General features: G+C 38.5%; 2 protein-coding genes and 1 long non-coding RNA gene across 3 annotated transcripts; 2 read left to right on the forward strand and 1 right to left on the reverse strand.

Moving 5' to 3' along the window:
* The first annotated feature begins 3587 nt into the window (after positions 1-3587).
* On the forward strand, positions 3588-15661 carry TMED7 (transmembrane p24 trafficking protein 7). The gene is made up of 3 exons (XM_010356921.2): positions 3588-4164; positions 8548-8793; positions 12406-15661. The coding sequence occupies exons 1-3, from the start codon at positions 3973-3975 to the stop codon at positions 12640-12642; spliced, it is 675 nt and encodes a 224-aa protein (XP_010355223.1). The 5' UTR covers positions 3588-3972; the 3' UTR covers positions 12643-15661.
* Positions 8807-24094, reverse strand: LOC115896440. Its single transcript, XR_004056318.1, has 3 exons — positions 23975-24094; positions 17969-18046; positions 8807-9157 (listed from the first exon to the last, which is right to left on the reverse strand). It is a non-coding gene; the product is annotated as an uncharacterized LOC115896440 (long non-coding RNA).
* A 550-nt stretch (positions 24095-24644) lies between these two features.
* TICAM2 (toll like receptor adaptor molecule 2) lies at positions 24645-48737 on the forward strand. Its single transcript, XM_030927075.1, has 2 exons — positions 24645-25019; positions 46078-48737. The coding sequence occupies exon 2, from the start codon at positions 46137-46139 to the stop codon at positions 46839-46841; it is 705 nt and encodes a 234-aa protein (XP_030782935.1). The 5' UTR covers positions 24645-25019; positions 46078-46136; the 3' UTR covers positions 46842-48737.
* Positions 48738-72089: the final 23352 nt, after the last annotated feature.

Genomic DNA, 72089 nt, shown 5'->3' on the forward strand with positions numbered 1-72089 from the left:
GGCTTTCAGTAGTCTCGTATACGTATTCTGGTATACCTGTGCATGAGTTTCTTGAAAGTAGTGATTCTCATACTTTTTAGTCTCAGAATTTTTTTTTTTTTAAGACAGGATCTGGTTTTGTCACTGAGGCTGAAGTGCAGTGGTGTGATCATAGCTCACTACAGCCTCAAACTCCTAGGTTCAGGCGATCCTCCTGCCTTAGCCTTCCAAGTAGCTGGGACTATAGGCATGTGCCACCATGCACAGCTAATTTTGAAAAAACTTATTATGGAGAAGAGGTATCACTATGTTTCCCTGGCTGGTCTTGAATGCCTGGGCTCAAGCAATCTTCCCACCTCAGGCTTCTAAAGTGCTAGGATTACAGGTGTGAGCCATCATGTTCTCAGCTGGGCCTCAGAATCGTAAAAATTAAAGATTAAATAAAAATTTTAAAATTAAAAAATGTCCAATAAAGGTTATTGAGATCTGAGACATTTAAAATATTTGATAATTCATTTAAAATAAACAATAAACTCATTACATGTTGCATTAGTTTCCTAAGGATCCCGTTACAAATTACTACAAATGTGATGGCTTGAAACAACAGAATTTTTTTCTCTCAGAACTGTAGAGTCCAGAAGTCTGCAAGTAAAGTATTGCCAAGGTTGATTCCTTCTGGAAACTCTGAAGGAGAAGCCGTTCCAAGCCATTCTCCTAGTTTCCCATAGCTACGGGCAATCCTTGATGTTCCTTGACTTGTGACTGTATCATTCCAATCTGTATCTTTGTCTTCAATATGCCATTCCCTTCCCCCCACTCTGCCCCCTGTATCTTTGTGTCTGTGCATCTGAAATCTTCCCTTCTCTTATAAGGGGTATTAGTCCATGTTCATACTGCTATGAAGAAATACCCAAGGCAGGGTAATTTATAAAGAAAAATAAGTTAAATGAATTGACAGTTCCACATGGCTGGGGAGGCCTCAAAATCATGGTGGAAGGCGAAGGCGGAGCAAAAGCACATCTTACATGGCAAAAGCACATCTTACATGGCAGTAGGCAAGACAGTGTGTTCAGGGGAACTGCCCTTTATAAAACCACCAGATTTCATGTAGCAAACTACCTGTTATAAACATGAACAATGTTTATAAACATGAATAATGCATTATACGTGCATTATATGTTTATAAACACGAATAGTGCATTATAAACACGAATACTGTTTTATGGGAAACATAAACAAATGGGAAAAATCTGCCCCCATGATTCAATTACCTCCCACCAGGTCTCTCCCATGACACATGGGGATTATGGGAACTACAATAAAACCATCAGATCTCATGAGACTTATTCACTATCACGAGAACAGCATGGGAAAAACCTGCCCCCATGATTCAATTACCTCCCACCGGGTCCCTTCCATGACATGTGGGGATTACGGGAACTACAATTCCAGATGAGATTTGGGTGGAGACACAGCCAAACCATACCATAAGAATAACAGTTTTTAGATTTAGGGCCCACCCTAAATCCCAGGATGACCTCATCTTGAGGTCCTTAACTTAATTACATCTGCGAAAGCCCTATTTCCAAATAAAATCATATTCACAGGGTGGAGGGTTTGAAACTTTGAACATGTGTTTTTTAGGGGGACACAATTCAACTCACTGCACAGATTTACATAAATAACACATCTTTTAATAAAAATATTTTCCAAATAAAAATTTAGCAAGAAGAGTGACCTTATTTTTATAAATCTTTCATAATCTAGATTTATAGAAGAAGCTGGGTGCTCATTTCCTTTGATATTCACTCTGTTGTGCTGTTTTGGTTGAAATATATAATGAAAATCCAGCTTCACACAGATCATTACATACCCTCTGAAAGGGTTTCAAGAGGCCTCTGGGGGTCTTCAGAGCAACACTTGAGAACCACTGCTCTAAAGCATATACTCTATAAATATATGTAAAGTGAAATTTCCAGGCGGTGCCTATATATTCCAGGCTATATATATATATATATGCACACACACACTGAATATAGGTGTGTGTGTTGTGTATGTGTATACATATATTCTACTTTATTAGATAATAGCACATTGTTTTCCAACTTAATTAACCAATCTGCTTTTTCACTAGCAGTGTATAAGAGGTTTTGTGGCTCTGAAAGTTGACCAATATCTGTTATTGTTACACTTAAAATTTTTGCCTATCTAGCGGTATGTAATGTATTGCATTGTGATTTTAATCTTATTCATCCTTTTGTGTCTGTTTGTTTGTATCGCCATTTGATGTATGAAGAAACAGGTTTATTTAAAAGATCAATGTTACTTGTTCCCAGTCACATAATTAGTAAATAGAACCCATGTTTTCTCTTTTCGAATTCAGATTTCTTCCCACTCACCAAGACAAATAATGCTTCAGTTTCTGGCCCATTTCTCAGGAAGGCTCAACCTTCCCCAGATCACCACCCAATAACTAAGAACCTTGACTTCAAATCTTCTTCCCTCATTTCCCCACTGTGGAGACTTTGGGCACTTCAGGCGGCTGGAGGACTGCACAGCAGCCCTGCATCTTCCTCCCTTCATACCCCACTACCCACCCACCCCTACTCTCACCCTCTCACTTCCCTATCTGACTGCTTTCTATCTGCCTCTATTTCCTTTTCATAAAACCCTCTACTCATCTTCTGCTGACTAGACCCTCATCTAATCATTTAAAAAGGAATAATATCGAATTCGTGTGTATAATGTATGAGAAAATGTATAATGCACTGTAAGAATCATCACCTGTTAGCTGTTATTATTAATATTACTTATTAATACTATTATTTTTAAGCACTTCAACACAAATCAGTGGTGTGATCATAGGCACTCAATGTTTTTGATCCTCAATTTTCTCATCAGTGAAAAGGCGTAATAATACCTATCGTATGAGGTTGTTTGGAGGATGGAATGACATAATATATGTAATGTGCTCAGCACAGTGCTTGATGATAAGGCGTGCTCGAAGACGTTTAATTTATGTAACAAAAATTCATCTAGTGCTTGCTATGTACCAACCACTTCTAAGTACTTTTTCCAAATATTGAAACTTTGTAATAATTCTCTATGGTAGGTGTTATTATCTCCATTCTACAGACACAGACTGAGACAGAGAGTTTAAGCAAGTGGCTGGACGTCACAGCCAGTACGTGGCAAAACAGGGATTAAGCCAGTACGTGGCAAAACAGGAATTCTAAGGGATTAAGCTCTTAGAATTCGCACTCCATGTCCAGCTCCTGTCCAAATATTTATTATTACTTATGAGAAAACTCTGCAAATTGCAAAGCTCTCTACCACCAAAGATTAGCACCCTAGGGCAAAATGAGCCCTTTACCACTCCCTCAATGCTCCCCAGCGCTAAGTTCCCAGCGGAGGTTGCAGTGAACCCAGATCGCGCCACTGCACTCCAGCCTGGGTGACAGGGCGAGACTCTTGTCTCAAAAAAAAAAAAAAAAAAAAAAAGCGAGTGAGTGGAGCGTAATTACCCTCGCCAATAGCCCGTAACCACCGCGGCCGCCACTCCCCTTTTCCTGGCCTCGCCCCTCTCCACCCACGACTCTGGCTCCGCCCCTCGTCCCAGGCTGCGACGGAAGACGAGCCAACGCCTCGCGGGCTTCCACGTACGCACTCCAACCCTTGTCCCCGGAGGAGAACACATCCGGGTCACGGGAGCCGGTGTCTCAGGCTCCGCCCCTTCCCCACCAAGGGCTAATCCCCACTTCCGACCCTCATAGTCCTTTTCCGCTTCTCTTTCACCTCTCCAGGTGCGCCCCTCGGCGCCCCTCGTAGGAACCCGGAGGGTAGCTCTGATCCCGAGTCGCCCACAGGCGCGAACCTGCTCTGCCGTGTATCTTTGCGGGGCGGCCTGCGCTGAGGCCTGCCGCGCGCGGTGAGTCCGCGCAGACCTGACCCTGCGTCTTGCAGCTTGGTTGAGGCCGCCGCCGACTTCTCGGGATGCCGCGGCTGGGGTACGCGCAGCGCTGGGCGGCCGCCGCGGGCCGTTGGGGCTGCAGGCTGTTCGCACTGCTGCTGCTGGTGCCTGGACCCGGAGGCGCCTCTGAGATCACCTTCGAGCTTCCTGACAACGCCAAGCAGTGCTTCTACGAGGACATCGCTCAGGGCACCAAGTGCACCCTGGAGTTCCAGGTATCAGGGGCCCAGCAGTCCCTGGGCCCCAACTCGCGGCTCCAGGGTTGGGGGTTTAAGTTGAGGGATGGCACTTTCCTGTCCGTGTTTCCCTGTTCTTAGGCTAATTCAAAAATCGCTTCCAGGTAGCTGATGCCCAGCATTTGACTTTCCTCTAATAAACCTGGAGTGAGAGATGTTAAGACCGGATGTTAAAATGTATGAATTCCAGAAATGCTCCCTCTAGCATTTCTTTCCATTCTCATATTTAAGGCCTATTGAACTTTCTTCCTTAAAAATATTCCCTTAAAGAAAATCATTTATATTCTATAGTACCCAGTGTCAACTCTCTAATCCACACTTCCAATTTAGTTGAATTTGAAGTATTTTATTATACTACCTTCCAGAGATTGACTTTGACTTCAGAGAGCTTGTATAGACATATATAGTCATAAAATGTTAAATGCAACAATAAAGGTACACACTAGGTATAATGCTGGCAGAAGACAGAAGGATCATCGGGAAATTTAGCTAAGGAGCTGATATTAGAGCTGAGTCTGCAAGATAAGTAGCCGTTGCTCTACAAGGGAGCAGAGGAGAGAAGAAGGGGCCCTAGGCAGATATGTTCACGACAGTTCCAGCAGGCCTGAAATTAGCCTGAGCTATATTGCTAATATTTGTGCATGACATTGAAATACACTGAATAATAATAGTTTTGTGACTATAGTTACATATATTAATAGTCACAAAACTATATATTATTAGCTTTAATATAAAGCTATTATAATAGCTTTGTGACTGTGAGTCCAAGAGCTTTGGGGGCAGTTTGTACTAGTTTGTCAACATTATTTATTGGTAACAGTGAGATGGATGATTTGCTCTTGGTCTTGGTGAGACCACACCCCCAACGCAGAGCTCTGTTGAGACTAGCTCCATAGCAGGAATATGCCTTTGTGACCAGCGAAATATTTAAAAATGTGGTCAAGACTCCATTTTGTGTTCCTTGGTTCCAGGGTGTTTTGTTTGTACACTTGGGTGGTTCCAGATCTGAGAGAGTATGTGTCTGGCCACAGACCTAACAGAGGGAAGACAAAGGAGCCCACACCTGACCTTTTCAGACCTCTTGCTGTGAGACAGCCTTTGGCTGTGATGTTTTATATTCTTTTTCTTTTGGGACTCTTTTCGGTCCTAAGTTAAATTCTTAACCACTTTATTATACGACCTCCCAGAGACTGATTCTGACCTCAGAGAGCTTACATAGACATATATAGTCATATAATATTAAAAACTGTAGATTTGTGACATTATAACATACCGTAATAAACTGTAGATTTGTGACATGATAACATACCGTAATAAAACTATAGATTTGGGACATGATAACATACCGTAATAAACTGTAGATTTGGGACATTATAACATACCGTAATAAACTGTAGATTTGTGACATGATAACATACCGTAATAAAACTATAGATTTGGGACATGATAACATACCGTAATAAACTGTAGATTTGGGACATTATAACATACCGTAATAAACTGTAGATTTGGGACATGATAACGTACCGTAATAAACTGTAGATTTGGGACATGATAACATACCGTAATAAAACTATAGATTTGGGACATGATAACATACCGTAATAAACTGTAGATTTGGGACATTATAACATACCGTAATAAACTGTAGATTTGGGACATGATAACATACCGTAATAAACTGTAGATTTGAGACATGATAACGTACCGTAATAAACTGTAGATTTGCAAACACTGTCATTTTGAGCCCTGTGACTCTTCTTTAGCAAACCCCGTTGAACTGCACCGTCAGTGCAGATGTAAAGCAAAGACTTGTTCAGAGAATTTCTGGTAGTCTGGTATTTTGGGAACATAGAACGAGTAAGGCTGTGAATAAAAGAGGTTCTGAAGCTACCTGGGAGGAAGAACAGTGAATAGTACACCATTGTTAACAGATTCGGATTTTTCTGCAGGCCACAGGTAATTATCAAGAAGCTTTTAAGTGATTGCTCAATGGGGAATGAGGAAAGATGGGGAGATTGGCACCCCTCCTTCCCAGGAGACATTTGGCATCATGTTAGAAGGGCAGCTACCTGCATCTAGTAGGTAGAGGCCAGGTATGCTGCTTAACGTGCTGTAGTGCACAGTACAGTCCAGGGTCCTACAACACAGAATTATTCAGCTCAAAATGAAAATAATGCCAAGGTTGAGAAACCCTGAGTTAGAGGGAGAAGATATTGGGTAGTGGGAAGACCTTTTAGGAAGCTGTGGCAATAGTCCTGTCTGGATTGTGGTTTAGGAATGCGGTGAATTTGAGAGGGGCAAAAAGATTGAGAGATTTGTGTGATCGTATGGATAGATAGGGACACTTAGTTTGGGATGATCTTCAGTTTCAATAGTAGGTGATTGGACAGGTTTCAAGGGATACTTAACAAGATTACTTGTTTTAAGTTTGATGGAAGAGAAGTGGGGTGATGATAAGCTCTGGTCCTATTCAGTTTGTATGTATGTGTTTGATTATTCAAAATACAATGGTCAGGTATGAATAATTCAGTATAGCAAAATGAAATTATTATTATCGGCCGGGCGCGGTGGCTCAAGCCTGTAATCCCAGCACTTTGGGAGGCCGAGACGGGCAGATCACGAGGTCAGGAGATCGAGACCATCCTGGCTAACACGGTGAAACCCCGTCTCTACTAAAAAAATACAAAAAACTAGCCAGGCGAGGTGGCGGGCGCCTGTAGTCCCAGCTACTCGGGAGGCTGAGGCAGGAGAATGGCGTAAACCCGGGAGGCGGAGCTTGCAGTGAGCTGAGATCCGGCCACTGTACTCCAGCCTGGGCGACAAAGCGAGACTCCGTCTCAAAAAAAAAAAAAAAAAAAAAAAGAAAGGAATTATTATTATCACCTGGAGAAAAAGTTACTTTTTGGTGAGGATGGGAATTGGTAAATCCCCAATTGATAAAACACTTTTATATCAAAACATTTTATCTGTATATTAACATTTATATATTTTTACAGTTTCCTAAGTGCATAATTATTTTCATTTGATTATCAAAATGATCTGTAACATAGTTCAGTTAGTATCTTCTCTCTTAAGTGAGAAAAGGTCACACAGGTCACAGATCCTTCTTTTAAATCCACAGTTTGAACTCTGTTCTACTGACCTAGAATGTCAGTATGCTAACCAAGAGGGTTCAAGGTTGAAAATAACAGTCTTGTGCTACCATTCACATGGTGGTTTGGGAACCCTTCATTCAACCCAATGTCTCTTCCTAATCATCTCTTTCACAAGTGTATACGTTTCCTGTTTCTTCACCTCTCTCCACTCCCTCTTTCTTCTTACTCAGTTCTTTCTCATGTAAGGAAGCCTTTCTCTTTAATCCTTTCCCCCTTTTGTCTCTTAAAATACTTATCCAGTTACCGCAGGAAAAATCTCTCCCTCCTCTCTTCGTACAGCCCAAATGGCTGGAAGTGTAACTGATTAAGCATAAGCCCTTGAAAGTAGTTCTGCAGTTCTGTTCAGAACTACCTCCAGCCTTCCATTCAGTATGTTTGCCCTTAAGTACTGGCTTTCTAAATAAACGGACTTGTCGTCCTTTATGTTACTCATTTTTGCTTTAATCACAAGTGTTTCAACAATATTTTGTTTAATCAGTTATGTGTCTCCTGAAAACAAGGTTGTAAATGATTATATACTTTTAGAATAGCCCACTCCATTACTCAACTTGTGTAGTTCAAAACAAAATATATATCAAATTCCATGTAACTGACTGTAAAAAAACTTAATAAACACAATCCACTTGTAATTTGGCAGTAAAATGAACTTAAGTCTATGATAGAAGTATGAATGGGGTGTAATCCTAAGGACTGGCCTTTCACTGTGTGTGTGCTTGGATGATGCTAATAGGAAAGTGGGTGAGAAAATTTTCAGAAGGGAAATATTGCAGACAGTAAGCTTAGAGGTTAAGAATATGACTTTGGAGTTCAAGTTCTGCCTTTCCCACTTAACTGGATGAATACTCTTAAATGGGTCGCATATATAACATCAGTTTTTCAGTCTGTCAAATGGAAGGAAGAAAGTCTTTTGTAGGGTTGCTGGGAGAATTAAGTGATCTAATAGATCTACATTAATTAGCAGATTTGTCTGGTTAGTTCAAAGTGAATAAAAGTTGGAGGAAACTTGTTCAGTTTCTGTAAAGTTTAGTTGAAGTAAAATCTCCTCCCAACTTCCATCCACTGGTGAAAATTTAAAAATGTAAAATTGTCTGTGATAGTAAAAGTCCTTTGCCCATTTCCTTATTGTCATTTTATTAGGAAATCTGATTAAATCTGATTAATTTTTCAAACTTTTCAAAGTAATTTTTTTTTTAATCTCTTACAGGTGATTACTGGTGGTCACTATGATGTAGACTGTCGATTAGAAGATCCTGATGGTAAAGTGTTATACAAAGAGATGAAGAAACAGTATGATAGTTTTACCTTCACAGCCTCCAAAAATGGGACATACAAATTTTGCTTCAGCAATGAATTTTCTACTTTCACACATAAAACTGTATATTTTGATTTTCAAGTTGGAGAAGACCCACCTTTGTTTCCTAGTGAGAACCGAGTCAGTGCTCTTACCCAGGTAAATAAAAAAATCAGCAATATAATGTTGGTATATTTAAAAGGAGGAAAAAAGCATAATTTAATATCATGCACTAACTGATGAGCATGCAGTTTCGAGACTAACAATCTTTAAAATCTATCTTAATTCTTACATAGTAGGCATTTCACAGAGAACTTCAAACTTTTATAGTGAAAAATAATGTTGAAAGATTTTGTGAACTTTTAAGTGTAAAGAAAAAGAGGCACTAAAATAGGAGGAAGATCACGAAGGTAGAAACATCAGTGGTGAAAGAAGTTTGGGAAGGCTGAGCAGTGTTCCAGTCTTCTGAAGCGTTTTCTTTAATCCCTGAGGGAATGTTGCTGTCGTACTCAGGCTGGTATAACTGGAAGCAAAATGATGCCTACATTAGTAGAGAAATAATACCACACGATAGCCTTTATACCATTACTTAGTGTTACTCAAGCTACTGTAACAGTAACTTGTGCTGTAACTTTAGGTGAAATATTGAAGATTAATGGTAAGTCATCTCACAAAAATAGTTACAAAAGCTAAATTCGGATTTATTTTGGAGAAATAGAGAAAGCGTAAAAAATTCAAACCCAGTGAACAGCTATTGCTTAGGTGATGAGGACTGCTTTATTTCTAGTTCAAATACAGCAAAATCCAAAATGCTTCAAAATTCAAAGCTTTTTTAGCTCCAACCTGATGCCACAAGTGGAGCTGATCTCATGACACATCATTGAACATATCATATACAATTGCCTTAAGGCTACATGTATAAGGTGTATAGGAAACATAAATGAATTTCATGTCTAGACCTGGGTTCCATCACAAAGATATCTCATTATGTATACATAGATATTCCAAAATCTGAAATTCCAAACAATTCTGGTCCCAAACATTTTGGATAAGGGATACTCAACCTGTATGGTCTTAGATCATATCTAAAAGTTACTCAATTAGGCATGAAAAAGAATTATTTACCACTTATTTGTTAAAAATCTTAAACCGGTATTTTAGCGTTCCCAATTTCTATTTAGTCTCTTGGCCAAAGTCATGGTGAAAGAGACAGCTTTAAGAATGTGTAAAAGCCTTAATTCATAAACCTGTTGTAAGAATTAGCAAGATACTCTTAATTTTAGAAATGTTCTCTTTATTTTAAGGTCCTGTGTGAAAGACATTTTGCTTTGTAAAATGATATTTCTTTGGGGCCGTTACCTTAACCTGTGTCCATTGCTTCATAAATTTTAACTTGTATAAGGTGAGACTTGTTTTAAAAACCTAAGTGGTTAAATACAAGAAATGAATGGTAATAAAGCAGTTAGTATCATACCCTTCTTTATCCATGCTACATTTTTTATTTTTCTTAGTCTTATTTTTCTACTTTCAAAAAGATAATGTCTCCTATAATAGGGATAGTTACAAAGCAACTTTTCATACTTTAAAATGGAAAATTACCAGCTAGTAAGTTCAGAATAAAATTACCGGCTAGTAATGCAGAATAAGTGATAAGAGTTTTACTCTCACCATTTTTTACCCATTGATAAAATGATAGATTTAGAGTAGGCAATGATCACCAGTCACTACTAAAACCATTAAGTAAAAGGCTGGTGGGGAACTTAATACTGAGTAGATCAGAGTGAATGATCTTTCACAAATGGAGAGACAACTAGACATTATGTGCCTTATGAATAATTTGCACTACACAACACTGACTACTAGGCGTTCCCACCCAGAACATTGCACCTGAATCCCATCAAGTCTCTAGCTCTAAATGCCCGTTTATAAGAAATACAGAGGATAAAGGAATGGCATGGGAATGCAATCAGCAAAATCCAATAAGTGGGAAATGCCACAGGATAGGGGTAGATGGCAAGGAAAAAAGAAAAAAACAAGGACAAAAGCCGAAAGATTAACGAAGACTTATATCAGCCAAATGATTGTGTTAACCTTACTTGGATTCTCATTGGAAAACCAATTTTGAAACAATAGGGGAAATTTGAACACTATTTCCTGACTTTAAGGAACTGTTTTAAATTATTTCATGTGTTATAATACTATTGGGGTTATGTTTTTAAAAAGTGTTACCTTTTAGAAATAAAATATAAAAGTATTTGTAGCTGAAGTGATAAAATATCTGAGATTTGCTTTAAAAATAATCGGGGAAAATACATGGGGAATATAGATGAAGCAAGATTAGCCATATGTTAATCTTTATTGACATCATGGAGGTTCATTATACTTTTCTCAATACTTTTGAATACGTATGGAAGTTTTCACTGTAAAAGTTTTTTAAAAATCACATCTCAGGCCGGGCGTGGTGGCTCACGCCTGTAATCCCAGCACTTTGGGAGGCCGAGGCGGGCGGATCATGAAGTCAGTAGTTCGAGACCAGCCTGACCAACATGGTGAAACCCCATTTGTAATAAAAATACAAAAATTAGTTGGGTGTGGTGGAGTGTGCCTCCAGTCCCAGCTACTCAGGAGGCTGAGGCAGGAGAATTGCTTGAACCTGGGAGGTGGAAGTTGCAGTGAGCCGAGCAAATGTTTCATTCCTAGGGGCCCAAACAAAGCAAGGACAACAAAACGTCTGACTCTTCTAATAGGTTAATGCAGTTTGTTGGCTTCATGATTTCTTACATTTTTTAAAAGCACTTTAATAGAATATTTTAATAATTATTCCTTTCATACTTATTTTGGCAGAACTTTATTAAACGTTATTTTCTAATGCCTATATTCCTTAACTAAAATTAAAACAAACTTAGATTTGTTTTTAAATACAGGTTTGTTGCATAAAATAATACTAAAACATATATTTTACCACTAGGATTAAGTTTGCAGCAGTAGAAAAATACTAAACCATGGTATACAAAAAACCTAGTCGCTTCACCTTTCTCAAAACAGACAGTATAATAAATGTATAAAAAGGCAAGCTGTTATCAGCTAAAGGCTCACAAAGTGATTACACAGTGAAACTGAAACTTGCATCCTGTTGGGAACATACATTGGTTTAGTTGACTGGCATGAGGGAAAAGGCTGATTTAACAAATAGATAAATGTAAAAAAAAAAAAAAAAAGTCATTCCTATTCTTATATATCCCTTTCAGATTTAAAAGTTACCTAACGATTTTGATGTTGTAGCTGTTTTAAACATAGTTCAAATAACTGACTAATTCGGCCTTTTTTTTTTGTACTGTGCTTTATTTTTATAGATATTTGGGCTTTGATTTATATTCTCATTATTGATGAGCTCACTGCCATTGTCTTCCTCCTAATTTTTGTTTAAAGAACTTGGGCTGGAAATTCTGTAGTCACCAACCTTAGCTGATAAGTATTTCTGCTATTGTTAGCTTAGTGTTCCATCTGCCCCCTTACTGATGCCATGGCTGTGACATTTCAGTTGGGGAAAACAGCTGCTTCATGAGATCTCTAGCCTTAACAGTTGTCCTAGTGAAAATGAGCAGGGGGGTTTCATTGCAAGGACAACTGGCATAAATGTATGAATGAATGCCAGGTTAGTAGCACGTTAGTCAAAAGAGGAATTGAGATCAAATTGAAAGAAAAGCTGAATATGATAGATGAAGTCTACAGAAAGTATCACACATACTGACTGAAAATATTTCTCTGCAGATGGAATCTGCCTGTGTTTCAATTCACGAAGCTCTGAAGTCTGTCATCGATTATCAGACTCATTTCCGATTAAGAGAAGCTCAAGGCCGAAGCCGAGCAGAGGATCTAAATACAAGAGTGGCCTATTGGTCAGTAGGAGAAGCCCTCATTCTTCTGGTGGTTAGCATAGGGCAGGTATTTCTTTTGAAAAGTTTTTTCTCAGATAAAAGAACCACCACAACTCGTGTTGGATCATAACTACGTTTTGAGAATTGATGCACCATTGCCACTGTAATATTGCTGTCCTCTAATCAATTTTAGGTACTGAAGAACTTAATATTGGCAACATTTTTAAAACCTTACTCATACACTTGTTGGGAGGGATGTACAATGCATATCCCCAAACTGGAAAGGACACCATTTTTTATTTGTAAAGGTGGAAAAACTTTGGAACTCATTTTGGGCTATTCATGTTAAATATTCAACACCAATGATCTACTCTGTTCTGGGTTGTTTATATCTACTCTTCGCACACTAAACCTTGGTGTTTTGATTCCTTTTAACCATTTAAAACTACTTTCTTATAGGTAGTTGATATTTTAAAAACCTTAGATTTAATGTCTACATGTGTTAAAGAGGAAGAAAATTGCCTTTTAATTGTTAATAAGAAAACCAAATGTGATGAACTGTAGCCCAAGCCCTATTCTGCACTGTTGAATTTTATGGAGGAAAAAAAAGTCTACCATAGGAATGTTAGTTAATATTGATACATCATAGTAAAATTTATTTCTCACTAGCTTAGAAAATGTCAGACTTTTGTTTTTGGAGTTTATGATTTATAACCAGCTATGCTATTTTTTCATAAAGGCATTTGTAGCACACACAAAACAGTATGTTTCAGTAGCATAAAAGAGTTTATACAGGCCTTAAATATCAGACTGTTTGTAACAGGTAGAAATATTACAGAATAATTTAAGACACTACAATGGGGGTAAATGAAATAGGAAAATTTTTAGTGAGTTACCCGTACTCATTACATTTTCAGTGCTTTTACAAAGAAAAAAGGTGATATGTTTAATTTTAACAGTTTAATTGGCTGGCTCTTGCCCTTACATGACTTTAATGTCTGTGAGTCATTCCCAGCTGAAATTAACAATTGTTAGTATTAGTATCACATAAGTGCCGTACATTTTGTCCTCATGGGTGTGATGCACTGAAAAGTTAGTTGCTTTCCTTTTTTCTTTTTTTCTTTTTTTTTTTTTTGTCTTGCATATTTTATTTCTGTAGTTTCTGGTTAGCTACCCTAAAGTGATTAAAAAATTTAGAATGCTATGTGTTTCCTATTTGGTAATCTTCATTGACTGTTCCTTATTTAATGACTATTAAATAGTGCATATTGTATAGACTATAGGGTTTACATTGTGTTTGCACCTTATAACTTGTATAGATTGAGCTGATTGAAATAAGATTTTGTTCCAAGTATTATCTGATAGAATACAAGATGATTCAAAATTATATAGATATTTAAAGCTTTTCTGCTGTTTTTTTTTTTTTTTTTTTTTTAATTGCAACTGCTTTTCTGCCATGCCTCTCTTCCCTACCCAAAAGTGATGAGTTCTGAACAAGACAAGACTGTCATATTGTAGAGACTTTGACATGTGATACCATGGAATACTGATTGGATAGCCAACCTAGTCACTTACCAATATTGACTAGAAGTTAACTCTTAATTCTAAGCTATCTTAAAATGCATATATATACTTCTTGCATGGAAGAGCAAAACAAATTCAAGTTGTCATACTTGGTAATTTCAGATGCTGCAGTATAGCAAAGAGTGAACATGTTTTCAACCCTTTAATTTTTTAAGATGTTTGAAGACCAACTAACTACTCCTTAATATTTATCAATGGATTAAGAAGTTTAAGATTTTGCAGATTTATCAATTTGGGTTTTTGTACTGAGGTTGTCTTGCGGCTTTATAAGTGTCCCTTTATATTTAAATTTGAAAGTTTTAAGCACTGATGTTAATGTGATCGATCAGCATGGGCAAATGTCCTTTTCTGGTTGCCTCTCTATGCTATTGTGTTCAGATACTTATACCATAATTAAACAGTAAGGTATAGATCTTGCTGAGTTTGGCATAGATAGTGCACTCATTTAATCTGTGCCTCTAAAAACTTCAGAATATTAGAATATTACCACAAATAATTTTTGGTGAAACTATTGAGATATTAAAATTTTTGAAATCACTGCTGTTACCTGTTATAGAAAATAGTGTGGGCTTAGTCTAGTCTCTGTGTAACTGGTTACATTTTGATGGTTGTCTATACTCAACTGGATATGTATATGTAAATTAGAAAATACATACCTATCCAGACATAAATGTTAAGTAACATTTTTTTCTTCCTCCAACTACATAATTTGTAGCTCATCATCTTTCCTTAATCCTTTCCTAACTTGTTGCAGCAGTTTGAATTTCCCAAATATTTATGTTTGGACATAATGGCTCAGAATACATATTTGAACATCATAGTTGTATATATTTTTAAAGTAGAATAAATAATGGAAAGCAACTTGATATACAAGTTTATACTAAAATTTCAACTGTGTGAAGATACATTTTAAGGTATTACTTTGCTAATAATCTACACATTCTTTTTTCTATTAAAGAAACAAATGGTTTGTGGTTCACAGCTTTCATCCAAGCTTGGTGATAATCAACTTTGAAAATACAGTGGACTGAAGAGCAAATTTATTCTTTCGAAAATTTCATTTAAATCTCTGTACTATGCATTTTTGTTTCAGTTTGTAAATGTGTAACATTTGTAGTTAAATAGGACAAAGCAGGCCCTATGACTCTTGTTTTCAAAAAATTAAATTAATATATAAATAATTCAGAGGGGTTTTTCATTTACTTTTGAAAAGAAACTTCTTTAACAGGATTGCACCTATCAGTTTCTTGTAGAATAAAAAAAAAATATTTCAACAAACTGACTTCACTTGTTTCTGTCAGGATTTAAATCTTTCTATAGCTCCTTATAAACTTAAAGCCTGGAGTACAGTTCTGTAATGAGAGTGATTATTTATTTGGTATTTTATTAAAATATCTGAGGGACTGTCCAAGAAAGAAGGTGAAAGAGAAATACCACATCTGTACTGCCTAATTGGTAACCTCTTTGCATTCCTTACGGAAAGTTTGTGTAGGTGAAAAGCAGTTAAATCATCATTTGCTCTAAAGAGGTCTTAATTTTTAAGTAAATTAACTTTAGGTTGTATAATACCCAGTTGTATCAATGTTTTTCTTAATGTAGTCAGAGGGGACAGTCTGGTTCCTGGGCACAATTCTCCAAAAACAACAGGGAAATAACTGTAAATATAGGTTAACATTTATTGAATGTTTACCTTGTGCTAGGTGCTGTGCTGAGTATTTGTATTGACACATTTAATCTTTGCAATGTTTCCATGAAATGTATTATTTCCATTTTACAGATGAGGAAACTGAGGCATAGAGGGGTTAAGAAATCTCATATCACACAGTAATTGGCACAGTTTGAATATGAACCATAGCAGTCTGGCCCCAGAGCCCTCTTTCGCAAGCACTATGCAATACTGCCTTACAAAAAACCAATTAAGGATAGTTCTCTGAAGGCTTAGCTATCTTGAATTCACTACAGCTCAGTAGCGGTTCAGTGCTTTGGCTTTGAAGTCACAGCCAAGTTCAAGTCATGGTTGTGTGACTTTGGATTTTATTAACTATATATTTCTGTTTTCCATCTGCTGCTAAGGTGATGCCATCTGGTATAATGAGAATGAAATGAGATGTTTATTAAACACCGAGGATCAGTGCCTATCATATACAAGCATTTAGTAATTATATTTTTTATCATTAGTCTAATTCTGGTCTCTTGATCTTTCTTTAGTTCCTAAGGTCCTTACTATGGCTTCTATTCATGTGGCTCTTACATGAACAATACATGACACAAATACAGTGTTTGAATGTCTGTCATGCACATGATGGTCTGCTAGAAGTTTCAAAAATGATTAAGACCGGCTGGACGCAATGGCTCATGCCTGTAATCCCAGCACTGTTGGAGGTCCAGGTGGGCGGATCACCTGAGGTCAGGCGTTCAAGACCAGCCTGGCCAACATGGTGAAACCCTGTCTCTACTGAAAATACAAAAAGTAGTGGGGCATGGTGGCGCATGCCTGTAATTCCAGCTACTCGGGAGGCTGAGGCAGGAGAATCACTTGAACCTGGGAGGCAGAGGTTGCAGTGAGCCAAGATTGCACCACTGTAGTCCAGCCTGGGCAACAGAGCAGGACTTGGTCTCAAAAAAAAAAAAAAAAAAAAAAAAAAATTAATAAGACAGTCTGACCTCCAGGAACATAACCTAGATGGTGTAGATAGGATAACTGTATGAGCAACTAATGTTACACAGGTAATGAAGCAGAGTGGACTCTAAGGGTCTAAGGTATTTACAGGGTGCTAGAGGAAGAAGAGAATATATAGATCAAAAGACTTATTTCTTAGGGAGTTTTACATCATCTCCCCACAGTGGAAGCCCTGGTTATGTGATTATGCCAGTAATTGAGTGGTTTAATCTCCAGTTTAGGGATATGGGTATTAACCAGTCCCTCTTGCTACAGATTGAAAGACATATTCTTTAATTTTCTTAACAATAAAGGTGATGTTTGATCTCCTGAGTAACTTCTCCATCTCAGGAGTTTCCAAATTCTGGAGGAAAATACAAGGATGTTGTCCTATTTTTATCATTAGGAATCAGCTTCCTTCCTGAAATGTAGATACAAAAGTGACACTGGTCTGGCATATGCTTATTAGTGCTGGATGATTCCTAATGATCACTACTATCTTGAAAAGGCAACAGCATAAGAATTTGATTAATAATGGTTCAAAGAACAAAGTCTACGCAGAATTTCATCATTCTTTTTGGTGTATTTCAGTTATTTTTATAGATACTTGTGTATTGTTTAAAGAAATTGGTATTGTACTTTCTATAACAAATTTTTAACACTTTTACATTTGTGAAATCTATCATATAGAAGAGAGCATTTAGCGTGTACAATTTAATGAGAAATAAAATTATAAAACAGATACTCATATATCCAATGCTCAGGTTAAGAAATGTAACATTGCCAATACCTTAGAAAGCTCCTATGTATCCTTTCCTGGTCAGTTTCCTGAATCACCCCAAGAGAGAGAACCAATATTCTGCTTGTAATGCAAATAATCTTTTCTTTGTATTTTTACCAGTTAAGTATACTAGTTCTCACGCTTTTTAAAACATAATTTCTGCCGGGCGCGGTGGCTCACGCCTGTAATCCCAGCTCTCAGGGAGGCAGAGGCGGGAGGATAGCTTGAGCCCAGGAGTTCGAGACCTGCCTGGGTTATACAGCGAGACCCCGTTCTCCACAAAAAGGAAAAAAAAAAAAAACATAATTTCTAAACCATCATAAACTGATACTTTCATAAATACAAAATCATGTACTTGAATGTATTGGCACTGTCAGATTACTATCAGCATTTCTAAATGTTTATGAATGTTTACTCACTTTATGTGCTTACCTCTCCATCAGCCAATGACAGTTGATCAATATGGATCAATATGGGACCACACTTTGAGTAGTACTGATGTCTGCATTCCTTAAAAATAGTCAAAACAGGTAGAAGTAAACATTAATAAAATTTAATAAATAGAAATGTCACTTCTTTGTGACTTGCTGAACAGTTAGTACCATCCATGATGATGCACATGACTATAGTTTTGTTACTGTGTTTACTATTAATATTACCACTGTTACGTATTTCTTCCATGAAGGCATTTGGAGCATTCCACCTTTTTTGCTATTTTGAACAAAGCCACTATGAATATCCTTGTATATATGTCAGGTTGTACGTGTGTATGATCTCTGGAGAATACATCCAGCAATGGCATTGGTGGGTCACAGGCTATGTATATCTTCAGATTTACTAGGTAATACCTAACTTTTCCAAAGTAATTATGTCAATCAGTGCTTTCACCAGCAGCATTAAAAGGTTCCGCATTTGGTATTGTTAGACTTTAAAACTTTGGAAAATCTAGGCTTGTAATGGTACCTCATTGTTGCTTAATTTGCATTTCCACGAGGTTAATTATTTTTTTCTACAAATTTATCTAACATTTGGATTTCCCCTTTTTGCAAAGTTGCTGTTTAAATCATTTCCCCATTTTTAACAATTTTATTGACTTTTTTTGGTTAATAAAATTCCTTCTTATACTGAGACTACTTAATCATTTGGTTATAACTATTTCAAATATCTTCTCACAATTATTTATCTTTCTGCTCCTAGTGAAATGTATCCATCTTCTCTATTTTTGGTGTTTTTGTGTCTTATTTAAAACATAATTCCCTCTCCTTAGGTCATGAATATCTTCTGTAATGTGTTCTAAAATATGTGTAGTTTTGTCTTCCACTCAAACTGAATTTTGTTTTGTGGGTGAGGGTAAGTATCCAGGTTCTTTTTTTTCCCCTTGCTTCTTGAAAAGTCATCTTTCTCAATTGGTTGAACATGCCATTTCTGTCATCTATGAAATGTTCATATTTACATGAATCTATTTCTGGGCTCTCTTTTATTCCATTGATCAATTTGCCCATATATCAGTAACACACTGTCTTAATTACTAAAGCTCTTAAAAGTCTTGATATTTGGTAAAATAAGTCTTTTTATACCTTGTTCTTCAAGATTTTGGCTGTGATCATTTCTTTGCACTTTTATACAAATTTTAGAATTTCAACAAAACAAAATTGTTAGGATTTTGATTGGGATTGTATTTTACCTGTGAACAAATTCTTTACAATAGTACATTTTTTGGTGAGTTAATGTCTTTCCATTGTATCTTTGAATAAAGTCTTATAATTTTCTTCATAGAAATACTGTATACATATATTTTGTTAATCTTTCTTGTATCTTTATGTTTTTGATGCTGTCATAAATGAAATCTTTTAAGTTTTTAATTTTTTGTTGGTTTGTGGGAATACTTTTTAAATTGATTTTTCTATTCAGCAACCTTGCCTACTACTAACTCCATTCTATAAGTCTCAATATCTAGCATTTTAGTTATTCATTAACTGCAAAGTTTTTTTTTCATTATCACTACTACTCTTTGATCCATAAATATTATTTGGAACTATAATTTCCAAACATGAATATTTAAGTTTTCCTTTATTGTTGATTTTTAACATAATTGAATTTTGATCAGAGGATATATTCTCTATATGATTTAAATTCTTTGAAATGTGTTAATTGTTGCTTTATGGCGTAAGTGGCTGGTTTTTATAAATTTTAGGGTGCTTGAAAAGAAACTTCTACAGTTATTTATGTTCATCAATCATTTTAGTCATGTTCATTAATCATTTTTCAAGTCTTTGTATCCTTAGTGATGATTTTTTTGTTTTTGGTATATGTCTCTTGGTTACTAAGATAATTGTGTTAAAATCTAGCTAGCATGATTTTAGATGTGTCCATGTGATTCTTTCAGTTTCTCTCTTTTTCTATTTTGGGGACATATTGGGATACAAATGTATAATTGTTGTATTTTCCAGGTTTACTGAAAGAAGCTTTATCATTACAAAATTATCTTTATTTCCACTAATAAATTTTGCCTTAAAATTAATTTTATTTGATATTAATGTAGCTATACCAGCTTTCGTTTGACTAGCACTTGTGTAGTATATCATTTTCCACAGTTTTACTTTCAGCCTTTATGTATATTTATTTTTTAGAGGTGCCTCTTATTTATATCATATTGCTGTTACTGTGTGTCCTATCTGTTCTGTGTTTCTTTTTCTCTACTTTTTTTTTTTTGATAGTTTTTGTTGTTGTTGTTGTTGTTACTCCTTTTTTTCCTCTAGCTATTAGATCGGAAGTTGTGTATATTTCTGTTCATGGTTATTCTAGAAATTTCATTACGCATCTCTGACTTACCAAAGCCTAAACTTGCCCAGACTTCTGGGCAGTACAGTAGCCTTAGAACACTTTTAACTCCATTTACTGTCCTCCCAGCTTATATACTGTGGTTGTCACGTATGTTGTCATAAATGTAAGTCTTTAAATGTAAGTCATTACTATTGTTTTATATAGTTAATATTGACTTAGATTTACCCACAAATTTACCGCCTTTCTTACTCTCTATTCCTTGCTGTGTCTTTGAGCTTCCATCTGGAGTAATTTTTCTTTTGCCTGAGTATATGTTTAGAATTTACTTTAGTGCAGTTCACCTGGTGGCACATTTACTTTGTTCTTGTTTTTTGAAATGTCGTTATTTTGTCTTCTTTTTGAGAGACTTCCCCCTGCCCCCTGCTTGACAGAATTCTAAATGGATGGTCATCTGGAAAGGTAAAGATAACTTTCTGTTGTATTCTGACTTCCATTGTTACTGGGAAGAAGTCACCTGTCAGTCTATTGCTCCATTGAGACTAATCCATTTTTTTCCTCTGGTTGCTTTCAGGATTTTCTCTTTGTAATTATTATTATTATTATCATTATTATTATTATTTGGAGTTTCATTATGTTGTATATAAGTGAGGATTTTATTGTATTTTCCCACTTGGGCTTTGTTTGGCATCTTGGACCTGTGGGTTGATACGTCAGTTCTGGAAAATTCTCAACCATCATTGATTTGTTCAAATTTTGTTTAGAATCTTACATCTGTATTCATGAGAGATGTTGGTCTGTGGTTTTCTGTTTTTGTAATGTCTTTTGTCTGATTAGTATGATACTAATGCTGGCTTAATAGAATGATTTCACAAGTATTCCCTCCTCTTGAATTTTTTTGAAGAGTATGTGTAGGATTGGTATTATTTCTTCCTTAAATGTTTTGGTAGAGCTCACTTTACCATTGAAGTCACCTGGACATGAAGTTTTCTTTGTGGGAACATTTTTCACTATACCTTTAATTTCTTTGATAGATTTAGGGCTTTTAAAATAAAATGTTTCATCTTGACTGAGTTTGTCTTTTAAGGATTTTTTCCATTTCATCTAAATTGTTGAATTTGCTGGCATAAAGTTGTTCATAATCTTTCCTTAGTAACCTTTTAATAACTGGTATGTCATGTTACCTCTCTCATTTCTAATATTGGTAATTTGCATCTGGTCTCTTTTTTCTTAACTTACCTGGCTAGAAGCTTATTGATTTTGAAATCTTAGTAAACCATCTTTTGGTTTTATTTCTGGGGGAATAAAGTACCATAATCAAGCTTAGTAATCCTTTTTCTTACCTTCCTCCAGGATTTTGACTAGATGGGATTCTTTGTCTAATGAAGTGACCTAACCTTCATTTCTACAGAATGGAGCCATTGATCGGCCTGTCTTGTTGCAGTTTTCCACTGACTAGGACTGTTAGCACTAAGGGGCATTCCGGTGAATTTCCTGGTTTCCAGATACAGCCTTCTAGTTCCCATTGTGTAACAGAAACAGTTTTCCTCTGATAACTGGAATTAGCTATCCTGGCCAGTCCATTGAGCTGCTTTTCTGTTAGTTTAATGGCATGAGGAACCTCAAAAGGCCAGGGCCAGTCTCAGCTCCTAAATCATCAAAACGTGATTCTTTTTCCTGAAGGAAGTGTTCCACTCTTAGACTCTAGAATTTCTAAACCCACGAAGCCCAACATTTTGGGAATGGGAAGCAAAAATTATTCATGTAGATTCTTAGGTATGCTATTGAACAGAAACACTCCTTCTACCCTTTGGCTCTGAGACCTGTGCATCCTGGTAGTAGGGAGACAACTCCATATATTGACTGCATATTAAATTAATGTACCACATTCTATAGGATAGCACCCTACCTTTTCATGATGTTGCCTCCCAGATACCTCCGTAACCGAGCTCTCATTTTGCCACTCAACCATTCTATCAAGCTAGCTACTTCTAGGAGAGAAAGCATGTGTTAAAACCATTGAATTAACTTCCATTGCCATAAACTGTGTACCTGGTTGGAAGAAATGTTTTTGGGATTCTTATGTAATGGATAAAACCCTCAGAAGTGTGAAGAATATTAGTGCCAGTGGAAACACTGCAGGCAGAGAATGCAAATTCATACCTTGAATGTGAATTATCTTTGTGAAGACAAAGTGCTACCTATTTCTTATGGAAATTGCCCAATGTAACCATCACGTTACTGGGTTGCCAGCAAGTCTCATTGAGAATAATGCCATATTAGGAACCAGCCTTGGAAATATAGTCACACTTCACATTGTTGCCAGGTTGGACACTCAGCAATGATAGTAGCCAAATAGTGTAGGTGAGGAGAAGACCATACTATTGAACGTTCACTCCATCATTGCTTTGATGGCCGCTTGGTACGTGGGCCCATTAACCAAGCCCTGGGTTGGCTGGAGAAAGACTGACATCTACCAGACAATTCATCTTGTTCCCCTTATTACTGAAAATCTTCTCCACCTGATGTATCCTATTAGGCACTTATGTGGGACATGAATATCTTCACATGCCCTCACCACTCCAAGAGGGTTAGGCCTGTCTTGCTGCAGTAAGCCTCACTGACAGATCTTTTACAAATTTTCCATTTTGTTCTTTCCAAGAACCTAAAAGCTAGATGATCCATTAGACACTGCCTGTAAGTCAGTATATTTATCAGTTTGTCATGTCGTCCCCGCCTTTCTTGAATGTGAATAACCAGGTATGTAGCTAGCAGTTGCCCACTAGGAAGATTCCCTGTCCCCATTACCAATGCATGGATCTGAAATTGTCTCACTTCTTTACATACCTATAGTCCCAGATTAGACTATAAAATCTCCATGAGAACTAGGACTGTCTCCTGTTCACACAATATCCCTAATGCCTAGCACATAGAATGTACTCTAACCATGTGTGGCGTGAGTGATTGATGCATTTTCTTGAACATTTGGAGAGAAAATGTTAAGCAATAAACTTGTAACCAGTTTAAGATTTTTTTTTAGTACATGTGACTGTATTATGAAGAACAATGCAAAATTTGGAGCAATTTAAAAAGATGAAACAGTTCAAGTAAATTTGCCCATGACACTAGTGACTTCAGGCTCTTTTATGTATGCAACCTAAGTGATGAATAGGTAAGTATGTGTTTATGGAATCTGTCATTGGTGGTATTTCAGTGGAAAGATTTGAAAAACTCTGATTTTGAAGGGTTGCCAGAGAAAGAGGAACAGGCAGAGGAAACTGAAAGAAGAATTTTAACAAGCAGGATGAGCATAAAGGCAAAGTGGGGTTGTCAACATCAAGGAAACAGTGTTGGGAGACAATGGTCAACTGTCAATCGCCAAAGAGAGACTCCCAGGAAAAATGAGGGCAACAAAAGTATCAATGAATTTAGGAGGCCACTGCTTACCCAAAGAGTTTAGGTAGAATTGTTGGGAGGTGCAGTGGTTGGAGAATCAACTGCATGAATAATGAATTGTGTTGACACTGTACATAATACGGTATTTCTGACTACATTGTGGCATTTCACCAAGTAATTACTACCTGAAGTGCCTCCCTTCAGTAAGCCATCCTGTTGCTGGATGGGGAAAGAGAAGGAGGAAAGAATTCTTAGCTTTACCTGTACTGTGCTTCTGAGACCCAGGTATGAACCTTCACTTCCAATTTACTATCCATGGTCTGATCCGATGTTCAGTAACTGGGTTCTCCTTTGGCAGGGAGTAGGTATTGCCTGAGAATTAAAAGGGGAGGGGAGATTTCTGAACTGGAGCTCTTAGGTTATGACTAGGATTGGGTGCTTTGAGGCAGCAATGGAGCTTTATAAGGCTTCTTATGCTTCATTTACCTAATTGCTTTTTTTTTCTCTCCTGATACTCAGTGGAGTTCCAATCTGTTCCGTTGTGGAGAACGAACCTGAGAAAAGGGATCTTTCTCAGGGTAGTTTTTGGGGGCAGGGGCGGTTGTGCTGCACACCCTAGTCAGGGGTATGGTTGGCTGCAGTAGTCAAGTGAGACAGCCGCAAAAGGACAGGAGATGTCGAGACTATCTTAGGGAACCAGGAGAGTCCCTGTGCCTCTGAAGGGTCTAGGGTTTGGTCTGTAAGGAGCAAACACGGTGGAATTCCTTTCTAGATTTTTCTGGGCCTCGAAGTCTGGTTTTGGGGGTACATGCCAAAAAAAAAAAGGGCAGGGAGAGTCCACTAGCCTCGGTGACAGTTCCCCATTGCGGTTTCCCCTCCTCCACCCTTCTTTGCGAGCTCCTTCCTTCTGCCGAGAGGTATCACCCACATTCACCCTGACTCGCAGCTGGACCGCCCCGGCCCGGAGCGCCACGTCCCGGGTGGGGCCCGCTGCGGCAACGCGGCAGCCCGGCGGGGAGCGGCCCCTCGGGAGCGGCAGGGCGGGCGGCGACCTCCAAGGGCTGAGGCAGCGCGTCTCCAAAGGCGTGGGGCCGCTGCTGCCCGCGACTCGCGCGTCCCGACTCCGCACCGCGGCGGGGAGCAGGCTGCTGCGGGCGCGGGGACTGGGTTGCGGCCCGCGGTGGAGGAGGCGGCCCCAGCCTCTAGACGCCCGGGGCAAGACGTCCAGCGCCTGGGGCGCTCGCTGGGCCGGAAAGGAAGACAGAAGCGCCGCGGGCTGACCGTGGCGGCGCTCGCTCGCCTGCAGGCAAGTACCGGGCGCTCCGGCGGGGGCCGCCGCGGAGGGCGCGGGGTGGGCTGGGGCCAGGGCGCCTGCGCTGCTCTCCAGCCCACCCTACCGGGCGCGCGGGGGGCGCGCGGGGCGGCGCGGGGGGCGCGCGGGGCGGCGCGGGGGGCGCGCGGGGCGGCGCGGGGGGCGCGCGGGGCGGCGCGGGGGGCGCGCGGGGCGGCGCGGGGGGCGCGCGGGGCGGCGCGGGCGCCCTTTTCGGCTCTTGGGTTACTCCGAAGGGAAAATCCGCACAGCTGTCTGCCTTTCTGTTTCATTTTGACTAGAAAACCCATTTTCGAAAAGACGCCTCAGAACCATAAGCAAATAGCCCAGAGTCTTAAATGCTCTGAAGGCTCTGGAGGAGTCCCTGCCAGGCACAGTGAACCAGTGCTGGAGGTTTCAGCGTAGGTTTTTCCTACTTGGCTTTTTGGCCAAAGCTAATTTGGATAAAAATAGTTTGGCAGCTGTGAGCTATTTTTCAGTATATTAGGACCTCACCAGCTTTCCACAGTAGTGAACTTTTTTTTAAAAAAGAAAGTCTTTTAAAATATTCTCACATTTATTACTTTTTTAATTTATCCTTTTAATTTTGGAAAGCAAGGGTGAGAAAGGCTATATGATCTGGAGGTAAAAATACACCATTGTATAGAGTTGAAGTGTTATCCCCTGAACCCGCATTGCACGTCTACAAAGGAGAACTTGTCCTTCTCCAAGTGTTTAGTATTCGTTAGATTAGTGTTTTTCAAACAAGCCTGATGGGAAGACGCATTTGGGACTTTCGTTTAAAATGCAGCCCCCCTACCTCTGAAAGTTTAATTTGGTAAGCTTGATTTCCAGAATCTGTATTTCTTTTTTTTTATTATTTAATTTAATTTTTTGTTCTGGGATACTTGTGCAGGTTTGTTACATAGATAAACGTGTGCCATGATGGGTTGCTGCACCTATCAGCCCATCAATCCTTACATTTTAATATTTTGAAGTAGTAGGTTGCTTATCAATGGAGTTAAGCCACTCCATTTTATATTTCATTCAAGTCAGAAAATAGATAAGCAGATATAGGATATTGACACCTGCGTTTGAAGCAAAGTAAATGTGACATGTACGTCTTACTGTATGGAACTTGAAGTACAAACCATGTTTACACTGTTGAATCATGCACACCTATCTATCTGTTGAGTCATTTGTTCCTTACGATATTCTTAAAATGCATTCATTTAACAAATACCTGCTGTTAAATCTTTTGTCTTTAATCCCCCTAGACCACACATCCCATTCTAGGTCCCACTCCACTACTTTGCTTCTTTTTATAACAAACAAACAAAAATCCTCTTTGAAAGATTTACCTCTAAGTCTCCATTTTCATTTCCCCTGTTTCTTCCTAACCCCTCTCATCTGAGGCTTTTCGTCCCCATTACCCCCTACATGGACCTGACATTGCCAATGACTGTCTTGTGAAATCCTGTGTCTGTGCGTGGTTCTTATCTTTCCTGACCCCTCAGTAGCATTTGATCACTCCCTCCTCCTTAATATTCTCTTCTTCACTAATGTTCTGCACTAATACTCTTTCTTCTTCGCTTGGCTTCCAGGTCACCACATTCTCCTGCATTTCATTCTGCTTCTTTGTGTCTCCAGGCTTCCCCACCACTAAATCTTAGTATGCCACAAAATTCATTTCTTGGCCATATTTTTCTAGCCATGCTTTCTCCCAGGATAATTTCTATCCCAAGGCATATTCCTTGGCTATAAATAACATCTATCAGCTGATGACTGCCAAAATTTTATTTCTTGCTTTACTGCTCTTCTGAGCTCCAGATGTGTATGTCCAGCTGGTTACTCAGCATTTCCATTTGGAAGTCTGATAGGCATTTAAATTTAGTATGGACAGACAGAACTACTGATGCCACACTCACCAAGTTCTCCCTCTGTTTCCCCTCAGCTCCCTCCCTTATCTCAATAAAAAGCCTCAGTTACTGCCATTCAAGTAGGCTGGAATTCTAGGAAATTACTCTTGACTTCTCTTTTTAGGTCAGACCCCGCATCCAAGCATCCAACAAATTCTCTTCACTCTATCTTGAAACAAAAGATCCCAAATCTGCCCACCTCTCCCTCTCTCTGTAAGCTAAGCCATAGTCCTACCTACGTGATTGAGAAGTCTCCGCCCCTGCCCTTCCTCTTCTATAGTCTTTTACAAACAGCAGTGATTTTTGTCATACATACTCAGAACTTTCATTTCCCTTCAAAACCTTCTCATCAGAATCATAAAAAACAACAACAAAAAACAAACAAACAAAGAAACCACACACACACACACACACACACACACACACACACACACACACACAGACTTACAATGGCTTTAAAGCCCTGTATGATCTAGTCCCTGACTATTTCTCTGAACTCATCTTCTGATTTCCCTCTCACCCACTCCTCTGTAGTAACACTGATTGTGCTGCTGTTGCCTTTGCCTGCAGCGGGTCTCTGCTAGACCATTGCACACTGTGCTCCCTCACTTCTCTGTTAGCATGCTGCCTCAAAGGTTACTGTGCTATTGTAGCAAGATCTGTTTTGCTGCTGGACTTGTGCGGTAGGTTGCTATTAAATACTGAATGCCACTCTCTAGTATTCCATGAAGCTTATGGCACCTTTAAAACATTGTTGGTTGCTTGAGTTCTCTAATATTAAAAATGCACAACCATTTTTCTTTTTAGCCTAATTTTGATAAGATAGACAGTTTGCCTTTAAATTCTGTGTTTTTATAAAATCTCTTCCTGATTTGGAGATGTGTCCTTTAACATCAGTTTTCATTTTTAGATAAAGAAAATGGAAGCAAAATATCCAGTTCACTAAAAGGAATATTTGGTGGGGACCAGTTACCCCCTCACCCCCACTAATAGGGGCAATAGGAAATAGGAAGCAATAATCTAACATTTGGAGATTCTTTGAATGGTACCAGCAACAGGTAGTTTATGGGAAGAAGAAAAATAAAGACTCTTATTCAGAGAATAATATACAAGTTTCTAAGTTCTGCAGTGACTAAGCCAATATCAGAGTTGTCAAGATTTTATAAGATATTATATACATTCAACTATTTTTTTTTGAGACAAGGTCTTGCTGTGTTGCCCAGGCGGGCCTTAAACTCATGGGCTCAAGCAATCTTCCCACCTCAACCTCCCAAATAGCTGGGACTAGAGGCACATACCACTGCACCTGGCTCCAGTTCTCTCTTGAGGACTATGTAGAAATGAAAAACAATATTTTCATCTTTATGAAGAGGTGTAGCAACTAAAAGATTGTTTAATTTATAATCCTTATTTCTCATTTTAATCCCTAGGAGCTGGTTCTGTTATCAGTAGCACAGGTACTGTTGCTCCTTCTTTTAAAGGAAAAGAAGAAAATTCCTTCTCATTTTAGAATTAGGATTTAAGATACTTAAATAAATATTTCCAACATAAGATTAAATAAAATAAGTAGATTTGGAATATGGAACAAAGAGAAGAGTAGGAGGGTTAAGCGGAAGCTAGGAGTGAAGTTATTAATAGTATCAAAACCCCTGCCATAAGCTTCTGTCTGTTGGCCAGAGCAGTCATTAACCTGGAGCTTCCTAGCAACTGAGTGAAGAGATAGGGTCCACAAGAGGAAAAAGCAGTGCCCAGGTGAAGATCAGACAGAAGCGTTTTTTAAACATTGACTTGCTCAAGGACCTGTTTTAGGTGCTATGAAGATGAATGTTCTGTCTTCTGGTACTTAAGAAGAGTATTGGAGAAGCCCTATTTGGTTTAGAGTTAGTAAACCCAAGCTCTTGGAATATTTGCGTATAAATAAAAAACAGATGAAACAGAGCTACACCTGGAGATAGGCTGAACTCATTTGGAATGTATAGATAGAGCTTGTAAGGAAGACACTTACCAAAGGTGTTGGAAAAGATATATATATATATATATATATATATATATAAAAGGAAGATACTATTTAGATGGAAATCAAGTTGACATAATTGACATAATTGTTGACAACTACTGACATAATTGATATTTATAAAAATATAAAGCCTAGAAAATGAATTTTTATTTACTAAAAACCTATTTTTTCAGATTGTATGATCATTGTTTGAAAAAGTGAACATGTATGTGTCTATATATGTACATGTGAAGAACATATGTGAGTTCACATATACATGAAAGAATACATATATGCACACACATTTATATATTCTTGATACCGTTATATATTCTTGATAACATTGATACCGTTCACAGAGTATCAATGTTACTTTTTTGGTATTCACTTGGCCCATGAACAACACAGGTTTGTATTATGTGGGTCCCCTCATATGTAGATTTTCTTGAACAAAACATGGATCAAAAATGCAATATTCCAGGATTCAAAAGCCACACATATGGAGAGGTGACTTTTTGTATAGGCAGGCTCTGCAGGCTGACTGTGAGACTTGAGTATTCTTGGATTTTGGTATATTCAGGGGTCCTGGAACCCCTAGAAGCAGTCTTCTCTGACCTTAAGTATACCAAGAGATGACTGTACTGCGTTTTGTTTTAACAAAGCTGAAATCATATTCTGTATACTATCTTATAGTCAGTTCTTTTTGCTTTAATTACATTTCATTTTTGTATCATGAGAAGCAGTTTCTCATGTCATTAAAATTATAACGTTCTAAGCATTTTTAATGGTTTAATAGGATTCAATCATGTGAATAATGTGACATAGTTAATATTGTCATTCCCTAGTTTTGGGATATTTTGATTTTTACCTCCAGTGGAATTTTAACTAGCTTATGACACTATGTACAAGATCTCTTATGATAATAAAATATAGTCATATAACTCACACTTCAAATTTGCAAGAAAATATCTCCATAGGTTGCATGACAAGAGAAAGCTAAGCCAGTTTGAGAAACTGACAAAAAGGTCTGTCAACCTAGATAACAGAGAGAGAGGCTCTCTAAAAGAAAGTAATATTTATTCAGAAATAGGTATTGCAGTGGGAATATGTGTTCCGTAGTAAATTGTGTGTACTCAGGGAAGTAAAGGCAGACAAAGATTTTCAAAGTAAAAATGAAGAGGTTTACATAATTGTTTTGAGATAATTATTTTTGGCTTGTGGATAAATAACAAGGGTGGCACCAGTCTGAAGTTGGACAGGAAGTTGCTGGGCAGATGTTCTCGCAGAAGTACTTTTTGTATAGGACTGTGATGGCATTTGTGCAAGGTTCTGGTTTTTGTGGAGACTTTTTTGATAATTCTGGTTACTAGGCATATATGTATAAGAACCTTTCCTTCATGGCCTTCCCTGGCTCTGATTGTCTGGTTTTTTAACACTAGTGACTCGATTTTGATTCTGACAACTCTCACAGACCCATAAAGACCCATTGTGCAGGGAGCTGGAGGAACAAAGTGGAGAAAAGCATGAGATGGGGTTGGAGCTGAAGTAGTCAGGCTATGCAGGGTATTATTTGTCATATCAAGAAATTTTTATATCAAGCACAGTAGGAAGCCAATGCAGGGTTATAAATGGGAGTAAGTCAAATCAGATGTTTTGAAAGATCATCCTTGCTGTTGAGTGGAGAATAGATTAGACTGACTGAGAGTAGGGGACCAATTAGGAAGCAGTGCAGAAGCCCAGGGTAGAGACATTGATCTAGAATGAAAATGTGGTAGAGAGGAAACTTGAAATGATTTGAGATTGTCTGTTAGAGTTAGATACACAGGACTTGGTGATCACTTGGAAGTGTAGGAATAGGAGAGTAAGAGGAAGGTGTCAAGGATACCCCAGGTTTTGGGTCAGAACAGGACAAATGATAATGCCATTTACCATGATGGAGAAGTCTGGGAAAATGAGGTGCAAGCTACCTTCCAGGTCAGCAAGTAAGACAAATTAAGAGTGCTGTGCAATACATATTATAAGAGATGTGAACCAGATATTATGGATATACAGAAGATGAGTACTTAATTTAACTTGGAGATAAAAGGAAATGCAATCCTTGAGTAGTGTCTTGAATCATAAAAAGGAGCTATTCATGTAGATAGTTGGGGAAGGGTATATTCTAAGATGGAACATGGAGGCAAGACATGACATTTGGGAAAACTAAACAGGTGGATATTAGAAGTCTCAAGAGTAACATGGTAGGAGCAAATGTTATGGATAAAAGGAGAGACTGGATCATAGAGGGCCTAGAATGTTATTCTCATAACATAGAGATTTTCTTGAAGGCATTAGCGTATTATCAAAGGGATCTTTAAGCAAGAGAAAAACAGGATCAGTTTTCCATTGCAGAAAGATCTACCTAGAAATGATGTAATGAGGAAAGAGACTGGAGGCAATGAAACTAGTTGGATATTATGGGAATCTGTAATCCTCTAAGGAGGAATAATAGAAGTCTTGAACTAAAGCATAGGCAGGGAATGGAGAGAATGGGAAAAGAGACAGATATGTTTAGGAGACAGAGTTATCAGCAGGACCTAAAGTTTAGTGGGTGGAGTTGTGGGGAGGGTTTGTTTGAATGGGTGAAAGAATATGAGAATAATTTCTAGGTTTCTGTCTTCATAGGTAGAGAGGATATTAGTATCATTGACCGAGGCAGAGAAGATTGAAGAGGAAAGATTGATTGACTGATTGGTTGATCCATCTGTCTGTCCATCTATCCATTTACCCTATACTTATTGAATGCCTATTATGGCCCAGGTACTATTAGCTTGACCCAATAAGCAAACTCTGGTCAACAGAGGGAATGACTGTACCAAGCCCAGTTTGATATCTATCACTCATATTAGTTCTTGTGGCCCAGTCTCCCTTGGAATCATGTCAGAGCGGTGTGCAGAGTCAGGGGTGCTACAAACCTAGAGAAGGGAGTGCTGTTTGGAAACAAGTCACACACTGAATTGAGTCTGTATCTGTCATCTCAGATGGGGATGAGCTTGTCTCCTAAAAAAATCTCCTAAAGTCATGATACGCCTTTAGCCATCATTTATTTCAGTTTATCCAATTGTGAGTCAGTCCTCCTCCTCCCAGGCTGCAAGGGTATTTATGGTGCCTTCTTAATGCCAAAAGATTTCACCAATTCCTAATTGCCTGCTTTTGTATCCTCTTTTTCTGTGGTCATTTCCTGAAAGTACTTTTAGCCAAAACATCTATCATATATTTTTTTTCTAACAGATCTAGCCACTGTCACTTTTATGTAGTCGTTATGCATGAAAACTGTTTGCTAGAAAACAACATTTTGGCACACAGTATAAACACCTTGTCAAGCTGCCATTCAGACTGAGGAAAACTTAGTAAGTTGAATAATTTTGTATTTCTTGGCTAAGAGCCAGTGACAGAACTGAGTCTCCTAAGCTGACTGATCTACTAGCAAAAAATGTATAACTCTGCTATTTGGTATTTAGACACACATGCTTACATACATTTGTTTATTTAAAATTATAAAAAGACATCTCAGACAAACAGTGCTCTCATGGATTGGTATTGTATAGGAAAGCACACAACCATATGTGTGTTTGGGTGTATGTGAATATGTATGTATACATACACACACTTTCAAGCAAGCGTATGCAAAGATGTACATATTCAGTGTAATTTTAACACAGAATTGGGATCATACTGTAAGTATTATAATATATTTTAATTTGATCACTTTTAAAAAAATAAGTAAGTAGATAATGTTACAAAGGTCATTTTAGTCAGAGGAAACACACTTCAGGCATGGATGAAGTTACAGAGCTAAGAAGGCTGAGTATCCTGGCAGAACAGAAAAGGACCAAGCATGATACCCACATTTTTGAAAAATGTTTTTATATAGTAATAACAGAGAACACAAAAGCGCATAGAGCAAAGTATATAGTTGAATAAATAAATAATCACCCATGTAACCATTTTCTGACCTACAGTCATTTTTCCCAAAGATTTTTTCTTTTCCCCGCTACTCTGCAGTACCTCTTTTGTTGTACATCAAGTGTCCATATATGTGTGAATCTGTTTCAGAGCTCCTTATCCCATTCTATTAGCAATTTGTCTAACATTTTGCTGAATTACATTGTCTTCATTATTGTAACTTTATAGTAAGTATGGATGCCCAATAGAGCAAGTCCTCCCAACTTATTCTTCCAAGTGTATTGACTATTCTTACCCTTTATATTGCCATAGAAATTCTGGAATTGAACCTGTAAAACTCAACTTTAAAAAGTCTTGTTGAGATTTTGATTAGTATTGCATTGAATCTATATATCAATTTAGAGAGAATTGGCATCTTTACTATATTGAATATTTCAAATAATAAACATGATATATATGTGCATTTATTTAGTATTTTCCTTTTATATTTTATCTCATTAATATTTCTGCGTGGAAATCTTGCCCCTTTTTTTGGTTAGATGTATGCCCAACTATTTGATATTTTTTGATCTATTGAGAAATGACATTTTTTGTAATTGTATCTTTTATCTTTGTTATTGGTATTCAAAAATAACAATCGAATTGTTTATGTTGACCTTATTATATCCATGTTCTTGCTAAACTTGCTTGTCTTTTAGTAGTTCTGGTAATTTTTTAAATTTTCAGATGATAGAAGACCCTTTTATTTCCAGTTTGCGGAGAGTTTTTATAATGAATAGCTGTTAAATTTTATCAAAAGATTTTTAATTGTCAATGTGATTAGTTACATTGATTTTTTTTTTTTTTTTTTTTTTTTTTTGAGACAGGATCTCATTCTGTCACCCAGGCTGGAGTGTAGTGACAGGATCTCGGTTCACTGCAACCTTCGCCTCCTGGGTTCAAGCAATTCTCCTGCCTCACCCACCTAAGTAGCTGGGATTACAGGTGTGTGGCACCACACCTGGCTAATTTTTGTATTTTTAGTAAAGATGGAGTTTTGCCATGTTGGTCAGGTTGGTCTTGAACTCCTGGCCTTAAAATGATCTGCCCACCTTGGCCTCCCAAAGTGCTGGGATTACAGGCATGAGCCACCACACCCAGCCACATTGATCAATGTTTTACCTGTTAGATCAACCTTGCATCCCTAAAATAAACCCAACTTGGTTGTGTTGTATTATCCTTTTTATAAAAAGCATCCATTTGTCTAATATTTTGTTTATGATTTTTGAAGTAATCATGAGTTAGATTGATCTATCATTTTCCTTTTTGTAGTATTCACATCAGTCCTTGGTGTCATGGTTATGCTGGCCTCATAAACATGAGTTGGGGAATGTTTCCTCTTTTTTAATCTTCTAGTTTTATTATTTTATTCTTTACATATTTGATAGACTTCCCTGGCTACCATTTGAACCTGGAGTTTTCTTTTTGGGGAGATTTCCAATTATGAATTTATATCTTTAATAATAATTGAGAGAGAGGATTAGGAAGAATAGCTAGTGGGTGCTGGCTTAATACCTAGGTGATGGGTGATCTGTGCAGCAAACCATCATGGCACACAATTACGTATGTAGTCATCCTGCATATCCTGTAAATGTACCTCTGAAGTTAAAAGTTGAAGAAAAAAAATAATTGAATTCAGGTTATTTCTTCTGTGTCTGTTTTGAGAAGTTGTCTATTTCTAGGAATGTCTTTATTTCATCTCAGTTCTCACTTTTGTTTATATATGCTTGGTCATAATCTTTTTATTGCATTTTAGGGTCTGCAAGATCATCACTGAGATCCGATTTTCATTTCTGACACTGGTTATTTGTGCTTTCTTTCGCTGTGTATATGACTCTAGAGTAGCAGCTATTTTCTTTCAGCACATTAAAGCTATTATTATTTCTCTTGAGAAGCATTTTATTATTGCATCTTTTAAGGTAATCTATTTTCTCTTGCTGTTTTTAAGACTTTTTTTTTGCTAGTGGCTCTTAGCAGTTTTACTGTGTTGAAGCTAGATGTGGTTTTCTTTTTATTTATTTTCCTTGAGTTTCATAGGACTTTTAAAAATGTGTGATTTGATATCTTTCTTTAATATTGCAGAGTCTTCACATTATCTCTTAAATTGCTGCTTCGGTTTCATTCTCTCTCTTTTCATTTGGGACTCCAATTTACATATTTGTTATACCTTCTAATTGTATTGTCCTGTATAGCTTTTACCTGCTTTCTTGTATTTTACATTCTTTTTTTTTTTTCTCTGCCTTATTCCGAAGGGTTTTTTCTAGCTTGTTTTCTAGTTCGTGAGTTCCTTCTTCTGCTGACCTAATCTAACGATAAATCCACCCATTCAATTCTTAATTTCAATGACTATATTTTTCAATTTTAGTTTTTTTTTCTTACCTGCCGTGCTTTTTTGTAGTTATCTGACAAAATTCTCAATCTTTCCTCCCCTTGTGCAATCATAGTTATTAATAAAAGTTTGAAATCTACATAGATTTATTTCTATTGTCAGCTGCGTTTGCTGGTTTTCTTGTCTTCTTCCAGAGAGGATTTAATTTTTGCTTCTGCCAGATTCCTGGCAGCAGTAACAATCTGTGATCACTTTAATCTGATTTCGGTGATGGGGGTTATTAAAAAGAGTGCTTCAATTCCTGGGAGGATCAGTCTGTTTTTAGATCACCCTTACACCTAGGTGTAGCCTTCAGGGTCCCAACCCAAAGCACATTAGTGGAATCACACTTTTGTCTCATTAGCCATGAGGGGCTGTCAAAAAGCACAGCACCAGCTTTCTTCCTCTGGACTTGAAAAATTCTCTAGGGGGAAAGTTGTCTCTGGGTTTCTGTCTTCTGGATTTGTGTTCCATAATTCCTCACTATGTCAGTAGTTCTCTGATGCTTCAAGCCTATTTTTTTTTTCTGTTTTGTCTAGCTTTTCTAGTTATTCTCAGCAGTAGCATTGATCCAAATTACCTAGTCCACCAGTACTAGAAGTGGGAGCTTCAAAGAGCCACATTTTGATATTTGAGAAACAGGCCAAGAAAGAGCATTTAGTAAAGGAGACTGAGAAGGAGGAGATGCGAGAGAGACAGAGACATGATGATATAGTTAAATGGATCTTGGGAAATGCCTTTCGTGACTTTAAAGCCATAATAGAGAGTTAAATAACTTTTCATAGGAGTTTTTTCCTCTTTCCATTGTAGCCTATATCTTTGGAAGAGAAAGATAAGATGATGGTTCTAAAGGGAAAGATATAAAACAAGTACAACATGCAAGTAAAAGCAGGAGAGCAAAAGTGGAAACAGAAGAACCTGAAAAATCTGAAAGAAAACTGATTGTCAGCAGCTGAGACATCTGTATACATCTGTAGCTAATAGATAGGATACGGATGGCTAATAAAGGAAGTGAGCTTCAGTTTTTAATACAGTGTATCCCCGAAAGGATTTCCCTCGTTAAAACAAAAACCAAACTAAAGCAATTTAGAAAATATACAGTAATATTGCTTTCTGTCAATAAGACAACCAACTTGTACAGAAATTTCTGAATCCAGGTATGGGAAGCACTATGGAAAGTTTTCATATTTCATTTCTTGATAGTTAGATAATGGTCCTTTTGTCTACTTTGTAATCTTTTCTGTTTTCCGTATTATGTATAATGCATATGTCATATTTATATTCACTTAACTTTTTCTTTTTTTTGAGACAGTGCCTTGCTCTGTTGCCTAGACTGGAGTGCAGTGATGCAATCATGCCTCGCTGAAGCCCCAAACATCTGTGCTCAAGTGATCTTCATGCTTTTTCAATTTATTTATTAAATGTTTTTTGTAGTCATGGGGTCTTGCTGTGTTGCCCAGGCTGGTCTCAAACTCCTGGCCATAAGTGATCCTCCCACCTCGGCTTCTCAAAGTATTGGGATTACAGGCATGAACAACTGTGCCAGACCCTATATTCACATAGTTTTTAAAAAAATGTAGCATAATTGATCATTTTAAAAATCCAACAAAATATATTTTGATTGGTTACTTTCTATTCTGGTTGAGTCAATGATTTATATAATAGGGATGATCAAAAGCTATCTTTTTGGCTGCCTCTAAAGCTACAGAATTCTGTCATATCTTTGGAGCTGTCTAATTTATTCATTCAAAAAGCATTTCTTGAATGCTAACTATATGCTAGGCTCTGGGAATACAGTGATGAATAAGACAAGTTGATCCTTGTTCTGATCGAGTTTACAGTATAGAGGGAAAGATGAGAAACTAAGCAGATAACCATGCACATAAATAATTAATTGTGATTAGTGCCATGAAGGAAAGATACAGAGTGCTAGGCTTTGATAGATCCCATAACTCTAACCTTTCTAATGCAAGCTCCAATAGCTAAGAATGAAAAGTAGAGGTACTGGCTTACTCTAACTGTAAATAAATGCCAATAGGTAATATTTGATATTTGATAATCCTTTTATTTAGGCTGGGCCTTTGCCATCCTTATTGATTCTCTGCAGTCCCCCAAAGAAAGAAAACAAATGACAGCTGATTCTCAAGAATGTTATTTCAATCTAAGATCAAGATTCTACTCATTCTGTACTCAAATTCTACTCATTCTGTTCCTGAAAATACTTATTACCCTAGATGCAATTTTTTAATATTTCCAGTGTCTAAGAAGTCTAAGAAGAGTCTACATGTTTCTCATCTGGCTGGCACAGATCTGTTCTATTGTGTCCTGACAGCTCGGCAGAGCTTGGCACACTCCCGTGCTGTAGTTGAGGGATCAGCAAACATTTTGTAAAGAGCCAGGGAGTAAATATTGTAGGCTTTATGGGCTATATGGTTTCTGTTGCAATATTCAACTCTGCCTTTGTAGTATGAAGTAAGCCACAGACACATACATCAATGAAGGGACATGTCTGCCTTCCAATAAAAGTTTATTTACAGAAGCAGGTGGTAGAGTGTGTTTTGGATGTTGTATCAATCACAGTTTAGTTGTGAACAACAGAATCTACTCTAGCTAGTTTAAGTAGAAAGGTATGTATTATGAGATATTGCAAGATATACAGTATTACTGGGAAAGTTGAAGAACAGCACTCTAGGTTGGGTTTCTAGAAACACCTCTCAAAGCCACATAACAGACTTGTCTACTCGCCTGGGGCTTTTGGCACACTCAGAAGCCTCCTGCCAAATCAGGAAGCAGACAGCTCCTTAATTACACCAACTCTACCAGAATCGTAGCCAGCAAAACAGGTGCTTCATGTTCTACCTCCTGGCATATTTAACTCAGACATGTAAGTACATCCGATTGGTGAACTTAAATTACATTTAGGAAACCTAGCATCGAGGGAGTCTGGGAGATAAAAGTTGTTAGTACTTGTGGTACAGAAAGTACAGGAAGATACAGTAAAAAGAGACAGGAATAAATTTTGGATGAACAAATCTTTAGTAGATACTGCAGCAGATCCACAGAACACCACTTTGGCTAATTAACGTCATGGACACCCTTCTTTTCAAACCTAAACTTCTAGACAACAGCAATAGCTGTAATGGTATGCTATCTCCCAATATAATGCAACTCTCCTTCATGTAAACAGAAGTGGACTCACCCTCTCTCTAAAAGGTACAACCTGAAGTCCCATAGGTCACTGTATCATCTGTAATATTCATCACAGACATTATCCTGTGACCCAGCACACGCAAGAGTTAAGTGTCCTATTTCTCTTCAGAAAAGGAGCAGTGGTGGAGAGACAGAGCTTACCCAGTGCCCAAGAGGATGAGACCTTAATTCTAAGAAGCTTCTACACATGTATTTCACCCTCTTTCTCTTTACCAGCAAATTCCCTTCAGTTTGTAAGCGCTCCAAGTATTTCTTCTCTTAATGAAAGCCTCTCCTGACCCTGCATTTAGCTGTGTGAGTATGGCCTCTCCTTTTCCCTCTCAGCCAACCTTTTCCTCTGAATGTCAAGGTGCTAAATGCAGTGGATGCTGACTTCTTGGCAGCCATGGGTGCTGACCACTGCTGAAGCCCTCTCCTCCCTTGGCTTTCAGATCCCATTCTGTGTCTGATTTTCCTGCTACTCCTGGGCCACTCCTGCTCCGTTATGGGACCCTAACCCTGCATATGCTCTTCAGTCATTGATTCTGTCTTTAGCTCTCTCTCCTCTTTTCACTACCTATTCTCAGTTACTCACATGATTTAAGCAAGCACCTAACTTGTATCCCCAATCTAAAATGATCTTTTATGCCCCAGACCTACATGTCCAAGTGCCTACTGGACAATTCTTGGAGGCCATGGGCACACAAGCTCCATAGGTCCCAGACTGGATTACTTGGTCATCCCCAACCCACTTCATCCTGATTATATTGCTTTTCCCAGTGAATGGCACCACCAACCACCAAGTTACACAAGGCACAAGCTTGGAAGGCATCCCTGACTCTTCCCTCTCTGCCACCCCCATTACCACCTACATATCTTTGTCTCCACTATCACTTCATCTGTTTGGGGCTCTGCTTTCTCACCTATACTATTGTAGCAGCCTCTTAACTAATTGTTCTCCCAGTCTAGCATCTTCCAGTCCTGTAGCCTAGTTTCTTTACAAACCTAAACTTCCAGACAACAGCAATAGCTATAATGGTATGCCATCTTCCAACAGAATACAACTCTCTTTCATATAAACAAAAGTGCACTCACCTTCTCTCTAACAGGTACAACCCAAAGTCCCATAGGTCACCATATCATCTAATATTCATCATCAACAATTTTAGGACTATTTTAACCTGCATCAAGTCAGACCAGATCACTCGTATTTAACACCTACCAGGTGCTATCTGTCTGCCAGCATGATGAAAGCCAAAGTCCTGAGCAAAATACCTTAGGTTCCTTATAAGGAACCTCTTTTAATCTAGTTTACCTTTCCCCTGCTCTCACTTCTTTCCCTTCCTCTTCTACCTCCTCCTTCGTGGACTTGAGCCATAAATATCTGGTGCAAAATGATTCTAACATATAGTCTTTGCCCTCTGGTACCTCAGTGTTATTTCAAGTGCTGTTTCCGCTGCCTAGAAAATGTCCATCTGTCTTTGTCTTGCAAGTGTGAAGTGTCCCCTGCTGCAGATGGCCCTCCTGAGTGCTTTCATGGCACCTGATATTCTGAATAAAGCACCTGTGCAGTGGGTCCTAATTGTCTTGTTTAATTGTCCTGGCTTCACATCTCTAAAACCTAGCATGTTTGGCTGCAGAGTGAGTTTCCAACAAAATATTTATTAATAACAATAAAACATTAACCACAAAACTTATTAATTGAACACAGGAATCTTGATTTTACAAATATTTGCCACAAGATGGTGCTGTTCAGATAGGAAAGAAAAAGGCTCTCCAAGGCCGACGGATTCAGTACCAGGTGAAATTGCTTTCAATATGTTACAATTTTAATATTGCTACATTCATCAGTCACCGTCCTTGACCATCATAAGCATTTGAAGTCAATTAAGTACTGTTTTTCTCTTGAATTGTTTTCTTTCCTTAGTAGCTGGGGTACCACTCTCTTCTGGTTTTCCATCAACCCATCAACCTTCCTGACTAGTTCTTTTCTGCCTCCTTTGCTGGTTCTTTCTGTTCTGTTTTGTTTGTTTGTTTTTTTCCCAACACTCTACTTTTATTAATGGTTTTATTAATGGTTTATGAATTGCATGTTGTCATAGCAGTAATGGGTAGAAGTGACTAACAAATTGCCATAAATCTAAAATAAAGACAGATGATCAACTATCCAAAAATCATTTGTAACATGATACAAATAAAAAATCACTGCAGGAATAGTTAATCTTAACAATAATGACCACAATAACTCCACCTTCATAATGTTGGCATGCCATAGGGCTCAGCCTTTCTTTTTCTATCTATACTCACCTCCTTAAAATCCTGTGTAGTCTTTTATGATCTTATATTGTCTTTTTCAAATACTATCTATACAAAGATAAAGGTCAAATATGCATCTCCCCATTGGACCTTTCTCCTACACTACAGACTGTATATTCAATGCCTAGACAACATCTTCAGCAAATCTTCTCAGTTCTACTTTCAAAATATGCCCCAAATTTAGCCACTTCTCACCACTTTTGCTACTGCCATCCTGGTTCAAGTCATCATCTTGTTACTGTTGGGTTTCTGCAACAGACTCCTAACGAGTGTTCCTGCTTCCACCCTTCCCTTCCTGCCTTCTATTCGCAATGCAGCAACCAAAGTGATCCTATGAAAACTAGTCAGATCATGTCACCCTTCTGCTCAAAATCCTCCCCTGCCTTCTCCTCTTGCTTATCTCCTTCTAGGCTACCCTTGGTTCCCTCCAGCCCCACGGCCCCCCTTTGCAGTTTCTATTTTTTCCTTATAGTGTTTGGATCCTTGATTTGTCTATAGCCTCCCTTTTTTATCTAATTCTGTTAATTTATCTCATCTTTGCTATTTTTGTTTCATTGATTACATATTCTTTTTAGTACATCCTAGAGCAAGGGTACTCAAAGTGCTTGTCCATGATAATCTAAGAAGCATACACCAGAATGTAAACTGTGCTGCTTCCTGCTTTGAAAGTGTCTTGCTAGGAAAAAAAAATGTCAGCTGAACTAAACAGCATAATTAGTGATGTAGTTGATTTACATCCTGGCACAACCTGCTTATGTCTTCATTGGTAAGAAACAGTTCAGAGACTGGCATCTTGTTCGTGGACTACACTTTGAGTAGCACCATCCTAAAATGTAAACATTTGTTGTATAATTTTTTTAGCTTCTTTTTTGTGTATTTAATAGCAATAATAGCTGCTAACATTTATCGAGTACTTACTATGTGCCCAGCACCATTCTAAGTCATTTTGATCTTCATAAACCCCTAAGGATAGGGACTATAATTATTTTACAGATAATGAAATCAAAGCAAAACTATATTGATTAATTTATACAAAATCAGTTATTTTATAGCAGGAAGGGGATTTACACTCAGGCAGTCTGATTCCAGAGTGCATAGTCTTCATGAAATGGAATTTTAAATCTGTTTTTGTATGCTATGATTCTTCTTTATATTCTTTTATATTTCCTGTAATATTTTACATATTTACCATAGCATATTTGCCATGTCGTTTTTTTTCTTTCATTCCTCTTCTGTTTAATATAGAGAATTCTACCGGGGTCCTCTTTTGCATAGATATAAAGTGGATACATTCTGGACTCTCCTTCCTTCTTATCTCAGATAAGATCTTCCCTTCAGAACTTTAGTTTAAGGGCACCATTTGGATTGATTATGTTTCTTTACATTTCTGTTTCCTGAGGGGATGGATATGATTCACTCTGTTGGGCTTTGGTGAATAGTAATTGGTAGTTTTTGTCTTATGCCTTTTCTGGGGCAAGGGATAGAGCTGGGGTGTCATTCTATCAAGTTGTAAGTTTTTTTTTTTTTTTTTTTTTTTAAAAAGCTCAGCCCTACGGAGAGCAATTTGACCAAATGAATCACTGTTCCAAATGGAAATCCCATTAGGGGAGTTGTTCTATAGATAAATTTGCACACATATGAAATGCTTTTTGTACAGAATTATCCATTGCAGCATAGTTTGTCCTAGAAGTAGACTGGAAACAACTCACATATCCAAGAACAGGGAATGATTATGGGATAGCCACATGCTGCATGATTATGTAGTTGGAAATAAGAAGAAGTTCTCTATGCGCTGTTATGGAAAGCCCTGCAGATATAAAGGGAAAAAGCAATGTATACTAATGTTTATCTATCCACTGCTGTTTGGCATTTATATGTCATGTATACGTATGAATAATGATACTTTTTTTGAAAAGAATAACAAGAATATTCTTTCAAAATATTCTTATTTTGAATTTTGGGACATTTTTGAAAAAAGGAAAGAAAAATAAGAATATATGTTCATAGAGAAACAGTGGAAAGATGCAGGAGAAACTGATAAAAGTGGTCACCAGCAGGAGACCATGGGGATAAGTAACAGAATGGATGGAGACACACCACCACCTTTTTTTAAAAAAAAGTAAATGAAAATATATATACATACACATTTTAATTTTTATGAACAGCGGTCTCACGTGCATCTCCCAAGTGGCACCCTCACTCTTCTTCCATTTAGCTGAAGCAAGGAGGTAAAACCTAAAGTTTTTAAGCCTGGTGTTCATTGTTCTGATGGAGGAGGACTTTAAAGGAGGCTTTCCAGGATTCCTTTGGCCAACCTTCAGGTTTCCTTCAGCATGCCATGCCTTTCCTTTGTTCCAATAGAGCCCTTTTTATTGATGGAGTTAATTGGCCCACAGTGAAGCACAGTCATGTCCTCTCACTTCCTCCCAGCCCTGGGAACCACACTACAGTAATGAATCCTGACCATCTCTCCATGTCTGAGTCACAGTGATGTTATGAACAGCACAGCTTTCCACAGCTTGTTCCCTTGGCAGTCTCCTTACTCCCTCCCTCCAGATTAGAAGGTTATAGTGAAGTTTTATAGACATTGCCACTAGCTTTTTTCTCTCGGTGTGATTAGGTGGGTGACACTGCTTGGAAGTTGGAAAAACGCATCATAGATTTCTGAAGTCTTTTGCTCTTTTTTTGCTAACTGGCATTTAATAAAAATAAGTCGAAGTTGTAATTCTTTGTTTTTATTTTAAAAGATTTTGTGATCTGCCTTGACACACTGTCTTACCCTAGCAGTTTGTCACATTCTTTATAAACGGCTGTTATATTCCTTCAAGGCAGTTGTCTGTACCAGCTAGTGACTAAGATAATGGCGTTGAATTCAATGATAAGTGTAGATCATTTTAATTGACAGAAAACAGATGCCTCTGGATGGTTTAACAATTGTTTTCTCATTCAGGGGGATCTTCTTTCTGCAACTTTGCATAGCAAAACCCTTTTTTTATAATGCAGGAACAAAAGTCAGCAATGAATCCTAATCAGTGAAGAGAGTCCAAATTAATTTGGTTGTATTATTTTGGATGTATGTATGTCACATTTTAGAGTTATTATGCCCTAATTAGAATACCTCTTGGTAACTAGCACAATATACCATGGAGCAAGAACCTAAAGTACAGACAGAGTGGATGACAGGGAGTGGTCAGCAGTTTCCTCACTAGTCAGAGGCAGCTGCAAACATTTTTACTCATATACATTAGAATGAAATTCTCTATGTTTTTTTCCTTGGTTTTTGTTCCCATGACAGTTTTCACCACTTTTGTTGAACAGTTTCTTCTAAACCTGAATTATTTAGGCATATGTAGCCATGTTATTTATGTTGTTATGAATGTTATAATTTCTTCTTGAGGTCTGGCCTTTGCCCATAAAGAATAAGTAAAAATGCTCTGGAATATAGCCTGTGGCTCATATTTGAAAATATGAAACCTGTATTTATATATTCTAAATGTTCTGTCTTTTAATAAAAGAATTCCCCTTGAAACTGCCTGTTTAGGGGGTTTTATTAGGAATATTGCCAACGTTTTCTGAAGAGTTATTTAAATTAGATTCACATGGTGTACTTTTCTTTCACAGTTGATCTGGTTCTTCCACTCTGAATTTAGAATTTTTTTTTAATGAAAGAATGAGTCTAGGCCAGGCGCAGTAGCTCATACCTGTAATCCCAGAGCTTTGAGAGGCTGAGGTGGGAGGATTGCTTGAGCCCAGAAGTTCAAGACCAACCTGGGCAACATATGAAACCACATCTCCAAAAAAACAAAATTAGCTAGGTGTGGTGGCCTGTACCTGTAGTCGCAGCTACTCCAGAAGCTGAGATGGAAGTATGGCTTGAGCCTGAGAGGCAGAGGTTGCAGTGCAATGAGTTGAGATCACACCACTGCGCTCCATCCTGGGCAACAAAACCAGACCTTGTCTCAAAATAAATAAATCAATAAATCAATAAATAGCAACAACAACAACAAAAAACAAGAATTGAGTCTAGACTATAATCATTCTTTGTTGATTTCACTGGAGAAAGTCTCAAGTCTTTGTTTCTAGAGTTCACTTCCAAACTGAGATGTTAATTTTTCCCTAGGTGAATAAATATATTTTCTTCAGTAGCTACAGAATTTATTGGAAAAAGATATTTCTTACTTTTCACACACTCTTATTATAATTTATTCTCCATTAGGTTCACCATCACCACAATGCCTGACTCCTGACAAACAAAAAAAAGCTCTGAACCAGTGAATCCTGGACATCATTTCACTTGACATTTCGGATTTTCCGTTTATGTTAAGTCAGTAGAGATGCTGCCAGTCATTGTTAGGATATTTGTGTTCTATTTTGTTGGTGCTTGATACGAAATATACTTATGCTTAATATTTGAATATTCAGTTTCTTTAGATTTTCCTGTTTCTAGTCTGCATGGTAATTTGATAATGGAGAAATTAGATTTAAACTGCATAAAAAGATAGAGTGGTACCTCTCACGAAAATACCAGCGTAATTTATTTCAATCTGGAGGTTTGTAGTGCTAATGTAATGGCATTTACATTTTCCGAATGTCTCCTATTAAATTGGACTCTTTTTTTTTTATTTTTTATTTTTTTATTTTTTTCTTTTTTTGAGACCGAGTCTCGCTCTGTCGCCCGGGCTGGAGTGCAGGGGCCGGATCTCAGCTCACTGCAAGCTCCGCCTCCCGGGTTCACGCCATTCTCCTGCCTCAGCCTCCCGAGTAGCTGGGACTACAGGCGCCGCCACCGCGCCCGGCGTGGACCATTTATTTAACGTTGCCTTCAACTGCCTCTGAGAGCCCTTGTGAAGCTTACAAAAGACTAGTAGTTTAGGCCGGGCGCGGTGGCTCAAGCCTGTAATCCCAGCACTTTGGGAGGCCGAGGCGGGCGGATCACGAGGTCAGGAGATCGAGACCATCCTGGCTAACACGGTGAAACCGCGTCTCTACTAAAAACACTCGGGAGGCTGAGGCAGGAGAATGGCGTGAACCCGGGAGGCGGAGCTTGCAGGGAGCTGAGATCCGGCCACTGCACTCCAGCCTGGGCAACAGAGCGAGACTCTGTCTCAAAGAAAAAAAAAAAAAAAAAAGACTAGTAGTTTAGCTTCCCAATTATCTGTTTGTCATTTATGTAGTTGGATCTGTCTATTATAATCTTTTTGAGCTTTTCAGGTTGAATGAAAGTTTCCATTTTTAATGTTTTGATGAAATTTATAATATTCTTCTGTTTTGTTACTTTTTTAGATTGAAAAGAAATGCTGAGAAATACATAAAGTTTTCCTCTTCTGCCTTGGATATTTATAATGGGTATCGGGAAGTCTAAAATAGATTCTTGCCCTCTTTCTCTCTCTTGGGGTAAAAGGCACAGTGTGGATACAAGTCCAGGATATCATGAGTCAGATTCCAAGAAGTCTGAAGATCTATCCTTGTGTAATGTTGCTGAGCACAGCAATATAACAGAGGGGCCAACAGGAAAGCAGGAGGGAGCTCAAAGCACGGAAGACATGCTTGAAGAAGCTGAAGAAGAAGTGTTCCTCAAATTTGTAATATTACATGCAGAAGATGACACGGATGAAGCCCTGAGGGTCCAGAATCTGCTACAAGATGACTTTGGTATCAAACCCGGAATCATCTTTGCTGAGATGCCATGTGGCAGACAGCATTTACAGAATTTAGATGATGCCGTAAATGGGTCTGCATGGACAATCTTATTACTGACTGAAAACTTTTTAAGAGATACCTGGTGTAATTTCCAGTTCTATACGTCCCTAATGAACTCTGTTAACAGGCAGCATAAATACAACTCTGTTATACCCATGCGGCCCCTGAACAACCCCCTTCCCCGAGAAAGGACTCCCTTTGCCCTCCGAACCATCAATGCCTTAGAGGAAGAAAGTCGTGGCTTTCCTACACAAGTAGAAAGAATTTTTCAGGAGTCTGTGTATAAGACACAACAAACTATATGGAAAGAGACAAGAAATATGGTACAAAGACAATTTATTGCCTGAGACGAAACATATGACATGTGGCTGGCTCCTGTTTTGTAAACCAAATGATTAATCTTCACTTGAGAAAGCAGTTTCTAGGAAATGTTTAAATAGAAGAGAGTCTTAGCCTTAAAGAAACCTATGGAGCACAAGAAAGATAAATTTCTGCAGGACAATCTGTAAAATTGTGGTACTTTTTGATGTTTCAGTAAACTTGACATTGTCAGTGTCAAGGATTTTTCTTTCACAATTTTCCTAGGTCATGGATATGAAAAAGGAATTCTCAATCCATATTCCTCGTACTGAACCTTGAACAAAAACTTGTATGACAGACATTTTTAAAAATGTGACAACACTTTTATTCTCTGAATTTTGATCTCAAAGGACACAGAAAAAAAATGGCCCTAGGAGATCTGATCACACTTCCTCCTGAGACGCGTCTCATGGATGTTGCAATAAGCTTTCGGGTACTATCACCTAGAAATATGAATTGCCAGAATAGAACATTTAGCATATTGAGTGTTGATGCATATAAAATCAGAAATAGATGTGAGAATGGTGGAACTTTTTAAAAGAACCCAGTCTAATGTATTTTCTGCTGAAATCTGCATATTCAGAGGCATTTCCCACCGATTCACAGCCCATTTGATAGTGTGGTAGTCAGAGACTTCATGGAGTGGTGCTCAGATGTCCCCTGGGCTTAAAGCTCTTCATATTAGTCATCATCTGTAACTACGGCTTTATTTGCAGAGCTTCTAAAAGGCGTATAACTGTGTGAGTGGCCAGATACTCACTTTTAAAATCAATAACCTCTCTTATGGAAGCTTTAAAGAAGTTTCCCTCACACACAATCCTCTTCTCAGGAAGTATTTCTCATTTAGGTCTTCAAAGTAGCCTGACTGTGTGCATGTGTGTGTGTGATTGGCTATTTGTAAAGACTTTGGATAGAAGGAGATGTATTTTACTACCTCCTGTTCTAGAGCCCCATGCTTCTAACAAGCCAGAGAGGCCCCAAACAGGATTGTTTCTTTTCACCACAGCCCTTCTGCCCATCTGAGATTGAGGGAGCGTCGTCCACTTGCGATCAGGGATGGGGTGGAGAATGGGTCATGTCATGTAATGAGAAAAGCACTCTTTAGGATCATGAGACCTGGTTCTAGTCCAATCTCTGCCACTGAGGATGAATGTAACTGTGGGCACACTATTTACCCTCCTTTATATGTGAAATGAAAGGGTTGAATTGATGGATCTCTAAAGGCCTTTGTCCTCTATGAGGATGTGAAAAACTAGGAACCGCAAAAGGGAGCAAGCAAAAAAGTTCGGATTTGATAAAGTGCTATATAATAATTGCAGAAGGCTTTATATATGCTTATAATGAAAATACCTTTTTTGTATATTGACAGCATAATTGATTTTTAATGCTGTCATTACACTTTTAAAGTCACAGAAAAAAATATACATGCTTATTCAGGTTTTCTTAAAAATAAATGTTTATAGAGATCCTTGAGTAAAGACGTTTTGCTTAATTTCTTTCTTCTTATCCCCACTTGTATATCCCCTACCAGTACTGGGATCTGCACGCATCTTTTTGCAGTTACCTCTTCATAGCCATGGACCAAAGCGTTCTATGGGGAGCATGCAAGTAAGTCAAGCCTCCTATTCTGTTAGTACTTACTAGAGGAGGAGATTGCTTTCATTGCATGGCGACATTTTCTTAGCCTTAGCGTTCTGATAGTAGCTGACTACTCACTTCTCTTTTTCAGCTTTCATAATAAGTATTCTTTTTTTTGCCATAATGCTTCCTGTAAAGCCAATTTTATATACTAATAAAACATGAACTGCCCACTCTTCATGTCTGCCAAACTTGGGGCAATTGATGCTAAATGGTATTTTTAAAATAAATGTTTTTATTCTTTACTCTTGACTAAACTTGTTTATTTTCAACTCCAATGAAGATTATGGAAGAGTGTTTTGAAATGAAGCATCGATTTGTACTTCATAGAGCACCAGACACAATGTCTCACCCAATTTGGAGTTCCATATTTTTTTGTGATGAAGAAAAATGTTAAGTGCTGAGTTGTTATATATATGTTGAAATTATCAATTGTAACAAAATAGCTAAACTGAGGATGAAAACAGGTAAAGGTGTGGGCTTAGTCATGTGTTTGTGTGTTGTGTACATATGTGCATGTGCACACACACATATCTAAGTGCATACACATATCAGGAAATCTGGGAAATTTTGCACCATGCTGAGGAGCTTTCATTTTGAGTACTCTTTGGGCCTTATTGCCCACCCTGGAGCTTTACAGGGAAGAACCCGAGTTGAGTCTTATGTATCAGTTAGGAAAACCCCATGCCACATGGCGTAAACCATAAGAAAAAAATATTATCTGACTTAACAAGAGGTTTGCCAAGGTACAGGGGCTCAAAGATGTCATTAAAAACCCAGTCAGATACTGAAATATTACTCAGTTCTAAAAAGGAATGAAATTCTGATACATGTTATAACATGGGTGAATCTTGAAAACATTATGCTAAGTAAAATAAGCCAGATACAAAAGGAATTATATGATTCCACTTATATGAGGTAGATTCACAGAGACAGAAAGAATAGAGGTTACTAGGGGCTGGGAGGAGGGAGGAATAGGGAGCAATTGTTTAATAGGTACAAGAGTTTCTGTTGGGGGTGGTGATGGGTAATGGTGAGGATACACAACATTGCGAAACGTACTTAATACCACTGAATTGTACACTTAAATATGGCTAAAATGATAGATTTTATGTTATATATATTTTACCACGTACAAATTGAGTATCCCTTATCCAAAATGCTTGGGACCAGAAGTGTTTTGGATTTTGGATTTTCTGATTAGAGATGCTCAACTTGTAATTAAAAAAAAAAAGAAAAGGTGAAAAAACAATCCCAGGTTCTTTCCATCTTTTTGCTCTGCCATTCTCAATGTTTCAGTTGAGCTCCTTTTCCAAGGTGTAGCCTGACTGCTCCAGTGTCCAACACTGTATACAGACATGACAGGGTCCAGCCTAATAAGATGATAGGAGTGGTCCAACCATGTGGAAAAAAAAAATTCACTGCATTATTGAAAATTGTTGATACCCAATAATAATAAAGAGCCATCTGACTCCCAGCTGGTTCCATTATTTCAAAATTCTCCCTACCTCTACCCTGAGTGGATACCTCCTAGCCTCCCTGCCTCCCAACATCTTCCAACACCATTTCTGAGTCAGACTACCTGGATTTGAATTCCACCTCTTTCCTCTATAAATGATGTTCTTAAGGAAGACATCTAACTTTTTTAAGTCTTAATGTCCTCATCTAAAAGTAAAGATCATAAATACCTCCCTGAAAGGTTATTTTGAGAATTTAATGAGCTAGTGCCTCACATATAGCTACCATATCTATGCTACTAGAACTATTTTTTGTTGCCTACACACATTCAATCTGCAGCACGGGTTGGCGGGGAGGAGACATATGCATTTTTACATACCCACAATCCTATCCTTGGAAACCTCACAACTTTTAGGGAACAGATTTTAGACAAAGACAAAGGAAGATGCCAGGCCTTGTTCCCATGTGCAGTACAGCCCCTAGTTGGGCACTGAAAAGCAGAGGAGCCCCCTTGATCAGCAAGAGATGTGTGAACTGTTAATGATGAGAATGAGTGCAGAGGAAGCTGGTGGCATGAAGGATGCAAGAGCACAGTGCCATGATTCTAACAAATAAGTAAAGTTGGGCCATAAACTAGAAAAGTAGGAAAATGGAGTCTAGGAGTGCCAGCTTTGAAGCCAGTTAAGAGGAAGAATGGCTCAGACCTGGATGCCTTCAGTGGAGTTTTGTGGCTCCTTACACTCAAAAATGCTGGATCAGCTTTGTATTCATTTAATTTTGGAGGGCAGGGGGTGTAATCCATTTAATGTAGCTCTTTTCTGGGGCTTAGCAACTCCCAGATAATTTTGCCTTATTTGGGAATAGGCTGTATGAGTTTAGTTACACTGTTCCCCTTGGGTTGGGTGGAGAAGGGAGTAAGAGTATCACTAGTCTGCTCTGCTCCTTTCTTTCTTAAGTTCTGCTTTGAATTCAACAGGCTGTTTGCTGGGGTTAACCCTTTCCAGCACAAGTCAGTGATATTTTCCACTTCAGTCCCTCATCCTTCAATTTTGCAGATCCTAATGCATTGGTTGGCAAAACCACCTCACAGCATAGAAGATAACACCACTTGTCACAGAAATAACTTCCCTGGGCCTCTCATTTGCAACAGCTCATTCCTAAGGCTCAATCCCAATTCCTGATGATGGATGTTGTTTCAGCCTGAAAAGCTTAATCACTTCCTCTCCAGGAACAAATACGTAGACTAGATTTCACTGAGTTATCTGTCTGCCCAGCAAAGGACCCCTGCGAGAAAGAGATCAAAGTGGTTTTCACAGTCTTGTTGCAAAGGAAATCTGAGTTGAGGACCAAGTGTCCAAAGGGTGTAGAGTGGCTCAATATTAGTATCTAATTCAGGAGAATCATTTCCGTGCAGCCAAAGGACCTTGGGTCCTTTATCTGTACATTTTGCAGGTAAAAAACCTCAGTGCAGGTAAAGAAATCACATGTCATGCTGTGGAGTCAGGCTATTCCCAACTGTAGAGAAAGTCCATTGATCCACGAGTGTGCTGGGGCTGGTCCCAGGGCTAGTGAGAAGCTGTTGCCATGGCTGCATTTCTGGTAAGGCGGGATTCTGTGTGTTTGCCCTGAGCAATCTGCGCTGCCTCTGTGACTTTCCTACTCTTCTCAGTCTTACACCGCCTGGTCTTAGGTCACCTGCTGAGCTGTCACAGAAAGCGACTGTACCCTCTATATCTGTGGATGGTCTGAAGGCCAAGGAGGAAATTTCAGAAAGCTGTCAGGCACTTGATGAAATGAAACCACAGCATCTGGAAGTTGATGTGCTTAAGCCAATGACTAGGAAGAATGAACAAGAGAACTGTTGGTGGTGTCCATGGACCTGATGTTTCTTATGAGATTCCAAGTAGAAAAATTTGTTAGATTTTGAACACTTAACGGCTGGATAAGGACAACTTTCATATATATGTATATGTATGTCATATGTGGCAATCCTCTTGTCAATTAACATATTAAGTTTGGATTGAGGTAAGTAGTACTTGAAAGTGCCATTAATTAATAACTCAGAGCATGAAAATTATTTGATTACAAGCTCAACGAGGCCGGGTACAGTGGCTCATGCCTGTAATCCCAGCCCTTTGGGAGGCCGAGGTGGGTGAATCATGAGGTCAGTAGTTCAAGACCAGCCTGGCCAAGATGGTGAAACCCTGTCTCTACTAAAAATACAAAAATTAGGCGCAGTGGCAGGTGCTTGCAATCCCAGCTACTCAGGAGGCTAAGGCAGGAGAATTGCTTGAACCCGGGTGGCAGAGGTTGCAGTGAGCCGAGATCGGGCCACTGCATTGTATTCCAGCATGGGCGATACAGTGAGACTCTGTCTCACCAAAAAAAAAAAAAAAGCTCAACGAATTACCTTGTGGAAAAAAAAAATGACAGTTACTCTCTCTTCTCCTTTGCCAATGAACCTCCTCTCACAACTGTTTACTCCAACATCTATACTCCTTCACAGCTCCCTTTCTGGCGTGAGCAAGAACTGTTCTGGGGAAATCACTTCTTTAGTTGGTTTAACCCACTTCTATTTCTCTTAAGATAGAGTGAATTCTGAGTCATTTTTACTCTGAGGTGAATAATTAGAAATGCTTTTATTAGCAAATAACAGGAACCTGCCTTTAAGCAGTTTCTAAATCTAATTAGAAATGTTCCTTCCAGCTACCTACTCAAACTACAGGTTTAAAACAAGAAAATTGTTTTTCTCTATTATTTGTGGGGACCTCTACAAACTAGCTCCTTCCAGAGGTTTTTCATGTATATACTGGACAGGACACATAACAAGCTTTACAGATTTCTATATGTTTTATGTCTATTTATAAATAACGCTATCACATTAAAATGTTCTAAAATTAGATTGTAGTGCTGGTTGCACAACTCTGCACATATACTAAAAACTATTGAGTTGTATACTTGAAATGGGTAAATTTTATGGTATGTAACATATATCTCAATAAAGAACCTAAAAAAATACTCTAAAGCAAAAGTGACAACAAAAATGCTACAGTGATTTGGAAACACGATTTAGCAATGACTAGTAATGTTGAATATGGGCATATCTTATAAATCTAGCAATTCTACCTCTGGATTTGTATCCCAAAGAAACTCCCTCACCCATACCCAAAGGAGCATGAGTGAGAAGGATGCCTATGCAGCATTCTTTGTAATAAGTGAATAACAGGAAACAATCTAAATGTCCATCAGTAGAAGGACGCAGGAATACATTATGGCAGGTTCATGACATCAATACTATAGGGCATTGAAAATAACTAAGAAAGCTGCATGTAAGAATATGGGTCAATTTCTAAGATGTAATGCTGGGGAGAAGTGAATTATAGAATAATATGGATAATTTGGTAACATTTGTATAAAGTTTTAAAACATACAAGACAGCTCCATATCTTTAATGGATACTTACTTTGGTGATGGTATATTATTTTCCATGCTCTCCTATATGTTTGAAAAAGTTCATAATTATTTTTTAAATTAGCATACACTTGTAGTCATGCTAAGTGCTGTAGGCATTTCCTGCACATGCAATGATTTGAGGAATTAAAAAAAGATGAAGACTATCAATGGGTAGAGAAACATATGCTTATAATAATATGTTTCATTTTTTATCATCTACTGTATTTGGCACTTAACTTACATTATCTCCAGTGTTCCCGAGATTCCTACAAGGTTTAGTCGTACAGTGTCCAATACTGGGCCAAGAAACAGACGCTGGAAATGTAATACACCCAAGATACAGGCTGGTAGATGATGGAGTCATTGAAATATCCAGTGGCCTGGCTCCAAAGCCTGGTGAGTCTTAGGCTTCATAATGGTGCTTCTCAATGGACCTGTCTGCTTTTCTCATGGTGGAGAAATTAAGAGAGGTCAGTAGTACAAAGAGAAAACCGTAGCAATTTCTAAGTGAGAAAGAAGCAACATGGTGAGGTTGCCATAATTCTAGTCTTCTTTGCCTAGTATGCACAACTCATGACAGAGAGTCTCAGGAACTATGTGTCCTAATTCCACTGTGCTGCTGTGGAACTAACTTTTCTAATCTTCACTTTCCTCCAGAAGATTCAAAGTATTGCAGTAGCTGATTTCTAACATTTTTCTAGCTGTATGATTTTTTTCTGAGCTCTAGGAACTAAGGTCTCTGCCAGCTCTAAAATGCTTCCCTCCTTTTGTTGTACTTTCTTCACTTCAGCTTTTGAACAAGAGTCACTAAGCACTATTCTGTCACAAACTCCATGACCTTTGGAAATGGAAAGCACACTGTTTGGCATGATAATTTAGAGGGTCGCCAAGCACTCTTGTTTTGTTTTGCTTTATGTACTTTATTTGCTCATACTGGATGATGCGTATGTTAAATGAAACAATGCTTTGATTTAGAGGGAGGAAGAAAAGTGGGGGACATAATAAGTGGGACTAGTGTTTATTTCAGGAAAAATGTGTTGCTTAGCTCCTGGATGCATAAAATCTTGTGCATCTTTTCTGTGTTTCAGAGTAAAGATGTTGTCCAGCAATATAGGAAACATTAACAAAAGGAAATGAATGCAAACATTTATATACACTGTGATTTGTGAGTTTCAGAGTGGGATAGATCTAGCAAAAATTATGTTTCATGCTTAGATTTTATGTTAAACTACTGTGATATCGAATGCCATATGTTTTGATGAGAGTACAGCCTGTGCATCACCATTATTTGGGTTTAATTTTAGTTGTACCATTTATTTGTTGGGTAACTTTGGTCAAATTTAGTTAACCTTTCTATGCTTTCGATTTGTAAAGTGGAAATCATAGAAATGATGACCTCAGAGTTGTTCTGGAAAGAAAGTGAGTTAATAGAGATAAAGTACTTAGGACAGAAGGAGTAAGGCATTCTTAGAAGTTGCTTTCATCTTGACCTTGCCTGTTATTCAGGGCTGACTGCTAAGAGACTAGTTAAGCAATTAGATCCAGATCTTGATAGTTGCCCTATTTTTCCCCTTCAAGACCATATGTGTTACTTTCCTCTAATATGTTTGCCTAAAGCCAAAGGACAATCCATCTACCCCTTAAGAATGCATTTATTGCTTTTAACTTAAAAAATACATAAAGAAAAGATCTCTGTAAGGATGAGCTCCATCTTATGGTGGGCTTCATCTATACTGCCTCCTTCTCGTCACAGTGGCTGATGCAGTCAGGCATCCAGTCACTGGTACACAGCTGAGAGAAAACTCAGGACTGGTGTTCTAAAAGGGGTGACATAAGGATCTGTAATCACTGACCCAGCGACTCCAATACTTTCTTTGTTTCACTGAGTTTTATGTTTGCCCAGAACTGGAAGGCTCCCAGCCATTCATTCACTGGTCAGTTCTATGTGTGTGCTGAAGTAGCTACTCTGTTGCTAGCAACAAGAAGAGGGAGGTGAGGACAGCTCTAGGCCTGATTTTCACTGCCAAGGAAATTCTGGCACTGGTTAGTGCCCTGCTACATGGTTGGCATGGAGAGTAGAGAATTCAGACTACCTAACAATTGAGGACTTAGGGGAACAATAGGTCCTGGTTATTTTATTAGCCTTTTGCTGAGATATTTCTTTTATTCTTCTTTGGACTGCCCCATTAGGACCCAAGCTATTTCTTGTGGTTGTAAGGGCCTATTCAACTTAAAACATTTAATTTAATTCTATTTAATTTTTAAAAATAGTTAATATATTCAAATGCCTCAAAATTCAAAGAGTACAATGCAGCAACCCTGTTTCCATTCTCAAAGCCATTTACTATTACCAGCTCCTTTTGAGTTCTACCAAGATGCCTTATGCATACACAATCAATAACATATGTACATATATACAAATCTACCCATCCCCATCTAGCTCAGAGGTCAGCCCATACCAATGCATGAAGAGCTTCTTCATTTCGTTCTTCTTATTGACTGCCTGGTACTCAGTTGTTTCAATGTATCATAACTTATTTTAACCAGTACCCATTGATGGATGGCTCTTTATATTGTTTCCAGTCTTTTGATACTACAGTGCCCTGTAACAAGCAACCTTGTATGTGTGAAATTTTGCATGTGTATAAATGAATATATCAGTAAGATAAAAGCCTGGAAGTGAACGTGCTGGGTTAAGAGCATGTGTATATGAAATTTTTATGGATACTCCACAAAAGTTGAATCAGTTTACATTCCCAGCAGCATTATATGAAAGTGCCTGTTTTCCCAGAGCCTTAGAAGAGTGTGTCACCAAACTTTGCCAATCTAAAGGTAAAAAACAGTGTCTCACCAGGGTTTTAAATGGCATTTTTTAAGACGCAAAGTTGAACATCTTTTCATATGTTCAAGAGCCACTGGTATTCCCTTTTCTATGAAATATCTGTATATACCCTTTGCCCAAGTTTCTTTTGGATTATTGGTCTTTACATAACTATTATATAAATAGGTGCTCCTAAGAATAGGATCTCTTTATATGTTGGATAAATTAGCCCTGGTCTGTGATTTGCAAATATTTTTCACAGTGCAGGTTTAAATGTTGCTTATGTTAGTTTTTTTCCCCATGGAGATATTTTTTATTTGTAAGTAGCAGAATTTATCAGTTTTTCTTTTATCTGAGTTTTTTCCTAAGCTTTATAATATGCTTTAGTGTCTGAGAAAGCTTGTTTACCCTTATTGTTCTTCAGTTTCAAAATTTTCTACTTCTATGCTTGCTTACTATTGCATATGAATGTGAAATATTAATTTTAATATATTAATATAAATATGCTTATATTGCTGTAAAAATCCTTTTATTAGGGCTACATTCCATTTACAGCTTAGCTTAAAGAGATTTTATACCTTTATGTTGCTGTGTCTTTCTGTCTGGGGACATCTTATGCCAAAGGCAACACAGATGTGCCATCTCTAGGTGCTTTTAACAAAAATGCCAAGCTTTTGTATATGTTATGTGTGCCAAGGGTTTAAAGCAGGCCTTGCACTAGTGCACTAATAGTTTTTACTTTATGACTTGAGCAAAACATTTTGACACTGTATTGTGGCTATGTCTCTAAAGTTAATAGTAAATATTTTTAATTTAAAAATATTAAGAACCTTAAAAATATATATTTGAATAATTCCCTTCCAAAGCCAGAAAATTAGAGCTATGAAGAAAGCATTGTATACACATGCTTATATTATTTTTAACATAATAACAAAAATTAGAAATGATGTAAATGCCCACAGGTGAAGATTTGGTTAAATTACAGTAATCTTTATCTTGAAATGCCTTTCAGTGATTCAAAAGCTTTTTTATAAATATTTATTGACAAAACAATTCCAGCTATAATGTTAAGTAAAAGTACAAGAAACCAAAAATATATTTAATATGACTTGAATTCATTTTAAAAAGTTGAGTGTGTATATTACATATGCTTTGAAAAAAGACAAGAAGGCAGTAAACTAAAATGTTAATATTAGCCATCTGCAAGGGTTGGATTGTGGGCAATTATTTTTTTTCCTTCTGTTTTGTTGCACTTTCCAACTTTTCTACAAGAAACAGTATTATTTTAAATCTAACTAATGAAATTCTAAAAAGCTGCATAACAAGGTTGTGTTTGAATGACAAGCATAAGAGGTATATTGATAGTTTAAAAATACAGTATTTTCCCAAATCAGAGCAGCCTACAAATGCTGGATGTTTTCTTCACTTTATTTATGATACAGCTACTCTTCCTAAAGAAACTCTTATTGAAATTATAGATTCATTAATGAATGACTGATATGTAAATATATAACTTTAAAAATAGTGACTCTTAGAATTTTTTTAAAGAAGCACGATAGTAAAATTAAGTGTGCATAGTTGGAAAGAAATTATTGGACAGTTTTATTATTTGCCAGTAGCATGACTATACACTTGTTGTAAAACAAAGTAATAGAAAAGAGAAATCATCCATTATAATTTTACCGTCAAAGAAATCTTTAACCACCTATAAATTAGCAAAAAGAAAAATTAATTCTATGATTGTGATATGGATGATGAGCAAATGAGGACATCAATATGTCTGCCCTGTTTTAACTGCCACTGAAATATCTATTTCAGCTAGAGTGGCATCTGCTTCCCACAGTGCACGTATTTGCTCTCAGGGTGAGTATTATAAGCCAGCTGCTATTAATCCTGTGCTGAGGAGTTATGTTTCCTACCCTCAGACACAAGGAAACTTGAGAACTTGAAATCAAATTTTAAAAATACACATTTCTTTTAAGTTTGGTTTTATTTGAAAGCTTTCTAGAAGACATTTTCCTCTTATTCCAAGAAGTATTTTATTGCTGAATTTTATAATGTTATTCCCGAATTTTGAAACTATTTCGGTTTTTAATACACATGAATTTTTCTGGAGACTTGGACAATGAACTACTTTGAACTGAAAATTCACATTGACACTTTACTTTATTTAAAAAAAAATTTTTTTTTTTTTTAAATATATAGCTGTTGGCCAGGTGCAGTGGCTCATGCCTGTAATCCCAGCACTCTGGGAGGCCGAGGCAGGAGGATCACATGAGGTCGGGAGTTTGAGACCAGCCTGAGCAACATGGAGTAACCCTGTCTCTACTGAAAACACAAAATTAGCTGGGCGTGCTGGTGTATGCCTATAATCCCAGCTACTCAGGAGGCTGAGGCAGGAGAATTGCTTGAACCCAGGAGGCGGAGATTGCAGTGAGCCAAGATCGTGCCATTGCACTCCAGCCTGGGTGACAAGAGGGAAACTCTGTCTTAAAAAAAAAAAAAGAAAAGAAAATACATAGCTGTTTAAATGCTAAGCCTGTCATTATAGACTTTCCTGTATAATATATTTGTAATCAAATGTTTTTCTGGAATGTGATGATTTCTCTAATATTGAGAACAGAATGTATAGCTCCCAGTTGTTGCACTATGTTGCTATTCCTACCCTCACCTACAGCTTCATGCAAAATATTTTATTGAGCACATACTATGCATCATTCATTATATAAGAGGCTGAAGATATAAAAATAAATAAGACATCGTTCCTGCCTTCAAGGAGCTATATGAGTGAAAAAATCCAAGTAAGAGTATGGCCATAGCGGCCGGGCGCGGTGGCTCAAGCCTGTCATCCCAGCACTTTGGGAGGCCGAGACGGGTGGATCACGAGGTCAGGAGATCGAGACCATCCTGGCTAACACGGTGAAACCCCGTCTCTACTAAAAAAATACAAAAAACTAGCCAGGCGAGGTGGCGGGCGCCTGTAGTCCCAGCTACTCGGGAGGCTGAGGCAGGAGAATGGCGTGAACCCGGGAGGCGGAGCTTGCAGTGAGCTGAGATCCGGCCACTGCACCCCAGCCTGGGCGACAGAACGAGACTCCGTCAAAAAAAAAAAAAAAAAAAAAAGAGTATGGCCATAGTAACAAAGTAAATTCCATATACCGCGTGTTATGAAAGATGGGAAAAAACAACTGGACTCTGAAGGATGACCTGGAAATTTCATCCAGTGGAGTGGGGTAATAGTGTTCTCCTGCTGACTGATGATGATGACAGCAGTAATATCAGGGCCAGGACTTTATATCTACATATACATTATGAATTTAATCATCACCATATTCCAATGAAACAGATAATACAATAATTTATTTTTACAAATAAAAAATCAAGGTCATCAATGAAAAGAGGCATAGTCGAGATGTAAACCTGGGTCCATCTGACTTGGAATCTAAGTCCTTAAAGAGTTTGGGCGTTGGAATTCTACAGAGGTGGATTTGGATTCTAATAACACATGTTCTAGCTGAGTAATTGTTGGTAAATTACATAACCTCTCTAAGCTTCAGTTTTCTCTTTTGTAAAATGAGGACAATGGTAGCACCTATGCATGATGCTGTTGGCTTCCTACTTAAGAGTTACCCCTCCTGCCCTCCTTACTCCTTGCCAATGGAGCTCACCTCCAATTACTGTGGCTGGAAATTCCAGATCCTCATGATCCCAGTTGCTCTTGCAGTTAGGGCCTGAATACAACATTTCATAGTCCTGGCCAATGGGATCTGAAGGGCGAAATCAGCAGGAGAAACATTTCCTCTCTAACAAAAAGAGATGCTAGAAATCTACTTTCATTACATATGGTCATGTGAAACCTGATACTACTCTAGCCAACTTGCAATCTAAAATGAGATGTCACAAACACACTGAGGATAAGCTGCAGAAAAATGGTAAGTAAAGGATTCCTTTTTGACATCACTGAGCCAGTAACATCATGGAATTATGTGAAACAGCAAATTTTCTTCAGTATTTAAACCACTTTTAATTGAACATTCTGTTACTCATAGGTAAACCAAATGTATTGAGTTTTAGATGAGCTAAATTGCGTAAAGCACTAAGTATAATACTGGCATATAGTAACTGCTTAATAATAGAGGCTATTGTAATATTCTTGGTCAAAGTCTTCTAAGCATGGTGTTTATTTTGTAGCTTTTGATCATTACTAGTAAGGAATTCTTGTATTGCAATAAAGAATACCTGACACTGGGTAATTTTTAAAGAAAAGAGGTTTAATTTGCTAATAGTTTTGCAGGTTGTACAAGCATGGCTCCAGCATCTGCTCAGCTTCTGGGGAAGCCTCAGGGAGCTTTTACTCATGGCAGAAGGTAAAGCAGGAGCAGGAGCAGGAGCAGTCAGGAAGGTGTCACTTACTTACCTAGATCTTGTGAATATTCACTAATAATTGCAAGGATAGCACCAAGCTAAAAGGGATCTGCCCCTATGACCCAAATACCTCCCATTTGGCTCCACCTTCGACATTAGGGATTACAATTCAGCATGAGATTTGGCAGGAGCATATATTCAAACTATATCATTCCACCCCTGGCCCCCAAAATCACATGTGCTTCTCACATTGCAAAATATAATCGTGCCTTCCCAGTCGTCCCCCAAAGACTTAACTCATTCCAGCATTAACTCAAAAGTCCAAAACCAAAATCTCATCTGAGACAAGGCAAGTTCCTTCTACCTGTAAGCCTGTAAAATCAAAACCAAGTTATTTATTTCCAAGATAGAATGAGAGTACAGGCATTGAGTAAACAGCCCCATTCCAGAAGGGAGAAATAGGCCAAAGAAAGGGGCTTCAGTTTCCATGAAGTCTGAAACCCAGCAAGGCAGTCATTAAATCTTAAAGCTCCAAAATAATCTCCTTTGATATCATGTCCCACATACAAGGCGCACTGGTGCAAGAAATGGGCTCCCACTGCCTTAGGCAGCCCTGCCCCTGTGGCTTTTCAGGATTCAGACCCCACAGCTGGTCTCACGGGTTGTTGAGTGCCTACTTTCCTAGGTGCAGGGTGCAAGCTGCCAGTGTCTCTATCATTCTGGGATCTAGGGAATAGTGGCTCCCTTCCCATGGCTCCACTAGGCAGTGCCCCAGTGAGGACTTTGTATGGGGGGTCCAACCCCACCTTTCACCTCTGCACTGTCCTGTTGGAGGTTCTCCGTGAGGGCTTTGCCCCACAGCAGGCTTCTGCCTAGACACCCAGGCTTTTCCATACATCCTCTGAAATCTAGGCAGAGGCTGCCAAGCCTTCACTCTTGCATTCTTTGTACACACAGGCTTAACACCACATGGAAGCTGCCAAGGCTTATATCGGGCACCTTCTGAAGCAGCAGCATGAACTATATCTGGAGTCCTTTGAACCAAGGCTGGACCCAGAGTGGCAAGGATATGGGAAGCAGTGTTCCGAGGCGGTACAGTATACCAGGCCCTGGCCCTGACCCTGGCCCTGGTCCAGGAAACTATTCAGTCCTTCTAGACCTCAGGGCCTGTGATGGGAGGGGCTGCCTCTGCAATATCTGAAGTGCCTTCAAAGCCTTTTCCCTATTATCTCAGTTGTTAGCATTTGGCTCCTTTTTAATCATGCAAATCTCTCTAACAAGTGGTTGCTCCATAGTGTGTTTGAATTCCTCTCCTGAAAAAGCTTTTTCTTTCTCTGCCATATGGCTAGGCTGCAAATTTTCCAGACTTTTATACTCTGCTTCTCCTTTAAATATAACTTTCAACTTTAAGTTATTTCTTTCCTTCTGCATGTAAGCATACGTTGTTAGAAGCAGCCATGAACATCTTGAATACTTTGCTTCTTAGAAATTTCTTCTGCCAGATACCCTAGGTTATTGCTCTCAAGTTCAAACTTCCACAGATCCCTAGGACATGGACACAATATAGCCAAGTTCTTTGCTAAGATGTAAGAGTAACCTCTGCTCCAGTTCCCAATAAGTTCCTCATTTCCATCTGAGACCTCATAAGCCTGGATTTCACTGTCCATATGACTATCACCATTTTGGTCACAACCATTTAACCAGTCTCCAAGAAGTGCCAAACTTCCTTACCTTCCTGTCTTCTTCTGAGCCCTCCAAAGTCTTCCAACCTCTGCCTGTTACCCAGTTCCAAAGTTGCTTCCACATTTTCAGGTATCTTTATAGTAATGACCGCTTCTGGTACCAAATTTCTATGTTATGCCGTTCTTGCATTGCTATAAAGAAATAACTGACACTGAGTAATTTATAAAGAAAAGAGATTTAACTGGCTCATGGTTCTGCAGGCTGTACAAGCATGGTGCCAGCATCTGCTTGGCTTCTAAGGAGGCATCAGGGCATCAGGGAGCTTTTTTATTTTTTATTTTTTGAGATGGAGTCTCGCTTTGTCGCCAGGCTGGAGTACAGTGGTGTGATCTCAGCTCACTGCAACCTCTGCCTCCTGGGTTCAAGTGATTCTCCTGCCTTAGCTTCCTAAGTAGCTGGGACTACAGGCACACACCACCATGCCTGGCTAATTTTTGTATTTTTAGCAGATACGGGGTTTCACCATGTTGGTCAGGCTGGTCTCCAAACTCCTGACCTCATGATCCGCCCACCTTGGCCTCGCAAAGTGCTGTGATTACAGGCATGAGCTACTGTGCCTGGCCAGGGAGCTTTTACTCATGGCAGAATATGAAGCAGGAGTAGACACATCACATGATGAAAGCAATAGCTAGGGGCTGGGGGAAGGTGCCACACGCTTAAAAAAGCAGATCTTACAAGTGCTCACTCACTATTGCAAGGATAGCACCAAGCCATGAGGGATTTGCCCCTGTGACTCACACACCTCCCATTAGGTCCCACTTCCAACATTGGGGATTACAGTTCAACATGAGATTTCACAAGGGCAAACACTCAAACTATACCAATCACCATTTCTAAATTTACCAAATCTAAGCATATAAGTAATATATAAATCAAATATTTGATGCTGTTTGACTTCTCAAGAGATTAAACATAATACCAAGTAATACCTAGGTGAGTTAGCACAGAGCATTGAACTACTAGATGAGCTGCTGGATCAATCATTAATTAGCTTTGCAGATCCACTCAAGTTATTCAAGTTTTATAATGTATATTAAAGGATTGTAGGCATCTACATGAAATAAACTTTCATTTAAAAAAATTAAAATAGCTTACAATTAACCACTGAAAGCACATCTGTAACTGAACAAGGTGGGTTTATTACCTGTTGCAGAGAGGGAGAACCTACACCATGGGAAACCATGGAGCACCTCAGTAAAAGGGTATGAGAAGGAACCCATTATAGGGTTGGACTTTGGTAGGGTAATTTGGGGAATGGTCTGAAGTGGTGAGGGTTTGTTCTAGATCAGAGTGTAAGAAAGCAGGGTCAATAGTATGTTGGGTATATCAATAAATCTTATTTATAGGGAGAGGAGGTTAGAATGTTCATAAAGTTGCAATTGGTTAATAAGTAATAGTCAATTATTCTGGCTAAGAGAGGAGACATTTTATATTTTGTGGGTTGCATGCTGACTTTGTATTTTTTTTCTGTGCATAGATAAAATTATGAAGAGTCCTTATTTTGTCTTGTTTTATCAGGGTCTTAGAGTAATCTTGTCTGCAGTTAGTATTCTATGTGATGGTTTATGCCTAATAGGAGAATAATATGGCCTAGTGTAAGGTGAGATTCTGAATGTCAAGGACTGTAATTTTTGTTTTCCTTTCATTGAAAAGTACAACAATATAAAATGCACATCTTCTTTTCTATATGTATTGCCTTATTTTGAAATTCAGATTTAAAGTCAATAAGGTGATGGCGCTTTAATATAAAGGAAATAAAATTTTTTTGTTCCTATTAATGGTCCTCAATGGGGAAGTTCTATAGTTCTCTTTGGATGATTTAAGGAAGTTAGACTGAGAATACCACAAAAGAGCAGAAACATGTTTCCTCAAAAGGTATAGTCTTAGACTGGTTATATTCTTCATCGTGGTACAAATAAAAGGTAATTTCTACCTATGTTTTAGTCATTCTACAATTAACTTTTGGCAATCAAATCCCAGTTATATTTACTTTTTTAAAAAGTCATTTTTTTGCAATATGACTGTTCATGAAGGAAAAAAATGTAAATTAAATGAAAAAAAATTTTGACTGTCCTGGGTTTCTCTTAGTATCTATTAATATTTATATATTTTTAAAAGATTTTAACAGATCATGGTAATAGCATCTTAATGTATAGATAATAAGTCATAAATGAACTTCAGTTGTGTTTCAGTTCTAGAAATATTTGAATGCCATGCGGCCAGTTGAAAACTGATAATAAACTATGTAGACATAAGTGTAGGGATAACAAGATCTGCAATAAGTTTCTGGATTACTAGCTGAAAAATAAAAAACTACATAGGAAAAAGTCAAGGAGACACAATAAAAGTATTTTAGTAAATGACATTTCTGAAAAAGAAATTAAGATAATACTTAGATTATAAAGGGAACCACTGACCCAAGATAGGCACAAAATTCTCTCTGCTTTATGATATACCCAGGATGAAAAGCAAGATGAGCAACATTTGGAGGCTGTTGCTCCCCTCCACATGTCCTGATAGACAGGCTCTCGTGCGAAAACAGAGGGAGCTGTATCTAGACTAATTTACTCGTTTCTGTGGATCTCAAGATGCTTATCAGTAGAAGAAAAAAGTGAAAATGCTTGCTGTGGTTCTCAAACTTTATTGCATATCAAAATGACCCAGAGAATGTGCTAAGACACAACTTGCTAAGCCCCACCCCTAAGGGTTTCTGATTCCTTAAGTCTCAGTTACACTAGAGAATTTGCATTTCCTAGTTCATAGGTGATGCTGATATGGCTGATACAGGGACCACACTTTAGAAAACATTACTCTATTGGAAAAGGAATTATTTAAAGCACTACCTGTTGAACTCCTTGGAAAAGGAATTATTTAAAATACTACCTGTTGAACTCCCTGCAAGTTGGGTTATATGTTCCTCCTTTCAGGACTAATCTTTCAACATGCTGAGATCAGTTTGAGATGGCCTGGTAATAGGATTTGGCTGTGTCTCCACCCAAATCTCATCTTGAACTGCAGATACTGTAACCCCCTTGTGTTGTGGGAGGGACCCAGTGGGAGATAATTGAATCATGGGGGTGGTTCTTCCCATATTATTCTCATGGTAGTGAATAAATCTCAAGAGATCTGGTGATTTTATAACAGGAAACACCTTTCACTTGGTTCTCTTTCTCTCTTGTCTGCCTCCATGTAAGATGTGCCTTTTGTCTTCTGCCATGATTGTGAGACCTCCCCAGCCACATGGAACTGTGAGTCCATTAAACTTCATTTTCTTTATGAATTACCCCGTCTTGGCTTTATCTTTATCAGCAGCCTGCAAGCAGACTAATACACCTGGCTTCAAGTCCCTTCTTGTTGCTGGTGCCCTAAGTCTGTTTCCTGGACCTCTTATCTAGAGCCTGAGTCCTGGATGCTAGTCTTCTTAGGCTGCATCTTCTCTTGGGCTTACCTACAGCCTGCCTGCCCTACCCACATGGCTCGCAGTGCCTGCCAACCCATCTTCTATCTGCACCCACCGTTCTTGTCCTGTCTTGTTCTGTTATCATCTAAGTTCCTCATGAAATTTATTGCCTATAAAACTCTAATTTGTTTCAGTTGCATTGCTGTGACTAATATAATGAAGTAGAATCTCTGTTGGGGGTTCAAGGAAAATATAAGTGTTTGATTTGATTGAGTTTTAAAGCTGAGATAAGTGAATTGTTAGTGGTTGATTCATCATAACTAATAAGATGATGAGCAACTGATGTCTTGAATAGTAACTGAGTTCCACTTATATGGGACATACTCACATGGAAATAGTCCACAAATATTTACGAATTGTATTTGTTTTCTCTTGCTTTATAATAAATTATTACAAGGTTAGTGGCTTAAAATTATAGCCATTTATTAGCTCACAGTTCTGTCAACATCTGGCATCGCAGAGCTGGGCTCCCTGCTCAGAGTCTCGAAATCGAAGTGTTAGTGGGTTACATTCTCCACTGTTGGCTCAACTAAGGAGCAATCAGTCTGCTTCAAAGCTCATTCAAGTTGTTGGCAGAATTCACTTTCTTGTGATTGTAGGACTGAGGTCCCTGTTTCCTTGCTGTCCACCTGGAGACCATTGCTTCTCATAGGGCCTCTCGCAACATGACAGTAACAAAAGACTTTGAGTCCAGTAGGAGAATCTCCCTTGAGTTTGAATCCCTCTAACTTTATTTATCCCTCTGCTGCCACGGGCCAGGGAAAAGTCTTTGTTTTTTAAAGGCTCATCCAATTAAAGTGTGTGAGTCTCGTTGGATTATTCCCCTTTTGATATATAACATAACATACTCATTGGGCTGATATTTCATATTTACAGGATCCTGTCACACTCAAAAGCAAGACAATTATACAAGACTGAGAGTCACTGGGGCAGAATTCTGGCTGCTACTGTCCACCCCTTACCCCCAATGATCCACATCTGTCACACATGCAAAACACATGCCCCTCAAAGGTTCTCAAGGGTCTTTTCTCTATATACCATCAGTTCAAAGTCCAAAAATCTCATCTAAACATGATCAGCTCAAAAGTCCAAAATATCATCATCTAAACCAGGTGTTGATGAGGCTCCCCGGTATAATTAAATCTGGGCACAATTCCTCATTATTCGTGGACCTGTGAGACTAAAGAGACAAGTTACCTGTCCCACACTGTCAACATACAATAGCTGGACAGGCATAAGATGACAGTTATAGGCATTTGAGTTAAAAACAGAAGGTACAAATAACTCATCAGTCCCAAGAAGTTTTGGCATCTCGCTGTACCCACTCCTTTGGATTTCAGAGCTTGGGAATAATTATCCCTGGCTGTTTGCATCATTCTCTAGGCTCTTGGCTTTCCCCACCCAGGCTCTTGGTTCTGCCTTCTGGATGAGGGTCACTGGGGTCATTCTTAGAATTTTGCCCACCATAGCAATGATTCTATTTTTTGTGTAGCCCATGTTTCATATATGTATGGCAGATACATAGGAACACATGATATAGTGTCAAGTATGCTATAACTCAAATGTTTATAAAGCTAATGAAATGACCTGCAACTTTTAAGCATGACAATATTAACCACCATATGCCAGATTATGAATAAGTCCCTTGGTTATTCTCTAGCAGTGATCTCATAAGTGATGACGTCTAAAACTATGGCACCTCCATTGGTAATGGTGATCTCATAGATGATTATCTCAATAATTAAGCATGAGGAAATCAAAGAACTGAGAAAAAAGTTCACAATGAACTTTTTTAAACAAGGTCTATTGGCATTTTTTTCAAGTTAAGTTTTCTCTAAGAATAGTTGAGTGTTATAAGTGTCATCAATAAGAAAAAGCCAACCAGATATCACTTTGGTAGTCAATTTCTTAATATAAAATGGATCTTAATATGAAAGGGATCCCTAAGACTTAATCTAGGTAAAATGTTCAGCACATAGAAGACTCTTTGGGGGAATTTTGGGAGTGGCATTTAAATCATGCACCCTTGGATACCACTTCTATGTAAAGCTATCTTGGACAAAATCATAAGAAGGCTGACATGACCAAAGAGAGAGAGAAAAGACTGCAGTTAACAACAATTGATTGCATATATCAAAATAGCTAGAAGAAAAGAACTATAATGTTCTCAATACAAATACATGATAAGTGTTTGTGGCAATGAATATCCCAATTACCCTGATTTAATCATTACACATTTTATAGATATATCAAAATATCATGTGTACCCCAAATTATGTACAACTATTTACATATCAATTAAAAGAGAGAGAGAGAAAATCTTTAATGAATGATGGCAGAGGGAGGGCAAAGGTAAAGACCACTTAGTACTTAAAGCCTAGGACATAATTATGTGTCTGATTTTGATTCAGAGGGAATCTTTGATTTCTGAATAGAGGGGTTAATATTGTTGGAACAGTCAGCTAGCCATAAGGTTAGCAATAGAATAAAAAATGGGCTAGTGAACAGAAGTGAGAAGATGATAGAAGAAGTTACAGTGATAATGTGGACATTTTGTTCTTTGTATATTATAACAATGGCCCTGGCATGCTGTCAGCACAGAATGTTCTCTGAAGCATTATACGAGTAGTACTCATGGATTTGTGCTAACATAGTCATCATTTCTCGTCCAGTCTCTCCTGTGAACAAGGGCAAGGATCATAGTGGGTTGTTGTTACAATTACTACAGTGCATAGGGTTATGTGAAAATTCAGTTTGCGGTGGAGAATCACACAAATTGAGGCAGCACAAATAGAATAAGTACTCCAGATTCTGACCTTATTAGATAATCTAATGGATACCATTTATCAAGTGCCTCCTGTGTGTAAAACACTGTGTTATTTGTTTTACAAATGTTATCTCAGTTCACACACAAAAAAATCCTTTGGCAGTAGGAACTTTTGGCCCTCTTTGAAAGTTGAGGAAACTGGAGCTCTGAGAGGGGTAACTATTTGCCCAAGGACACACAGTTAGGAAGTGGTGGTTGCCCCTGTAGTACTCTGCATACTTTTTTCATTGTTTACCCAGTAAATTGAAATTGCCTATTTATGTGTCTGTTGTCCACATCAGACTGTGAGGTCATGAGGGGTGGGACTCTGTCTTATTCTGAACCTGCTGCAGGCAATACATGTGTGTTGAACTGAATTATCTGCTTCTAAAGCCTGTGCTCTTATCACGTGGCATGATGTGTTAACTACCTAAACTCAGTGACCTTAAGAACATGATAGAAACACGGCAGGGGCACAATTAGAGTCTGGAGGCAAGAAAAATGCAGCGTTTAACATTGAAAGGTCCAGAAATGACTTATGTCCTTCTCTTCAGAAGAATTCATTCTCAGAATTCTTTGTTCATGCAAATACTTCCTGATGATAAAAAACAAAACAAAACAAAAAAACAGTCTCCATGAAAGTACACAGAAACTGTTGTAAATCTTTCTTCCTTTAACTTCCTCTCACCGCTCCTCCAACCCCCATCTCCCAGAGCACACAGAATAACAAAAGAAATGTGACAGTTATTGCTAGGTTCCTACATTCCTGGCATTACTACTCCCTGGCCCTGAGAGAGGAAAGGACCCACAGAGCTCACAGATTCACAGATAGTGAATGAGAATAAACTAGGACCCAACTTAGTCCTCAGGGTTAGGGCAAGTATGAGGGGCATTTAAGTGGAGGCCTAGTGGCAGCGTGGCAAGGTAGGCATCGGCCAGGAAAAGAGTGTGTGTGGGGCCTGAAGCCGAGGAACCAGCAAGACTCTGACATGCAGGCAGAGAGCAATACCAATTAGACAGCGAGGAGCTGTTGGGGAGGAGAGAGGTATCAAGGATGCGGGGCAGGTGCAGACCAGAGCCTGAAGGGCTTTGGAAACCACATGAATATTTGTAAATTTTTCCCTAAGAGCAGGGAGAAGCTGCTGAATCTAAAGGAGCCTTATGACATACGTGCCTTTCTCTCTGGGTAGCTGGGGGCAACAGCAGTTGTAGGAAGGCCTGTTAGGAGGCTAATGCCTAGCCTGGAAGGGTTGATGGGACCGTCTGAAAAACCCCACAGCTTGGCACCACCACTCCTACGTTCACCAAGTTATTTCTCTGCCAAGTGAAAAACACTTTGCATTCATCACTAGTCTGGATACTCCATCATTTCATTACAGAGTTCTGTGGACTGCATGGTCTGGTTCCTACCTGCCTCTAGCTTGGGGGCACCACATCTCCCTCTTATTTGCAATACTCCACACATGTTGGCTTTCTTTTTGCTTTCACTGAGTGCACTGAGTTTTTTTCTCACTTCAAGACACGTCCTTATTAAACAGTGTTTACTTCTACCTGGACTCCTCCTCCCTGCTCTACTCACTTCCTAATTAACTGCTCCTCCTCTAGCTTTCACGTCAAGTGACTTTCTCAAAGCAGCCCATGTTGACCCCTTAGAATAGGTCAGGGCTTCTATTGCACACCCTCAAAAGCATCTGTGTTTCTTCTTTGTAGTGCTGATCTCACTTTGTATATATTATGTTTGTTTACTGTTTGTCAGAAATCTTTTGATAGCAATGAATGAAATCCAGCTCAAATTGGCCTAAACAAAAAACAAAAAGTATTGGAAGAGGGACGTGTTTGCTCATCCCCAAGAGGCTAGGACAGGATTAGCATGTTGCCTAACTCCAGGGAGCACCGTTCAGTGATTCTGGAGGCAAGCAACACAGTGGCACTGGCCAGGGAATATTTGACCTCTGACATGATGGGATCTAGGGGCTCAGACCATGCCATGGTTCCATCTCTCCTTCGATTATATTGATTTTGGCAAGGACCTCCTTGTGGAGCCTGTCATAGTGGGCAGGGTTCAGAGGGTGGGATTTCCCAGATAAAGTGTTTACTCAAAGAAGCTTGAAACAGCAAAACATAAGGGGTAAGTGCAAACCATAATCAACATGAGCCATCCACAAATGATCCAGTGGAATCTGGTCACATGTCAGATCTGAAGGGCAAATAAATCTACAAATGGGCAGTGAATCTAGGGATTAGGAGTCCAAGAGTCAGGAATGGGAGAAGAAAGTAGGTTGGAAGCAAGTTAGAGGAAACTGCTCAGGATAGAAAACAAGACCAAGGTGGAGGGGCACATTCTTGCTGGTGTTTCCCCAGTGATGGGGATGTCATCCTGCAAGCTATAAGCTGCAGGCCAGGTCCCAAATAGGTGGGAGTCCTTGGAGGAGACAACTATACATAGCAACTCAGCCCCAGGACCTAGGGACTGAGAGGGTACGGAGGATGGCGAATTGGAGACAGAAGACCCATTACTGAGAAAATATATTGGGGAGGCAATGTAGCACCTACGTTCTGGCCCAGACTGTCTAAAGTCAGACAGATTCCATCCTGCCACCTACTAGCCATGTGAATTTGTTTCAGTTACTCAACTTCTCTAACCCTCGGTTTCTATATCTGTATAGAAGTACTTACAGTATCTGTTATAAAAAATAATATGGCAATACTAAAGCTTTTTTGCACAGCCTCTTTCACACAGAAACACTAAATAAATGCTCACTGCTATTATTAGCAGCGAACTATAATACTAATTAGCAACAAAGGAAACTGAGAAACAATTTGGAAATCCACGGTCAGCAAGAGCGCTGTCATTGCTAGCTCTGAATTTCCATGTCCCTTTCTTCTTTAGGTCTTTGCACAAGGTATTCCACATTCAGATCTCAGCTCATACATTCCTTCCTTGAGGTTGGAGGTCCTGCTATTCTAGAGGTGCTGGCCTGATGAGTGCACTAAAGACATTTGAACCTGTCTCCCTGTATCTAGTTTGGCCTTGAAACTAGGGGAAAGGCTGAATCTTCCTATTCAAAGTCCAGCCTGTACCTGACACAGAGGTGGACTGAGTCTCCACATCCACCCATTCATTTTCACTATGCACTATTTCACTGAGGACAACCTGTGTGCCACACACTCTGCTGAATTATGGTGACTCAGAATTGAGCATCCAAACATGGCCCCTGCCCTCCTGGGCCTTCCAGTTGTATAAAGGAAATAGATAACTACATCACACGGATCCTGAAAGAGGAAGTAAAGGGCACAATGGCAGCTATGGGGAGTGGAGGAAGTAGGCAGGGCAATACATGGCATCCAGTTATAACAAGGGAGATACAGAAGCTGGGAAATTGGCAAGGCCCACCCCCACTTTGAGTCCACATGTAGCATTTTTCTTTGAAACGGGACAACAGAAACCTTGCATGTATATCCTAACAGTTTTCCTCTACAAACAGAGTTTA

This window comes from Rhinopithecus roxellana, chromosome 3 (assembly GCF_007565055.1).
Source record: "Rhinopithecus roxellana isolate Shanxi Qingling chromosome 3, ASM756505v1, whole genome shotgun sequence".
NCBI classification, from domain to species: Eukaryota; Metazoa; Chordata; class Mammalia; order Primates; family Cercopithecidae; genus Rhinopithecus; species Rhinopithecus roxellana.

What these genes read in the sequence shown, in the direction of transcription:
- TMED7 (XM_010356921.2), top strand. Translation starts at nt 3,973, where the DNA reads ATGCCGCGGCTGGGGTACGCGCAGCGCTGGGCGGCCGCCGCGGGCCGT. An exon ending in AGTGCACCCTGGAGTTCCAG is followed by an intron (nt 4,165 to 8,547) that starts GTATCAGGGGCC and finishes AATCTCTTACAG; the next exon opens with GTGATTACTGGTGGTCACTA. An exon ending in GAGTCAGTGCTCTTACCCAG is followed by an intron (nt 8,794 to 12,405) that starts GTAAATAAAAAA and finishes ATTTCTCTGCAG; the next exon opens with ATGGAATCTGCCTGTGTTTC.
- TICAM2 (XM_030927075.1), top strand. Translation starts at nt 46,137, where the DNA reads ATGGGTATCGGGAAGTCTAAAATAGATTCTTGCCCTCTTTCTCTCTCT.